We start from the raw sequence: 65,449 nt of genomic DNA, 5'->3' as shown, positions 1-65,449 counted from the left end.
GTTTAAAAGAGGATCATTGCTCCTCTTATATAGAGGAGCTCTCTCTTTTCAAACATGTTCAATGTGGGATCAAAATGATCCCACATCATTTACAAAGGGAGACGATGGCTCGCCTTTGTCTTTTTTTTTTTTTTTATTAATTTTAATTTTATTTTGTATATAGTTTTGTTTGGACTATTATTATTATTATTATTATTATTGTTGTTGTTGTTGTTGTTGTTGTTGTAATTTGATTATTTGGCAAATTTGTCAAAAATTTTATGAAATTTGTCTGTTTAACATTTTATATTTAATCAAAACACCAAAAATATTATTTAATAACTTAACAATTTGTTCCAAAATACTAAAAACAAAAACAACTCATATACATTTTGGGTTAATCTTTCTCAAACCCCTTAATAAATTAAAAAAAAATAAATAAAAAAAACTAAAATAAGAAGCCATTAAGATAAGTTTTCTTAAATAAGAGCTTTTTGACACGTTGTGCTTCAATAGGTTGAGAAAGTTTACATGTAACAGGGTCAATCGAATAGTTATGCTGTGGAACCGTGTCGTCCACCTTGTAAGGTGGACACAGTTCTATGTTCATAATTACTGAACTATATATTCATTATTATAAAGCTATATATTCATAATTTTTGAACTTCATATTCATAAGTATTGAACCTATATTCATAATTTCAGAACTCTATGTTCATAGTTACTGAACTATATGTTCATAATTATAAAGATATATATGCATAATTTTTAAATTTCATATTCACAATTATTGAATCTTTATATTCATAATTACATAACTATATGTTCATAATTATGTTCACAACACTATGTTCATAATTATTGAACTGTTGGTGATGAAGCATGTATGATCTGTCAAATGTGCTCGTTCTCTAGCAGCTCAGTTATAAAAATGAATTGATATCCTAATTTATTTGTATGGAAAATATATTTTTTGTCTAGATATATAGCAATTTTGCTATTTAAAAAAACATAATGACCCTGTTTGGTAAAATGATTGTTAGCTGTTAGCTGATTGTGTTAATTAGAGGGTATAAATAGTTGATAACATTAGCTGATGGTAGAAAAGTGTTTGGTAAATTAGTTGTTAGCTGATAGCTGTTTGGTATAATTTCTTTTCTCAAAAAGCTAATTGAAAAAGTTACTTGGAGTAGCTTTTTGAATTTTAGCCTTTTAAAGTTGCAAACAGCTAATTAACCAAACATTTATATTGATATTTTAAGTAAATCAAACAATTAATAGTGGTCAAATAAGCCAAAATTGATCTATAGGCCAATTTTTTACCAAACAGGGCCAATATCACATATTGTATTTACACACTATTGAAACTTCTTTGTAGACAACATTGGTAGTAACAACACAATCTTGTCCATCTTCGTTTAGAGCTAACACTTTTTGTCCATCTTCACAGATGGGTGACTTGGGTGAAAATATATAATGGTAGAATTTCAGTCAATTAGTGATCGTTTTATATTTTCAGTCAATTAGTAATATCAGATTCATTTTTAGCCAATTATTCTTTTTTATTTTTTATCAAGTAGTCAATTAGAATATTAGATGCATTGATATTTTTACCTAATTTCTGTTCCATTTTTAATTGATGATGTAGAATATTTTTATTGAAATATTTTTGTTCTATTTTTAATTTACCTTTACTATTGTTTAAAATATGCATTTACTATTGATGATGTAGAATATTATTATTGAAATATTTCCGTCCAATTTTTAATTTTCGTTTCATTTTTTAATTAAAATGCAATGATCTGTCAATTTATTTTTACATTTCAATTATGAATCATTTTTTATTTGCAGTCAATTATTAATATTCATTTCCTTTTATAATTTTAGTCAATTATTAATATCAGATTCATTTTCAGACAATTATTCTTTTTTATTTTCAGTCAATTAGTCAATTAGAATATCATATGCAGTGATTTTTTTACCTATCCGAACCATTTTTAATTGATGATGTAGAATATTTTTATTGAAATATTTCCGTTCCAATTTTAGTTTACCTTTACTATTGTTTAAAATATGTCTTTACTATTGATGGTGTAGAATATTATTATTGAAATATTTCCTTTCCATTTTTTATTTACTTTTACTTGATGATTTAGAATATTATTATTGAAATATTTTCGTTCCATTTTTAATTTATGTTCCATTGTTTAAAATTATGAAAGATTTATGATAAAAAAAAAAGTTTTGTGATTTAATTTATTATACTATGTAATATTATTCTGAAAAATTAAAATGTAATAATTTGACAATTTTCTTTTCCATTTTAGTCAATTATTTCCAGTCAATTATTAATATTCATTTCCTTTTCCAATTGACATAATTTCTGTTTCTTTTTTTTTTTCATTTTTAATTTTCAGTCGATTATTAATATTCATTTATTTTTCAATTTACCTAATTTTTGTTCCATTTTTAATTGATGATGATGTACAGAATTATTGTGAAATATTTCTGTTTCTTTTTTTAATTTACCTTTACTATTTACTATTATTTGAGCGGTAAATCAAGTAAATAGTATATTGTTTTTAATAATAGTATAGATTTTTAATGAATTAAGAATCTCTTTTTATTTTCTTATTTTATTGGTAACTTTTTTACTAATTATTATTAGTATTAACTAATCGGTGAATTCCGTTTCCTTTTCTATTTTTCGTGAATTAAGAATATTTTTTATTTTTCTAATTTTTGGTAGGATTTTTTTTAACTGATATCCTTGTTATGACATTTTTCTTTTCACAATCTTCCATTTTTTATTTTCATTTTCATCGACTTTTTTTTCCTATTTTACTGATTATTATTATTAGTACTAATCAGTAAATTCCATTTATATTTTCATTTTTAGTGAATTTAAGATTTTTTTTATTTTCCTATTTTACTACAAACTTTTTTTTACTAATTATTGTTAGTATTAATTAATCAGTGAATTCTAATTTTTTTTTCATTTTTTGTGAATTAAGGATTTTTTTTTTCTGTTTTACCACAAACGTTTTTACTAATTAATTGGTAATTTTTTTTCCTTTTTTATTGTTTGAGCGGGAAAGTAAGAAAGGAGAATTTTGTTTGTAATACAATATAGATTTATATTGATAGATTTATATTTTAAAAATTATATTTAGAAATTAAAAAAAGGAGCATTTAAATTTTGTATGATTAGTATAATGCATAAGTGTATGTATGCATATATTTAATTTTTTTTTATAAATGTTTATATTTTGTTAATTTTATAACTTCACTTCCTTAATTATATTTTATATTTTATTAATTATGATTTAATACACAAATATTTTCACGGAAGAAATCTTATATTTCTTAATTTCATTAATTATATTAATTATAATTACCAAATATTGTGGCAATTATCATAATAATTTCATTAATTATACTAATTATAATACTTTTTTTTTTGGTGTAAACCACACATTGTGGCCCAGATCCACCTGGTTCACTCCGGGAGGCACAGAAGCTAGCCCAAAGGGAATCGTCACTTATGGAAATTGAACCCGAGTTATCCCGAAATTCTTCCCCACAAAAAGAGCTCATTTACCAGTTGAGCTACCCTATTGGGTTAAATACTTGTTCTCTTTCAATATTTAAATAATTACCATAGTAATTATACGAAAGAATGAAAAAAAAATTATTATAATAATTACCATTAATAAAAATTATGAAATTATATTAAAAATTAATTATATATTAAGGTAATAATAATTTATTTTGTGCCAATAATATTATATATTAAGTATAAAAATATATATGTATATAGATTACCATACTAATTACACCAAAAAAAGTAACAATACATAATTATTAGGCAATAATATTAATAATTAATTATTAAGGCAAGTATAATTTATTTTGTACTAATAATATTATACATTAAGTATATACAAACACACACACACATATTACATGTATATTATATTAATATTAATTAATTATAATAGTTGTACATTTTGTACTAATAATATTATACATTATTTTTTACTAATAATATTATACATTATTTGTTAGTTCAGATTCGTGACTTAGTCCTCGATCTCTATCCTTAACTTCTGTGTTTTTGGTGTTGAAACCATGATTCTGTTTCGTTTTTCGTATACATCTTGCAATTATCTCAGAGGAATAAAGAGAAAAAAAAAAAAAAGAATCACTTTTCGGTTCGACAAAGCGCTTCGTTGCCTGTGAGGAGAAGAAGAGTTTGATTTCCGATAAGAAAAATGCCGGCCCTTCCTTGTTGCCGGAAAATTAAGAAATCAACTTCGTAGTCAATGGTATCCGGATCTCCATCAACGCCCAATTCATGGGATCTAGCGGTACTAAAAACACTTCAAGTTACAATTGCAAAATAGTAATAATAATAATAATAATAATAATAATAATAATAATAATAATAATAATAATAATAATAATCTTGAAAACGGTAAAATAAAAATAAAAAACTTACGTTTTCATGAGTGCAACACCAAGATATGATTCCATAGAGAGAACAGGAAAAAGAGAGAAACCGTGCAAAAGCAAAAATTATGATTTCCATACTCACCAATCTATTGTATTTATAGGTACAAAATATGAGAATTATAAACTTGTATAGTTTTTCAAAAAGGAAAGGTGTAATTTATGTAATATTACCAATTAATAAATTATAATTAATTTCCATTTTATATTTGATTACCAAATAAGTTTTACTACAAAACTTTGAGCGGGAAAATGAAATAGGAGGATTTTATTTTTATATATAGATAGATTATTATATAAAAATATAATTTTTTTGTTTTGATCACTATATTATTCAAATATATGATAATTCAAAAGTATCATCACTTTAAGAAATTGTAAAATATAATTTTAACTAATTTTTTAAATTTCATTACTTATAAATATTTTAATATTGAGCATAAATTTTCGCGCATTGCGCGTACAAAATGCTAGTATATGTGATATGCCCGAATCAATCACATTCATTCAAATCTTTGCATTCTAGAATTTGTCCTAATTATCATCATTTCAGACGTGAGACGTGTACTCGTGTCAACAAGAGTCTGATGCAATTTATACCCAATATATTTTTTTATTTACACTATAACCCAAGTATATATATAAATTATCAACCCTTAAACCCCACAAAATTCCCAATTCTACGCAGCCACTCCGGCACTCCCACTCTCCCAGCCAGCCATGACTCCATGAGCGGATGTGCCAAGTAGCCAACGCCTGAAGCAAGTAGAATAAGGATTAAGCAGAACGGCGACGGGCACAATAGGTATTTATTCCTAATTGGCTAACTCTGAAACTATTCCTAAATCCTAACCATTGGTGCGGGCTGCCGGCTGCGGCCTCGGCAGCTGCTGCGCTCTGCAATTATTAGATATTGGCTAATAATTATCAGAAATGTTAAATCTAATGTACTCTACTGTTAATATGTAATAATAGATTAATATCTAATGTACTCTACTGTTAATATGTTATAATAGATTAATAAGTACTGTTAGATGTTACTTTGCTTATGATTTAGGGGGGTGTATTCACTCCTGACTTTTTGTAAACTTTAATAAACTTTTATTGACTTTTATAGATTCGTTCAAAACTTTTTAAAATTTTGAAAGACTCTATAAAAGTTTATATAAAAAAAAAGACTCTATAAAAGTTTATATAAAAAAAATTAAATTTCGATTCTTATCATTTACAATTTTCTTATAGAACATGTTGGCCCGGTTGGGTAAATGATTGTTAGCTGATTGGGTTATTTAGAGGGTATAACTAGTTGATAATATTAGCTGATTGTAGAAAGATATTTGGTAAATTAGTAGTTGTTTGATATAATTTCCTTTCTCAAAAAATTAATTGAAAAAGTTTCTTTGAGTAGCTTTTTTATTTTTAGCATGTTGAAGTTACAGAAAGCTAATTAACCAAACAATTATATTGATTTTTTAACCAAATTTAAAAGCTAATAGTGGCTAAATAAGTCAAAATTGGCCTATAGGCTAACTATTTTACCAAACAGGGCCGTTATAGTATATTATAAAACTCTTCTTATTATATAGTTCTTCACTCACATCAACATTATTATTTTTATCCATAGGATGATATGATTTATATGCTAATTACTTATATAGTATTAATAAGCATCAACAAAAAAAAAAAAAACTATTTGAAATTGATAACAATATTGAAGAGTAAAATTTATAATAATAGAATTGTTCAAATAAAATATTTAAAAATATAATATTAATTAATAATATATATAAAATATTATACTTGATATATTGCTAGGCGTCAAGCAAAGAGCTATTATTTGCAATAGCAATTTGGGACTACGAACAACAACAACAAGGTGCTACTGTTTGTAGTCTCAAATTGCTGTTGTGAACAATAGTTCGCTATTCGTAGTAGCATGTTGTTAAAAAATGAAAAATATATATTACGAATATAAACATAAAAATAATAAAAATTAAAATAAAAGTATACAAGTAGTTATATGAATATTATGAAACATATAGTAAAATTTGACGGTGATAGATGAAATATTTACTTTTTTCATGTATTTAGGGAGAAAAAGTTCTTATAGAAAGTTTAGTAGTTAGGGAGAAAAGTTCGAAGAGAAAGTTTAGAAGTTAGGATAAAAAGTTCTTAGAAAAATAAAAAATCAAAATATACCAGCAATAATGAAGTAAAAATAATATTATTTCGAATTTTGAGAGAAAGATTGTAAAGTTTAGGAGAGAGAAAAAATGGTAGAGTTTAGGTATGAAGAAAATATAGTATAACGAAGAAAATTTAATTTATTGAATTTAGGTATAAGGTTTATAAAGTTTAAATAGGAAGAAAAAAAATAGAGTTTAAATAGAGAGAGAAAACCTTCAGAGTTGGTAGAAATAAAATTTTGAAATCTTGGGGTTGAGGGTTGGATTTCAACTATTTATATTTGAGAAGAAAAAGTCTACACAAATTCTTAACTTTTTGAATACCACATGACTTCTAAAGACTCTTCAAAAGTCTTAATCGAATACCACCTGACTTTTAAAGACTCTTTAAAAATCTTGATTGAATACTGCCTTACTTTTAAAGACTCCCTAAAAGTTTGAATTGAATACCTCCAAACTTTTAAAGTTCATAAAAGTCTTCAAAAGTTTATGAGATTCATGATTGAATACACCCCCTTAGTGTTGATTGTTGATTCAGTGGTATGGAATGATTTTGAAGAGCTTCAACTCTCTGATTGTGTAGTTGTGGTTATTAAACTTGTGCTGTTAGATTTTGTATTATGAACTTGGTTTTGTAGTTATTGATTGATTGATTTTCATGTGATTTATAATCATAGATTTGTGGTGATATACTTATGTATTAGCTTTGTATAATTGTATTAGTATATATTTGTGTTAGATAGACTTTTTTTTTAAACATGTAGGCCTTAAATAGGCCTTTGAGCCTGAAGTCTTTGTAATAGCCTACTTATTAAATAGGTTTTTAAGAAGGCTGTCAATTGTAAGCTCATGCTTGAACCTAACAAAAAGCCTACATATAGGCTCATGCCTTTTCTAATGCTCGGCTCTGCCTATTTTCATCCCTACTATATATGCAATTTTGTCTAAACAGTCCAGACCCGATTTGGAGCAGGTCGTAGATATTCAGGATAAAAGTAGAACCCTACTGAAGGGGTGAAGGACCAGAGTCCAGACCTGACGGGATGGAGCTCGGAGCTTGCATTAAACCCAACTTCAACCAAACGGCGACGTATCTCCGGCATCCTATTAATCTCCAGCATCCTCGCCACCACATCTCGTATTCTTCTGTGTTCTACCGTATTAACACTGCTACATCTATGCGGTGCAGAGCAACTCCTAGAATGCAAAGCAATAACAGCTCAATCGAAACCGTTGAAAAGGTAGCCTTTTTTGTTCAATAATTTGATAAAAAATGTGTTTGTGTTTATCTTGATGTTAATATTCATTTTTTAAAATTATTTTTACTCTGTATTATTTTTTAATTTCAAGAAATTTTAAATTTTTGATTTTTATTTCCCTTAGAAATGCTTCTTCTTTGCCGTGTTTTGAATAGTGTCGCGGTTTTAGTTATTTTGATTAAGAGTTGCTTTACTACTTGAAAATTTATGTGGATTAAGGAATCAAAATATGGGGTGTAGGAAATAGGCTCACATTTAGCCATGTTTATATCTTGCTCCATTTGATGAAGCTGTCCAGCCCTATTTAAATGGCTTGACGAAATGCTCCTTTTGTTTTTAAACCAGGTTAAAGCAATGTCTGCTGATTATTCTCGTGATACAGAGCTATCAAGTTTAACAGCTTTATGCCCATTGGATGGCCGCTATTGGGATAAAGTCAAAGACCTGGTTCCATTCATGAGCGAGTATGGGCTAATTCGCTTTCGTGTCTTAGTTGAGGTGTTGACTTTTTCCACTTTCTTTTAATTGATGTTAAGTGCATTATTTTATGCATGCTTGATGAATACTTATATATGTTGTGACCTTGATGTTTTGGTTGATGGACATAAGCCTTCCTATGCAGTAATCTTATGCACCTAGTGCAAAAGAATATAGGGAAAAGAATAAAAATTTGAATTAGCGTGGTGTAATGTTGTTTGGGCAAATATGAAGAAAAGAAGCCTTTTTATTAAGTTTTTAGTTAATAACTTAATATATTCTAATATATTTCAAAATATTAGTAGTTGGATGCCAAATTCATAAAATGGATTTTCATGCTTGGCTGTAAACATCGTTGTCTACTATATTAGACCTCTTCAATCAGATTCTCTTCTCACCTTTGTGTTTCAGTTTTTAGTTAAAAATCAATGCTTGTTTTGACAAGTTTTTGTAGCATCTTAACCTCCCTTCATCTTGTGCATTCCAACTTCTCTGCATGAAACATGTACTTGTCTTTTTTATCAGGTTAAGTGGTTGTTGAAGCTTTCACAAATTCCTGAAATCTCTGAGGTTCCTGATTTCTCTCAAGGAGCAAAGTCTTATCTGCAAGGCTTGATTGATGGGTTTAGCTGGAGTGACGCCATAGAAGTTAAGGAAATTGAGAAAGTAACTAACCATGATGTTAAAGCTGTGGAGTACTTCCTAAAACAAAGATGCCAATCACATGAAGAAATATCTAAGGTTTATTAAGCTGTTTACTTCTTGTTTCATAAATATTACTGTATTTTCTTAATTTTCTTGCTTTTATAAATGTTATTATCTTCTTACTGAAATTCCAGCAAACGTTGATACTTTTACTACTTATCTGTCAATGACACAATGCTTTGTAACCTTGCAGCAGTATAAATGGCTAAAGTGAATTATATAATTTCTGACATACCACTCTCTACTTATCTTTATAAATACTACATTCTTATTCTAATTTTGTTTTTCTTGATTCCTAAAGTATTACTGTGAAATTCCAGCAAGCGTTGATACTTTTCCTACATGGCTGTCAATGACTCTGTTTTGTAGCCTTGCAGTATAAATGGTTAAAAGGATTTATATAATTTTGTATAAATTGCACCTTCATTTGAGCTCAAATATGTTTGTCATTGTATTTATATCTAGGTTCTTGAGTTTTTCCATTTTGCTTGCACATCTGAGGACATCAACAATCTAGCACATGCATTAATGTTGAAAGAAGCTATTAACAGTGTTATATTACCGGTCATGGATGAGATTATTACAGCGATAACTAACATGGCCACAAAGAATGCTCATGTCCCCATGCTTTCTCGCACCCATGGGCAGGTAAGGACTTGTGTCCACACCCATTTTTATATTTCCAATATTTTGTTTATTTGTCCAAAAAAAAAATCCTAAACTTAATGAAGATATTCTGTACTCATTTTGGAAAAGTGACGAACAATTGCCTTTACTTGAGAAAATGTTACTATATCATGAAAGAGGTTCTAATCTAGTATTTTTTAGCCAGCTTCACCAACAACACTAGGCAAGGAAATGGCTATTTTTGCATATAGGTTATATACAGAGAGGCAGGATATTTCAAAAATTGAGATGCGAGGGAAGTTTGCTGGTGCAGTTGGAAACTACAATGCACATCTAGTTGCATATCCTGATATAAACTGGCCACATATTGCAGAGGAGTTTGTAACATCTCTTGGGTTAAGCTTCAATCCTTATGTCCCTCAGGTATCTTCTATGACCTTATTGTGGATTGTTTTACTATCTTGTCAGTATGGAGATAAGCTTGCTATTTGAGAAATGCCATAAGTGCATGGTATACATAAAGCTGTCTGTAAGTCTGATAATTTTATAGTGGATCATCAGTATGCTTATCCTATTATATTATACTAGTCACATGTATGTCGTATTAAGCATTCCCTCTAATAAAACCAAGATGCTTTCTCTTGAGTTGGACAAGGGTGTCTTCAATGATTTGCTTTGGGTATTTCAGTCTTCACAAAAAAGGAACACATTAAGCCACTTTTGTATGTAGCAGATAGTATAGATATAGATGTTTGACCCAGTGATACAAGGCTCCCTATCATATAAGATTTGGCGAAGGAAGTTGTATAATACCTTACGGTACATCTGTTTCTCGATGAAAAAGTCATTTTTGGGGCTTGAACCTGTGATTTATTCATCAATGTTAGAGCACTTGACTGCTATATAAAGCCCAAGCTTTTATGCTTACCCCGTCAAAAGTGGAAAGGAAAAACCATTATGTTTATGCGTAGTAATCATTTTATATACTATTTGTCCATTGAAAGTGAACCTTGAGACAGTGCTAAGTTTACTAGTGGTGAAATACTGAAATAGGTGGAACAGTTCAAGTTACTAAAACAGCCTATATGCAAAAGCAGGGGTAAAAGGCTTTGAATTTGTTGATGCTACTCTCCCTAGATCTTGCAATTTATCATGGGCTTTATGTATTACTTTTACCCTTTACCATATAAATCTATTTAATTTTTTTTAAACATTTATTTCTTCATTACATCTTTTCAAACATTATATCAGATTATGTGCTGGTGTTGATGTTTGGTTTACTCCGTCTAGTTACAAGTGATTGTTGCAAAATGATGTGACTACAGTTGAACTTTATGTTTTGTTTACTTAACCTTGCGATATAGTTTAACTCCACTATTCTTTAACAATGCAGATTGAAACCCATGACTATATGGCCAAACTTTTTCATTCTATAATCCAGTTCAACAACATTTTAATTGATTTTAATAGAGACATCTGGGGATACATTTCCTTGCGATTCTTCAAACAGGTTTGTCCCGTCTACTTTGATGCTATGGTACTATTATTTAACAATCTAAAAAAGTGATAACCATCTCAAACTTTAAGCAGATAACCAAAGCTGGTGAAATTGGATCTTCAACAATGCCTCACAAAGTGAATCCGATCGATTTTGAGAACAGTGAAGGCAATCTTGGAGTAGCTAATGCAGGCCTATCACATCTGAGCACAAAGCTACCTATTTCACGGTGGCAGGTATACATCCACTTTTTGTGGTTATAGTGAAATGTATTCAGTTAATATGATGGGTATGAACACTTTGTGATTCCATTGATTTTTTATTTTATTTATTTATTTATTTGTTTGTGTGGTAAAATTTTCTATGCTCTTACCAGAAATTGATGGGAGGTAAGAAGTGACAGAAAATAAAAGACAAGGAAGCAACTTGAAAGCACTAGTAATCAATAATGAAATTGAAAACAGGACATTAAGGGGAAGTTGGGGAGGGAAAGGGATAATCATTTATTCTAACTTTTGACTTTTGGGCCTTTGGCACGGCATTATTGGGAAGTTGGGGAGGGGGAAGGATATAATTGATTTTAACTAACTTTGTATTTTTCAAATACGTGGATTGAATGTATATTTAGAGAAGTTTCTTGGTTATCTTTTCACTTATTTTCTTTTTATTTTGTTTTAAATCTGTGAAAAAACAATTAGATTTGTAACTGTGGCACTTTATTTTGTGCATCTCATTAAAATGAAACATGTCTGAGACTCTGAGGTCCTTGTATTTTTTTGAATTGTGATTTTGGTCCTCATTCCTCAATTATTTGCAGTTCAGTCCCCCAGTTTAAGGAAAATGTGGTGGAAATGATCCCTATCAAACACAAAGTTTGGAAATCTAGGACTGAAAGTGGTCAACCCTAAAAACGGTGGACCAAAGTTGCTATTCTCCTAAAGCACAGGGACCAAAAACCCTTTTCTCTCAAATATATAATTATCAAAAATATATTTAAAAAAAGTATATTTGGAGTCATTCTTGTAATGATGTCTGTATTCTAAAACCTTTAACAGATCTGTGATCTAAAGTTTAAACTCTTATATTGTTGCATTGGTTCACTGTTCACCTAGGTTTGTCTTTGCTCCTCCTATAACTATACTTGCTATCCTTTTGATTTTCCAGAGGGATTTGACAGATTCTACTGTGCTGAGAAACATGGGAGTAGGATTGGGGCATTCACTTCTTGCTTATAGAAGTGCATTAAGGGGAATTTCAAAGCTTCAGGTAAAATATACTGTATCGATGTGAATGTGTTGCTGTTTGAATATTGTGATGGTTTAAAGTTCGCTTAATTCTTGGTCAATGACTTTGCTTAGAGAGGGGTGAGTTTGTAATTAGTAATTGATCTTTTATTGAAAGCTGGAAAACTTAGTAAGAAGATAAATAGAAAAAGTATGTTTCTTTTTGCTTTCCAAGTTGACGACTTAAGTTGCTCTATCTAGGTCAATGAAGCTGCTTTGGCTGAAGACTTGAACCAATCATGGGAGGTTCTTGCTGAACCTATACAAACCGTATGTAACTTATTCTCTTACCTTGACCTATATGTTCTAGTCATTCTAACGCTCACCAAACACACACACACACACACACACACACACACACACATATATATATATACTCCTTAGTTAAGATTCTACAAGAAAATTGTTGAATTTGGAAGATGGAATGGCCTGGCGGGTGGAGAATAATACCACCCGCCAGTTAGGCGGAAGCAATATGAAGAATCAAGACTAGGAAATGAATATAAAACTGAAATTATATTGGTATTCTCTGTTTCTAATACATAAACACAGTACATATATATACACAAAGACATAACTGTAAATAACTACACATAACTTACACCTATTCATAAACAGACACAACCCTATAGATAAACCTATCTATTTAGTTTTCAACAAAAATGATTGTGAAGTGTTTTTGTTTCCGCATCCCCTCTTTGAATATTAATATTTTCTGGGCTTTTCATTCGATCTTTTCATAGAGACGTGCATTTGGGTGGCTTATTGTAGGTGATGCGGAGATATAATGTCCCAGAGCCTTACGAGAAACTAAAGGAGCTAACGCGGGGGAGAACAGTGACCAAAGAAAGCATTAGAGAGTTCATTGAAGGTCTGGAAATACCAGTAAATGCAAAGACTCTTCTTTTAAACTTAACACCACATACATATATTGGCTTCGCGGCTCAGTTGGCCAACAACATAGAAGCCGTTACTAATCTAGTGAATAAGAGCTGAGGCAGTCTATCATTACTAACAAGATAGGGCGATTTGAATGAGTGATCATATATATCCTGTTTGAAATAGAGAGAAAGCAGAAATGCACAATATTGCCTGTTTGAAATAGAGAGCAGAAATGCACAATATTGTGTTTTTTGGATGGTAAAATTAGAATAGTACATTTAGATTTATCATCAATTACCTGGAGGGAAATGCCCTGGTTGTACTTGGAAAACTTATTATTTTTCCATTTTTAAAAATTAACATTATAAAATTGATCCAAGTTTCGTTTCGAGTTATTTTTAGACATTATATTTAAAATATTTTAAAATATATTTAGTTTAAATAAAATAAATATAATTTTCTTTTAAGTCTAATATATGTAAGATTTTTACATTAGATATCCGAATCAAATTTATATCTGTATATAACATAATTAAAAATATATCCAAATCAACAATCTATTAAGTTCACCTAAATTTTAATTTAGATAATATTAATATTTTTGAGCTAATATTTAAAATATTTTTAGATATATTCATTTGAATAACATGCATATAAATATATAACTTTTACTTTGAATTCTAATATAATAATATATATGAAATTTTAATATCTGATATCTTACAATATAACATAATAAAAATATCCAAATTAAGGATGTGAGGTAAGCAAAGAATAGCTTTATTACCAGGGATGCTAGGCTCAAAATAGTACGTACAAAGCTCGAGGTACAGGCCCAAATACAAAGATCACGGCCCAAAATAATGACTAAACAAGCCAATGGAGCTAATAAGACTTAAACCTTGGTGTGCCAACAAGGGGTTGAAGGCTCAGACCAACGAACCGAGAGGGGATTGATGAAATAAGGGGTGCCTTTAAAAGGGAAGGAAGGGTGCCGGGGATTGATGAGATAAGAGGTGCCTTTAAAAGGGAAGGAATGGTGCCTATTTATACTGTTGAGGGATTCACGGATGGTTGACAAATGGACGGCATTTGACAGCCTTTATTCTAGACTACACACGTGTCCCCCCACTGCCTTGCTTCCAACGCACTCTCATGCATAAGTGGAGCTTCGTGCCTTTGAGTACACAAGATCTTGATTGGCTTGATGGTTTGGGACTTGTGTTGTTATGCTTGAGGTTGTGGGTTTGATACCCTTTAATAATAATTTTAACAATATTTTGCTTCAAGCTCCCTCTTTCCTTAGCCCAATAAAATTCTATTATTCCTATTGGGCCAACACCCCACCCATAGAGATAGACACCCCGCTTGGGCAGTTGGACCGTCTTTCTCAAAAAATGGGCCCCCAGGGTCCCATATTGCCATCAGGAATCAAAATCATAGTTAGTGTTTGGTTGGAAACTTTTTAAAACACAACTATGAGATTTAAATATTTAATAACCCATTCAATTAAAAACCTCATTTCCTAATTAAAAATGTATCATTATTGGTAAGAGTTAATTCCAGCAATGGTCCTCCGACTATGTTGATTTTTCACAATTGGTCCCCAACTTTTAATTTGGACAATTTAGACACTTGACTTTTAAAATCTTTCCGATGTTGGTCCTTCCGCCAGTTTGAGGTTAAGTGGGTGTTAGTTTGAGGGGTAAGGTAGTCATTCCACAATTGTTATTTTTTTTAAAGTAATTTTATTCTTTGTTTTTTCTTCTTCTTCGGCATCATCATCACCGGATCAGTTCGCTGCCATTCCTTCCCTGCCATTTTTTTCTTCAGTTCTTGAATCTTATTCTGGCTGCTCGATATGGGTTTGAAGGGATTTGTTGAGGGAGGGATTGCTTCCATTATTGGCGGGTGAGAATGGCTTTGTAAAGAGCCATGTGGCCCTCTGCTTTGATCGTCCTCATAGCACAGTCCAGGGCACCGGCGTACGGCGGCGCCATTCCCTCTCCACCTTCATGTTCATGGAACAGATTAGTGAAGATGATGAAAGTGACGATGATGAATACGGGTGGATCATGGAACAGTCCAGGGTGACGTGCTGAATCGGGTGACCACGATGATGAAGGTGGAGCTGGGAATGGCGTCGCCGTACGCCGGCGCCCTGGACTGTGCCATGAGGACGATCAAAGCAGAGGGCCACATGGCTCTTTACAAGGGCATTCTCAACCGCCAACAATGGAAGCAATCCCTCCCTCAACAAATCCCTTCACACCTATATCGAGCAGTCAGAATAAGATTCAAGAACTGAAGAAAAAAATGGCAAGGAAAGAATGAAGCGAACTGATCCCGGTGATGATGATGCCGAAGAAGAAGAAGAAAAAAAAAAAGAAGCAAAGAATAAAGTTATTTTTTAAAAAATAATAACTGTGGAATGACTACCTTACCCTTCAAACTAACACCCACTTAACCTTCAACTGACGGAAGGACTAATATTGGAAAGATTTTAAAAGTCAAGTGTCTAAATTGTCCAAATTAAAAGTTAGGGACCAATTGTAGAAAATCAACATAGTCGGAGGACCATTGCTGGAATTAACTCTTATTGGTAATATGATTTTTAAGTTTGGATTAGTATTTTTAGATTTTTGTTTTAATTTTTTTTTTTGTTCATATTGGTGTTTTGGATGTCATTATATTTTGATCAATTGCCTTAATTTTTTGTATTTTTAAAACATTTATTCCTATTATAGGATGATAGATAACTAAACATCAATATTGGTAATCATTCAAATTTTATCATACTACCAAACATGCAAACTACTTAGCTTTCATCAAAACTCATCATTATCAAGTATTTGATTCTGATTCCGTGCGCGAACCAAACACACCATAATAATAAATGGAGTTCAATCAAAATATAAAACTTGGTATATAGTTTAATTTTTAATTTTGATAATGTAAATAATGTGATAAGCAAAAGAAGGTAATGATAACAATGAATAAATATGTAAATAGATAATTGTGAGAATATGGTTATAGTGACATATATTCAAAATAGATGATTCTGTTTTCTATTTAGAAAACAGTTTTTTTTAATAGTTTTTCAATTTTCTAGAAAATTGAAAAATATTTTTTGTTTTCAAAATGAAAAATTGTGCTAATAAACATGTTTTTTGTTTTATGTTTTTTTTTTTAATTTTTTAATTTTCTAAACAATTGAAAAAAAAAATTCAGTTAGTAAACGGCCCTCTAATTTTTGAAAAGATTATGTTACCTCATTCAAAAAATATTTAAATGTTTTCCTGGAAATTTGGAAAATAAACGAAACATGAAGCTTGTCACCCGTGGAAGCAATTTCTAATTTTTGCTTTGCAAGAAGGAAATGAATGAAGTTTGGTCCCATTTTCCTTCGTCTTCTATACAAGCAATACGTTCCTTAATTGCTCCACCATTCAAATTGCACTCCACGATATGATGAGTTCACATATAAAAATCGCATAACATATATAGTGCAAGTTTGAGTGCAAATAATATTTGTATTTATTTATTTTTGGGTTCCATTTGACGATGATAATAAAAAAAATTTACTATATAAACTCCTATATTATAATCAAACTTTCTAATGTGGTAAGTATTTGCAAAATATAAGGAAAATTTACATTTTTCGTTCCTATGTTATAGGGTAGTTATAAGATTTGTCCATACTTGTTAGTCGTGTTTACTTCTCATTCCTAGAGTATATTTGACGTTGTAAATTTCTTTTTTTTTTTCTTTTTTTTTTTTTTTTTTAATCTAACAAGTTGTGCTCATTTATAGTCTCTAAGCTATAATTGAGGTTGCAAATTTTGTCACTAATGTTTTGTTAGAAAAAGGACAAAATTTACAACATCAGTTATCAGTTATAACTTAAGGACGAGAAGTGAGCGCAACCAACAAGTAAGGACAAATTCTACAATTATTTTAGAACATAGGGATGAAAAATACAATTTTCTCATATCTTAATTAGGCAATCCATAGGAAAAAGTAGTTTACATCATAAGTTTGTATACAAAAGTAAATTTTGAGAGTACATATAATATTTTCGAGATTTTTCACTACTTTTGATCAATTAAGTATTGTAAATCTCTGATTCTCTGTCAAGTACATTATGTTCAATTGACAACTCAGTGGCTCTTTGAGCTACAATAGATAGAGAAAATATATTGAACAGATATGATACCAGTGTAATAGTCTCAATTTCCTCACCAATCTTATATAATTTTCATCAATGATAACCTATGTACCACCATATTCCACATTGTCGTCTACATGGTGCTTAAATTCAAATAAGTTACATAACTAACATGCTTGAGATTTTAGTTAAGTTTCTTAATTAAAGGAATTTGATAGTCATATAGCAAATGTGAAAAAATTGATAGTTAAGACCGGTTTCTCGCGGTAGAATGAGGATTCGATTCCTGCCACAAACATTGAAAATTTAGATTTGAGTTGAACTCCTTATGCATAGAAGTGCATAGTTTGATATAAAGTTCCTTAAATTGAATTGACTTGATTTACATCTTCATGAGTCTGAGAGCAGATTCATGGAGTCTAGAATATAGTCCGGTAAAGCAGAAAAATTTGAATTGTCGAAAAATAATAATAATAATTTGATAGTTAAGAACCAAATGTGAGAGGTATACAATATCCATTATCAAACAAAGGAAAAAAAAAAAAAAATCTAATCTTCCATGATAAAAACAGTCCTTATCATTATGCTTATATTAATGCAAAGAACTCCTAATCATAACTGCCATCGAGGATATAAAAGCAACTAATCAACCGAACACTGCACTTTTTAGCCTTTCCCACATTCTTAAGATAACTTTAGATTCAATCAAAAGCTCACCAGAAAAATCTTTATAATGGCAATGGAAATGATCAAAATGACATCTTTTGCAGAGGGCTTTTTCACTCTAAAATATACATATGGCTTCAAAAGTTTCTGCACCCATTTTTCAAGTTCTTGGCCTGTTCTTGATCTGTTCTCCCCTTGCCAATGCCATTGACTTCAATTACCCTGCAGTTTTCAACTTTGGGGACTCAAACTCCGATACGGGAGGGCTTGTTTCGGGGCTTGGCGATCGCCTTGACCCTCCAAATGGACAGACTTACTTCCAGAAACCATCTGGGAGGTTCTGTGATGGCCGGTTGATCATCGACTTTCTTAGTAAGATTCTCAGCTCGTTTTGATTCTTGATGTTTCTGTGCTGTTATAATCTAAGACTGGGCCAAATTACACTGAAAGATTGAATCCAATCAACTTAACATGAGGTATTATGGTTCAGTGGATGCAATGGATCTCCCATTCTTGAACCCCTACTTGGATTCTATTGGCATGCCAAGTTTCAGAAAAGGCTGCAACTTTGCTGCTGCTGGCTCCACTATTCTCCCAGCAACACCATCATCTGTCTGCCCCTTCTCGTTCGGGATTCAAGTTGCTCAGTTCCTCAGATTCAAGGCTCGAGTTCTCGAAATTCAGAGTAAGAGTTAGCTGATAAGATCTATCTTGATGGATAAATAAATCTCTCCCTTTATGCAATTTGATCTTTTTGCAGCTAAGAAACATGATAAGTATGTACCAGATGAGGATTTTTTCCAGAAAGGTCTTTACATGTTTGATATAGGCCAGAATGATCTTGCTGGGGCTTTCTATTCCAAGACCTTAGATCAAATTCTTGCTTCAATTCCCACTATTCTCTCAGAATTTGAAGACGGGGTTAAGGTAAAGTTTACATCTTGCTCGCGATTTAAGAAACCATTTATTGGGTTCTTCATGTTTTACTTGCTCAGGAACTGTATGATCAAGGGGCAAGAAACTTTTGGATCCACAACACAGGTCCTTTGGGTTGCTTACCTCAGAATATTGCGAAATTCGGGACTGATCCTTCAAAGCTGGATGGGTTGGGATGTGTGAACTCACATAACCAGGCTGCTACACTCTTGAACCTGCAGCTTCATACTCTCTGCAAGAAGTTGCAAGGCCAATATGCTGATGCAAATGTCACATATGTTGATATCTTCACCATCAAGTCTGATCTAATAGCGAATTTCTCCCGATATGGTATGCATGATATATAAGAACCCCCACCTTCCCCAACTGCAACAAAATCTTGTTTGTAGAGTGTTGAAATGAAATCTTGAAAATGAAACAACTTAAAGCTGGGAGAAGTATCATCCACTGTTTTCAGGCAGGAAAGAAAGAAGTTTTTTTGACATTTCCACCATTGAAAATGTGAAACATGCAATCAAATGACAAAATATTTTACATATTCATGGAATTTTGGCTCATGACTTCATTATTATTTTCTAAGTAAGAAAGTGTTGGGCAGAGGCCCGTGAAGGGACAATGTCCAGCACCAGGTGGCTAGGGGGATTGTTGAGCGAAGGCCGGTGAAGAGTCAAAGTCCAGCACCAAGTGGCTAGGGGGATTGTTGAGCAGAGGCCCGTGAAGGGCCAAAGTCCAGCACCAGATGGCTAGGGGGATTGTTGAGTAAAGGCCCGTGAGGGGCCAAAGTCCAACACTAGGTGGCTAGGGGGATTGTTGAGTAGAGGCCCGTGAAGGGCCAAAGTCCAGCACTAGGTGGCTAGGGTGATTGTTGAGCAGAGGCCCGTCAAGGGCCAAAGTCCAGCACCAGCCACCAGGTGGCTAGGGAGATTGTTGAGCGGAGGCCAGTGAAGGGCCAAAGTCTAGCACCAGGTGGCTAGGGGTTGTTAGGCAGAGGCCAGTGAAAGGCCAAAGTCTAGCACCAAGTGGCTAGGGGTTGTTGGGCAGAGGCTGGTGAAGGGCCAAAGTCTAGCACCAGATAGCTAGGGGGTTGTTGGGCGGAGGTCTGAAGGGCCAAATCCAGCACCCTGCCTCTGGAAAATGTGGCGGTACAAGGAAATAAAGTTGCGCCTCCGCTACTAGCTATAGCTTTTGGCTTAGTGGTAAGTGCTTGATCCTAACAAAACGAAAATTCACTTTGCAGGATTTGATCAGCCCCTAATGGCTTGCTGTGGAGTTGGAGGCCCTCCACTGAACTACAATAGCAGGGTATCTTGTGGTCAGACTAAGGTCATAAATGGAACCACATTCACAGCCAAAGGGTGCAATGATAGTACTGAATACATAAACTGGGATGGCATTCATTACACAGAGGCTGCAAATCAGTATGCTGCAATGCAAATTCTCACCGGGAAATATTCGGATCCACCTTTTGCAGACAAGATGCCTTTCTTGCTTAAACTCAAGTTCTAATCAACTACTGTTTTATTACTCGAAATAACAATAGCCTGCAAAATGCCATTCCTCATGATCAGCTTTGAAAGGATGTAAAGTAAAGTGTTCATTCTATGAAAGAGAAGCAAATAGGTGAACATTTGATTTGTTGTTTCCAAAATTAGTATGAATTATTTATTTCCCAAATCACAATTTGTACACTGAGAGTGTATCCATGTTTACTCAAGTCACAGGAACATCGATACTACAGTTCATTTCTTGGAAACATACGCATAATATTGTGCCATTGGAACAACAAAAGCAATCACTAACAAACCGCCAACTACAAGTGAAAACTGCCCTCTTTTCTCTTCCGTCTCCTCTTTGGTTTTGAAGTTGGATTCTCGCTTGTTGTCCTTGAACACGGGCCCACCAGGGTCAGGAAGCCCATCGATGGCAGCAACGAGGCGCTTGGCAGTGCTGTAGACTGCTTCGTTGTACTTCTCCTCAGTTGCCAAGACTACACAGATTGAAACCGGTACTCACTCTGATCAGTAGAAGCAATCTTAACAAGCATAAAACATTTCTTGGAAAACCGGAGAATTGGAGAACAGAAAACTGAAGTAAACGGGATTTAGCAGCCATTGTAACACAACAACAACAATAATAGAGCTAATGAAGTCAATTACTTTGCACAAAAACACTAAAAGGACCAGACTATGAGAATCCAAGAAAAAACGAAAAGGTTTCTTGCCTGGGAGGTTCTCTGAAACCGTAGCATCAAGAATAGTGTCACCAACTGCCTTCACAAATTCAGGTCCACCCGTGATTGCCCCTTCCTTCTGACTCGTTACCAGCACGACTATGCCCTTATTGCTACCTTCCTCAACCGTGGGATACCAACGCTCCAAAACTTGGTCAGCATACTCAAACGCATCAGCCTTGCTCTACAACCATAGAAATACGAACAATTCAACAACACATTCTTACCACTATCTGTCGGGACAAGTCCAACACTCTGCCTTCCAAAATGTGACGTTGTCTGCTACGCCAGTATAAGAAAATAAAGTTGTCCCTTCACTACTGGGTATAGTTTTTGGTCTAGTGGTAAGCGTTGTCCTAACACTATTGACATTTTTATTCTTGAAATCTTGAAATTGTGTAGCCTCAACATCAATGAATTAAACAAACATCAAATCAAATAGTTACTACTAACTTACTAAGGGATATAGAAATTCACAAAGTTTAATAGTTTCCCAATAGTTGCAATGTGGTATTACAATGTTAATGTATCAAGAAATGGCTACTTACAGTAAGCTTGCGGACAGTGACGAAGTTAATGTGGTAGCCTTTCCTGAACTCCAAATCCTCCAACAATCGCCTCAAATCGGATCGTGTGACCCGGCTAAGGACCCCAGCATCATCAACAACATAAGATTCCTTGGGTGGGCCTTCATTAAGAACATCAAACTCAGATGCCAGTGCAGAAGCAGAGGGCAAAACAGGGCAGAAATTGAGAGCAAGAGAAATGGCAAGGGCAGCTAGGCCTTGATGGACATGGGAAATCCATGTTTTGGGTAGAGAAAGATGTTGTCTTTCAGGCAGAGAATGCTCTCTTCTGAGGCTGCAAGAAAGGGGTTTTGGTAAAGTGAGAAAATTTGATCTGTGTTGGGAAGAAAGTGAAGGTCTTGAAGGTTTGGGATTGAAGAGTGGACAGAAAGATGGAGTGGAGAGAAGGGTCTCCATTTGAACAGTAACAAATCAAGAATGGGGGATGGGAAGAGGAGAATTGTGGGTGGTTTTTCGATTTTTGTTTTCTGTTTTTTTTTTTTTTTTTAGTTATTGTTTGGTTCAGAATTGAGGTGGTTTGAATTCTGCCATTTTGGATTGGTTGGCTGCCTTTGAGTATGGATAACATGATCCCCACCGCGAATAAATATTGGGCTCTTTGCAGTCAACTTTTTGGCGGGTAAGATTTTTAGAATTCTATTTCCGCAAATTATACACTGGACCAGTCTACCTTACCTTGTAGACCTTGATACAAAATAATTTTAAATTCTGTATTTGATATATTTTATATCTGTAATTAATTATTTGTGTGTTTATAAATAAATTGAAAGTAACTACACATACTAATAATCTTGTGGTTTAGTGGTATAAAGTGATTCTCCTAATTGCGAGAGCAGTATTGACTCTTTGTGTTTCAGTAGGTTAAGAAAGTAGCATACTACATTGTGATAGAGTAAGTAGAATTCAAAAACTTGTCTGTGTAGTTTACATAGGCGTTGAATATACAGTATTTCGTATACATCTTTAAAGAGTGATTATGAATTTTTATCATTCAAAAAAGTTTATATGAGACTATTTTATGTAAGATGAATTTGTATTTTTCTTTTTAGGGTGTGTTTGAAAACCTGGAAAATAATTTATGAAAATCATTTTTCTGGATGGCAGGATTACACGGTTTGACAAATTATGGAAAACTAAAGTCAATGAAAAATAACTTTGAGTCAAATGAAAAAAATAATTAATGGGGTTTTCCTGAAAAATAACTTCTCCCCTTTCTTGGGGAAGTCATTTTCCAGAGCCACACGGTGTTCATTTTCTTCTTTCTCCCAAACCTTCTTCATTTTATTGCTATTAGGTCAAATGAAAATTGGTGTGCATGAGAGAATTATGAACAAATTAGAGTCGTCAATATGGAAAGATCTAATAGATAAGAAGCAATTTTTTTAAAAATAAATAAAAATACAGTATGACATTTTTTTTTTTTGTAAATAACTCAAACTTTAATTTGAAGTACAAGCAAAATGTGTTTAGAGTGCAACTATGCAGGTAACAATTTCATACAGTGCAACAATATAAATTACACATCAAACTTTGAAGTGCAAGTAATAACACTATAGAGTGTATTTAACAACATTATAAAGTGCAACACTATAATATACACCCGAGCAACAATATTAAGTACACTTAACGTTATCATTAGTTGCACCAATGCAAAAGGTAAATTACTTAACACTCTATAGTGCAAAAGGTTGCACTTTCATTGGTGTATGTTTGACCTAGATCTATTTATACCATTAATTATAAATTTGTACTTTTAACTTGTATTTTTATTTAACTTCATGACGAGGACCGGTGGATATTTACTCTTTGGTTTTAGTTACCGACCATTTAGATTACAAAGCTAATGGTCCATTGCTTGGGGTTAAAGAATCGGCATTAATGTAAGGAAGCTAGTCAAAATCGGGAATCACCTTAGGCAAGGTGGCAAAAACAATAGCATAACCTTATTCTCTTAACACATTCTTTAAGTTGGTGTCAATCTTAATTTGCATTGTCATCTTTCCGCACATGAAAGTCCACTAGTTGCACTTTTTCATCATGTCAAGGCCAACCTTGGTAGTTAGCATGTTGCATAAGAAAGGCTTGGCAATGGTAATATTGGTGAAGATGGCAATTGTCAAGTTTTGTAGCTAGGAATATGAGTTGGCAAAGGCATTTGCTTGAAAGCTCAAGGATCCCTTTTAGATGTTGAGGTCCACAATCTTTTTTCTCGAACTCCTTTACTTTGTCCTCCAGTGTGACAATGTTGGAGTCTCGGTTCTTGAGAGTTTTGTTGAGGCTCTCATCCTCCTTACAAGTGACTTCCGCAATAACCTTTGGCTGACAAAAGATCTTTGATATGTTGGTTGTGAGTTCTGTACATGAGAAATGTTTAATACGAAAAAAATGTCAAAATGACTAGACTAGGAATAAATTTTTACCAACATAATTTCCTAACACACCTTCTTCTCAACCTCCAAAATATGACATCTGGGTGGAGGCTACGGGTAAGGGGATGAGAATGGAAAAATACTCGAATATTTCCTCTAGACATTGAGCTCTCAAAAGAAGGGTGTGATAAGTAGTGTGTTGTTTTATTACCTATCCTTTTAAAATTGAGGGTCACTCTTTGACGCATTTAGTTTGTCTTTTCACATGCTCTTCGAGAGCTTTATGGAAGTGACTTGAGTCAAGTTTGTCTTGGTCTCAAAGCCTATCATCACGATAGGCGTTAGGGGAACTGCAAATGGTACCTTTTCGCTGACCAGAACTTCTTCTTCTTTTCCCTAAGCATGGTTTTGGCTCAGGGGATTTGGATAGTAGCATAGGATGGTGGTTATCGAATGCTTCATCCAGACCCATATCTTAAAGAGAAAGAAAAAGAGAAAGAAAATAGATGTTATAAATTGGCAATTAATGATTAAATCGTATTTATTAGACCGATGGGAGGCTACTTTGAAGATTCATCTTTGTTTTTGAAATGACTTTAGTATTTTGTATGTACACAAAATCTTCCAAGTTAGTTGTTCTGTAGTTCTTTGGTAACTAGAATATGTGGTACTCATAATATATGGCCTTGGTAGATCTCTTTAGGTACTAGAACAACTTAAGATATACATGCCTCTCGACAACTCAAGATATACATGCCTCTCGATACTAGGATGTCCATTTGTTGGGTATCGAGAGTTGGCCATCATACCAAATGGAAAATGATATATTTTGAGTTACACTAAGGAGTTATCAATGGTTGAATAGGAAAATACTATATATACTCTTATTTTCTACTTCTAATTTTTATTTTCATACACAAAATTTTGATGTAGAAATTTATATTGGAATACACAAAATAGTAATCTATCAGTGTCCGGTAATATCAAAAATAAAATTTAAGAGTATAATTTGAGGGTCTATGTAGTAGAAGTGTTGAATATCATTTTGATAACTCAAAATGTATCTCATTATTGTGTCCCACATTATCTAGTTCCCCATGACCAGCCACCCATGAATCTCACACCAAGCTCCCTGCTCTCATGGCCATGGCCATGTCTACACTGCTCTCCCTCACTTCCCACCCCCCAAAACCCCTAAAAAGTCCCAATTCAGAACCCCTCATCTCTCTCAACCCCAACTCTCTTTCAAGAAGGCTTCTCCTCTTCACCACCTCCGTTTCACTCAACTCTTTTCTCTTCTTGTCCCTTCAATACCCTCTCCCAAAATCCTCTGCTGAGACACCTCAACCACCCTCATCATCACCAAATTCTTTTCGTTCAGGCATTGCCAACACCAAGTCTTGGCTCCAGTTCTATGGCGATGGCTTTGCCATTCGGGTACCGCCCCAATTTGAGGACATCACGGAGCCTGAGGTATGGAAGTTCTATTCTCTTCTTTTCTTGTCATAAAGGTTCAACCTTTAGGGTTCTTTAGTTTTATTATCAGAAGAATAGGTTAATTCTTTAGCACTTCTCATTCAATTTACCCAATTATACTATATTTAACTATACCTTTTTCCAGTTTTATGACTACACCAATGGCTTTGGACAGACCTAAATGTTGGGCATAGTTTATGCTTCTAGCTTGTTTTATAAAGAGTAAATTCCACTATTGACATTTATCAATTTTTATCATCGACTTTTAATTTGACAATAAGTAGTCCCTTAACTATTGATTTTGTTCCAGATTTGGTCCTCTGTTAAATATTCATTTAGTAAGCCTTGGGTAAGAATGTAAAAATTGACTTATTACTGAGATGGGTAAATTGGGTTCATAGACTGAATAGGTTGATGCATAAGCCAATTTGGACCGAGGTACTTATAAGTCTCCACCCCAAAATTGAGGCGATTATATCATTTGTTTCAACACCCTTAAATATGTAAATCTGGAGAGTTCTTACCCTTAAATTTAAGGCCTATTAAACATATAGTTAACCAATGACCACATATGGAACAAAACCAATAGTCAAGGGACGAATTATGGTTAAATTGAAAGTCGAGGATACAAATTGATAAAGGTCAATAGTCAAGGGACTGTTCTTGGAATCAACTCTTTTATAAAAGACTTCACAAGTTTCTACATATCATATCTTCTTAAATGCTTTTCTTGATGTAGTGATTGAATTTTTCTAGGATTTTAACGCTGGGTTGTCACTCTATGGAGATAAAGCTAAACCAAAGACTTTTGCTGCACGCTTTGCTTCTCCTGATGGGTAGATATTCTGATCTCGATATCTATTCCTTCACGTGTTTGACCTTTTGCCGTGCTGTGTATAATAAAATTACCAATGTTTTTCATTTTGGAATGCAAAGTTTTATATGTTGTAGTATCTGCAACACTCGACTCCATTATATCATTGAAGAACATAGGATAAACAGGCATCTTAGGTTGTTGTGTTGGCACTATAAGGGTGATTCTAATTGTTTGACCCGTATAAAATGTCTCGCCCAATATATTCCTTGTCTCTAGAGAGGACACAGTTTACGTTTCTGTCTCTCAGGGAATAACAGTTTTTCATTGTATGTACTGAAATCTCTATTTCCTCTTTTTTAAGAACAGATCTGAAGTTGTTAGTGTTGTGATTCGCCCGACTAATCAACTCAAGATTACCTTCTTGGAGGTTTGTGAAGTTCAATCATTTGGCCTAATTACTCGTTCTACTTACTTTAATCTTCATATTAACTTTGTAACGTGTTTTATGTAAGAATTGCATCTGCCTTTGTTTTGGTTCTTGCTTTTTGATTTGTTGTTTGAACGAAATAACTATATCCATGACTCCTCAGTGGTAGTTGGGAATTCAAGATCGGAAGTTAACGAACTCTAATTCACTACTGTAGTGTTACCCAATTACAAATAATTATATCATTAACCAGCTTGGTTGGCGTGAGTGGCCGTGTACTCTTGTCCCTTAAGAGAGGTCGGGAGTTCAAACTCTCTCTCGTATTAAAAAACCAATCTGGCCAGCACTTTGCCCCTTAATTGGGCCGCCCCGGTGCGAACAGGGATTAGTCCGAGTATAGTACGAGCTTAAATGTGCCTCCTATAGTTAGGACCTGCTCAAGACACCTCGTGATCTTACCAAAAAAATACGGAGTAATAATTATATCATTGGCTTTTAGAGTAGGAAAGTTTACACTTGCCCACAAAAGGCGAAATTCCGTCGCCCCCCGGGGCCCGCACACAAAAGTTTACACTTGATTGTACAAGTGCATGGATTTTCTAATTTTAACCGTGCCTGTTAAACTGAACAGGCCCAGGACATAAGTGACTTGGGTTCATTGAAGCAAGCGGCGAGGATATTCGTTCCTGGTATTTTAACATGTGCCGAAACTTTACTTATATCCATCTAGCTTGCACTAACTCGATCTTTTTCTCTTTTTGGTGCCTTTTATGGTAGGTGGATCTACTCTCTATTCGGCCTGCACAATCAAAATAAAGGAAGATGAAGGTTTTAGGTGAGTGTATATTAAATTTCATGGAGAATGTCAATGCTGCTATATGATAAGTCATTTGCGTTATGTTGGAGTGGTTGCAAATTTCTATAAGGTGAACCTACAAAAATCGCCTATTAGTATGGGCAAGTGTCCATTTACAACTAGATTTTGATGCCGTATCCTCGTAGCTATGGTGGGCGGAGGCCTGAAGGGTCAAGTCCATCACCCTGCCTTTCGAAATGTGGGGAGCAACTAGCTATAGCTTTTGGCGTAGTGGTAAACGCTTATCCTAACAAGCCACTTGTTTATTCTTCCTTAAAAGGCTTATATATAGTTGCACTTTATTAAAGCAATCGTTATATTCTATTGGATTTACCACGTTAAAGTAACCTATGCAGTGTTTCTCTACTTGTATAGGACCTATTACTTTTATGAGTTTGGACGAGACGAACAGCACATTGCACTAGTAGCTGCCGTTAACAGTGGAAAGGTATATCACCGACGTTCTTGCTCCTTGTCTATTACTTACGTTGAACATATGGGTTTATAAGGCCATCTGTTAGACTAGCTAACCGATTGGATTCAATCTTTTAGTGTGGTTTGGCCTGTATGCATTATAACCCAATTGGAGACCTTGGCCCAATCTTAGATTATAACATGGTATCAGAGCCTGTTCGGTCCATTTTGTGTTCACCCGCTTTCATTTCAAGGGCGCAGGATCCAATTGGGTGAACTAGGCCCAATCTTAGATTATAACACTTGATAAATTAACTGATTCTCGGACTGCATTACTTCCAGGCATTCATCGCTGGAGCAACAGCCCCTCAGAACAAATGGAACGACGATGGCATCAAGCTTCGATCTGCTGCTGTGTCGCTTACAGTTCTATGATCTGGTGCAGAAAAACGATGTGTTCACAAGAACGTTGAGTGAGAGTGAATGGAAAATATCGAAGTGATACCATTCCACGAAAGGTCATCGCTCTGGATTAAAGATCCGAGACTCACCAAGCAATGTTTTATTGATTTTCTAAGCGGAAACTTTAAAGCCAACCGGAGAACAGGTGGTGAAGTTTTGCTTAGTAATAAGCTGAAATTTTGCTCTATGTATGATGCATAGGAGTGCAAATTCTTGATCATTTAGGACTTAGGAGTTAGGGCTATATATCTACAGTGTATCTATAGTTTTTCTGTTCAGAGTTCTCTGATATTGCATAAACCAGGGATCATGTAATTTGAGTGTGATGAGCAATTTTCAACAGTTGTGATGGATAATTGGATATTTACTTCAAAAGCAATCAAAGTTGAGTTATGGACACAACTCACAATTGCAAAGAAAATTACTTGCAAGTGTATGAACATTTGATGTGGGGTGTACACAATACTTTATCACTTTAAAAAATGAGTAACAGTCATATATTATTATATTTGGTGATTGCTTTATTTTCCCTTTCGCCTTCGAAGCATCCCTTCCTATGGGACGAAAGGTGGACACTTCCACGAGTTTTCACTTGTGGAAATATATTTGATGATGATGTGTATTTACCCGACTCGATATTTTTTGTTTGCTTTGGACTCCTATTTCCAGTTATGTCAACATCGACTGCCCCTTATACTGGTTACACTATTTCTCTTCATTCTTTAGCACTTCACAAAACATGCAAAAATATATAATAATAAAAAAATATTCTCAACCTCATGATATAATTGAATGGCTTTTTTTTTTTTTTTTTTTTTTTAAAGCTTTATTTAAGTCACTTTCCTTCCAATACAAAATTTGTTTTTAAAATCCAACAAGTTTTGAAACTGCATGAGTTAGTCTCTCCCTATAATTTTGCAATGCTTGTATATTCTTATGTTAGGAATAAGGTTCAAATTGGCCACTGAACGTAACCTGAAAATGCAATTAGGCCACTGAACGAAAAAAAAGTGTAATTAGGCCACTGAACACTCCAAAAATGTGCAATTTCACCTGACAGCAGGTTACCCTCAATTTTAGCAGGTTATCTGCTTACGTGGCAGCTGCGTTGTCATTTTTAATAAATTTTAAATATTTTTTAATAAATTTTAATAATAAATTTTTATTTAATTTTTTTTTTTAAAAATAAAAATGACTTTATTTTATTATTTATTTATTTTTTTTTCAATTTTTTTTTATAAAATTTATTATTAAAATTAATTATTAAAAATTATTTAAAATTTATTAAAAATGCCAACTCAGCTGCCACGTAAGCAGGTAACCTGCTAAAATTGATGGTAACCTGCTATCCGGTGAAATTGCATACGTTTGGAGAGTTCAGTGGCCTAATTGCACGTTTTTGGAGTGTTCAATGGCCTAATTGCACTTTATTTTCGTTCAGTGGCCTAATTGCATTTTCAGGTTACGTTCAGTGGCCAATTTGAACCTTATTCCATTCTTTTTTGCTTGCTCAGGCTAGTGATAGGTTGATGGAACACTTTGAAACATTCTACGTAAATAGTGTAATTGACATGGTTCATTATAAAAACAAAGGAAAATGGAGGGTTGTGAGTTTTGATTAGCTTTATTACTATCACTATGTGAAAGTTGTGAGAAATTGAGAAATGGACTGAGTGGTGAATGTGAAGGATTCATTTGAAAATTCTAAAAACTATTGAGATGGATGAAGTGATATATAATAATGATTTATTATTTATAGGTAAAATGCTTGTAGGTATTATTAGCTAAAATGATGATATTATCTAGTAAAATTTTACAAAATGATTATATTCTCTACAATTATTTCTTATGAAAATGATGATATTTCCTACTAATTTTTTTTTATACAAAATGATGATATATTTTGTAGACATTTAAATTTTGATAAATATTGATCATTTATCTATATTAGTATATACTAAGACTATGTGGTCTAATGGTACCCGGGTTAGACTTCCATTTCGAAGGTTACGAGTTCAAGCCTCAGATACTCCAATGTAATAGGGCCAGTAACATTCAAAAAAAAAAAAAAAAATCTATATTAGTATAGACTCAACAGGTAAGGGTAGGCACCTTTATAAGATATTTATTTATACGAAAAGGAAATGGAATTTAAATTTATAAAAAATTAATTTCAATCAATTTTGGTACAAAATCAAAATAACATATATATACAAAATATATATTCACAAAATAGAAATTTATTTTATCAAAAAATAATCCCACCACAACTAGTACGAAACTAGTACAAGGGATTTAATTTTTACAAAATTAATCCCACCAAACATGGTACGAAACCAAGAACAAATATATATATATATATATATATATATATATATATATATATATATATATATATATATATATATATATAGCATAACAGAAATATTAAATTTTGTTCTAAATAATCAAAAGAAGATTAAATAAATAAATAAAAAAACTTAACCTAAATTTGTTATTTTTTTTTTTAAAATGTAAGAAAATCAAATGATTTTCAAAATACATAATTTATAATCTTTGATGTTTATGAACGCTATGTATTTAGTCGCACTAATTATTTGACTAAAGTTTATGTTAAATTTTATTATATATTTTTAATACATTTTAAAATATTCGTAGTATATATTGTGAGATTTAAATATACAAAGCATAATCTACGAGAAACTTAACTCGTAGCAGCGAAAGCGGAAGCATTGTAGATCTCCAGCCATAGTTGATATCCTGTTGTATTGTAGATCTGCAGAATAGGGTTAGCCGTTTTGTCTCATACTTGACTCAGAACCCTAGATGGTGTATTGGTATTTTCTGAGCAGTATGAGTACCATAATAATGAATCATGTATCTTGTATCCCATCAATACAAGCTTTATATAGGCACATTGGTGGAATAAGACTTCAACCTAAATGTCCAGTCCAACCAATTACTTAATGAGCCTAGTCCACTTGCACCACATAAGGAAGACCCATAATATATAATATATATTATACGGAAAAGTCTTACATATATATGTTTAACAATTATGTATACTCTAATTGGGATGAGGTTCGAACCTAATACCTTACTTATAGAAATTAATGAGTAGGTTAATAATAAATAGTTAACGTAATATTCCTTTAGTAAAGTTTATACTAACGGAATTTAGGATTATTTAAGGAAAGAAAATAATATAATAGGGGATAAATAAAAAAATCATAAAAAAAATACTAAAATTAAAATAATATGAACCAATCATTTTAAGAAACACAATACCACCAACATTTGTTTGTTCCAGTTAAGGGCCTAATATTATTGGCTCTTATTAGATTTGTAGATAGATGTAGATTTAATAACATAAACAGAAGTAGACATTGATGAAATTACTTGTGCAGACCAAGGGCAGTTAGGACAGTCTGTGCAATAGCGAGCGAAAGAAGCAATATAGCTGCAAAGGTAGAAATCCCTGCCCATGGACTGTGAAAATAATTGCGTCTTAGTTTTGCCATTGCCGCATTCCAGGGTTTTTTGCAATGTCGATTCAATTCCTTGCACACGTCTTTATAATAGAAGTCATTACTGGAATACGTAACCCCTTTGCAAAGGTTGTTAAAAAGAAGGGTCACTTCTTTGTCATCTCCCAATCCATTTATAAAAACATCTTTAAGACGAAGTAAGTTGACATCCTTCTCCGTATTAATAAGATCATCCATGAACACGGCATAATCTGTGAAATACTTGGGACGCATATACCGCGAATGTTGCTCGTAGGCAATGAGATTTCTGAAGAAAGTTTCTGTTGAATCATAGAGAGCGAAAGAGGGGATCTCTAATACGCCTCCGTGATTGAACTTTATATCAAATAGACATATGGTTTCATTAGAGGTAGTGTCACTAATCTTGCCAAGCTTTTTGAAGCGAACTCCAGCTTCTTGAAGCTCACTTGCAGTACGTATAGTGCAAAATTCAACCTCATGAACGTCTGTAGTTTGTTGTGGTTGTTCCCAAAACTTGCAAGGAAAGCATGCCCAATGCTTATGCCTATGTTGTCCGTTACTAAGACTTTGGGATTCAATATCAGAGCCGCCGATGCTGCCGCCTTGGCCTTGTGGTTGTTTCCAAAAGCAGCAAGAAGAAGAACATGCCTTCTGCTGCTGAATCTGCCCTGAGTTATTTTGGGGTTGGCAGAGAATGTGCACTAACTGAAGTAAATGCTTTATCTCTTGGCTAGGGTACACCGGTAGGGAGATAGTAACAGTTTTCTTTGGTAGCCAATGCTCAAATGCACATTTCACCATCTCCGAGAATTCTGGTTTGACAGGCTGATGATGATCAATACTAATCATGTCATAGAGTGCTTGCAGAACAAAGAAGGGGAGTTGGTTTTCCAGGAGCAACATGTCACGAAAAATATTACTTCTCATCACTTGAATCTTGAAAATGGGATCAACTATGCGTTTATGCCTCATGACAAGACGTGATTGTCTAATAACAAATTCCACTATAAAGCAACCATCAAGCAATAACATCTTCAAGAAATCATCATTGTCAACAAATTTTATGTCATCAAGATCACCATAATACCTCTCAGCTCTGCCTTGCAAATCCTTTAATTTCTTCCAACAATCCTCCACACGTAATCCTGCCCTTCTTTCTAAAAAGGACTGTGTATACAATTCCTTCGACCTCTCCATCTTCCTCAATTCGGACTTTCCATGATGGTAAGGCCCGATGGAAATTGTCGAAGGTGTATAAGCCTCTGGGTTTGTTTTTCGCAGCTTCTCATGCACTTTGAATATACATGCTTCTAAAGATAATTGTTTTACATTTTTAATCTTTTCCGAAAGGATTCTTATTGGTGAATCTTGTAGATGCATTGCACCCTCCATGTCTTCAATCATTGTGTATTTTGCCTATTATGTTGATGAATTGTAGTCAGTATTATATTAGAGTTCAAAGTATTTTTTTTGTTAATACCTAATTTAGTCCTTGACTATTAGAATTAATGAATAAATTGAGAAAAAATCACTATAGTGGTCGTTTTCAAGGAGAGCTACACAAATGTCAGCTGAGCACAAGATGCTTGACAAACATAATTGCTTTTATTTAACATTCCTACATACAAACTAAACTAATCATTTGAATATGGACAAGGCAACATGACCAACATTTTTTTTCACCATCTAGCATGATAATATATGATTTTTTTTTTTTGTTAACGTAGGGTGAGATTAGTCAATTCACAACACTCAATGAATAAAAAATCAAACATTTTATTATCTTGGTAAATGATTTTATTATATTAAAAATTTACTATAAAACTAAGAGAGTTAGAAGTCTCTACGCGAGAAAATGCCTCTATGCTATACAATTCAATAAGTCTTAAAAGAGCTGTTGTATAAATAGTGAGGCAAATCCTCTTCCCAAACCAATGTGGGACAAAAGCTTCACTTTTTCCCTTCATTTTCCAACTCAAATGGGTCTACTTTGAGAATCAATATCTCATTCACCCATTATCCGTTTTGAGCGTACAATATATCAATCACTTCGTCTCACTACGAAGAACCCGAATCCACTTTGACCCGACCCAAATCAGAAGTGGAATCCACTGATAATTGTACCACAAAATAGCCACTTAACATGCAATTTTAAGCTATTTTTCCAACAATCCCCCACATGAATGAAAAATTGATTTTCAGGGTATTTTGAAATCGGAAACAATTGTGTTCAACGGTCGATCCCTGCATAGGATAGGTAAGGGGTACTGCACCTTTTGAATCTTCCCTTGTGAAAATATGTTTACTCTACTGGTTGTATGGTAGAACACGATGTCTTTGAACCGACTGTCATTTGTGTAGACGATGAAATATCTCACACAGGAACCTCCCAACCGTGCTCTATTCTCACGAGTGTGCTCGTTTTGGTCGTGGGTCACCGTTCCTGGTTTTGCGAGAGTTTCTAAAGAATTGTGTCCATCAATTCTCCTTTGAAGCGACCCTCACTTCTCTCTTACATATGTGATTCTTTCTCGAGTATCCCGCATACTCACACATGTCAACCGTTGAATCATCAAAGCATCAACGTGCTAGCCTCATGCGGGAGTCACTGTTTTAATGAGGAGTGGTAGGGAGTCCGAGACCCCCACAGACACGCTTCGTTCTATAATTTAGTTGTCCCATTGAACCTAGGTGTCAGCTAGGTTGGGTATCCACTATAGAACTTTTTAGTCCAAGTGCTTTAGACCCATTCCTCGTGTCAACCTCTCCACAACTTCTTGACCTAACCCTTTGGTCAGCGGATCCGCTATATTGTCTTTTGACCTTATGTAGTCAATCGAGACAACACCAGTTGTGAGAAGTTGTCTAATGGTATTATGTCTACGACGCATATGTCTAGACTTACCATTATACATATGACTCTGTACTCTCCCAATTGTGGCTTAACTATCGCAATGCACACATATTGGAGGTACATGTCTTTCCCAATTAGGAATATCCTACAGAAAATGGCGTAGCCATTCAGCCTCTTCACAACCGTTGTCCAAGGCTATCAGCTCAGACTCCATCGTGGATCTAGCTATCACAGTTTGCTTAGAGGATTTCCATGCAACGGCTGCACCGACTAGTGTAAACACGTAGCCACTCGTGGACTTAGAGTCCTTAATATCAGATATCCAGTTCGCGTCGGTATACCCTTCAAGTACAACGGGATATCTCCCATAGTGCAGTCCAAGGTCACGTGTATACCTCAAATATCTCATAACCTTTACTATTGCCTTCCAGTGCATAACACCAGGGTTACTCGTATATTTACTGAGTTTACTAACTACAAAGGCAATATCCGGCCTAATACAGCTCATAAGATACATCAAACTACCAATAACCCGAGCATATTCCACTTGTGAAATACCTTCTCCGTGGTTCTTGGTTAGATGAACGTTTGTATCAAACGGTGTTTTAGCCAATTGACCATCATCCTTGTTAAATTTCCCAAGGATTTTGTCAATATAATATGATTGGCTCAATGCGAGACCATCAGGTCTTCTAATGATTCTAATCCCAAGGATTAAATCAGCCAAACCCATATCTTTCATGTCAAATCTCGCATTTAACATGTTTTTGGTAGACTTGATCATCCGATCATTACTACCAATGATGATCATATCATCTACGTATAAACAAAGAATGACATAGTCGTCTATCATTTTCTTAACGTAGACTCATTTGTCACTTTCGTTTATTTTAAACCCATTGGTTAACATTGCATGGTCAAACTTCTCGTGCCACTGCTTAGGCGCTTGTTTCAAACCATAGAGCGATTTAACCAACTTACACACTTTCCTTTCTTGGCCCGGAACCACGAACCCTTCAGGTTGTTCCATATAGATTCCCTCATCTAATTCGCCATTTAAGAAAGCGGTTTTAACGTCCATTTGATGAACTTCCAAGTTCTGCAACGCGGCTATGGCAAGTATCATCCTAATGGAGTTTATTCTCGTCACAGGAGAATATGTGTCAAAGTAATCAAGGCCCTCGCGTTGCCTGTAACCCTTGATTACAAGCCTAGCCTTATACTTCTCAATGGAACCATTAGGTTTCATCTTCCTTTTAAAGACCCACTTGGATCCTAAGGGTTTACTACTCGGAGGAAGATCAACAAGTTCCCAAGTGTGATTCTGTATAATAGAATCCACTTCACTTTTTATAGCCTCTTTCCACATTGGTCCTTCCGTAGAAGTCACGACTTCTACATACGTTCGAGGCTCATTCTCTATCAAACAAGATAGAAAATCGGGTTCGTTTTCTAATAAACAAGTTAGAGTACTCGAATCATACTCTAACAAGTAAGTTAGAAAATCAGGACCAAATGATTTTTCAACTCTTGCCCGCTTACTGCGTCTCAGCTCGAGCTCGGGTTCTTTCTCAGATTCCCCACTATCATTATCCATAGTTTCGTCAAATGTCCGTTTTGACGTACTCGGTCCCTCGTTGGACCTACAAGGAAATACATTTTCAAAGAAATATGCGTTTCTTGATTCTATTATCGTGTTCTCATGTACGTCCGGATTATGGGACTCGTGTACTAAGAACCGATAAGCACTACTGTTATGTGCATAGCCAATAAAGATACAGACCACCATCTTAGGACCTATCTTTACTTTTTTAGGTGTTGGCACCAACACTTTGGCAAGACACCCCCACACTTTCAGGTACTGGTAGGAAGGTTTCCTACCATTCCACAACTCATAAGGAGTCTTATCGAGCTTCTTGCGGGGCACCTTATTTAAAAGGTAATTACTTGTTAAAATCGCCTCACCCCACATACCTTGAGGTAGGCCCGAACTTATAAGCATCGCATTCATCATATCTTTCAATGTACGATTCTTTCGTTCGGCAACACCGTTCGATTGAGGTGCGTAAGGTGCCGTACGCTCGTGTATGATACACACACTTGAACATAAGTCACCATTCACCAATAGGTGCTTCGTACTCACCACCTCGATCGCTTCTAACCTTCTTAATTCTCCGATTAAGTTGGTTTTCCACTTCATTCTTATAAAGAATGAATTTATCAACGGCTTCATCTTTGCTCTTAAGCAAATACACATAGCAGTATCGTGTGCTATCATCGATAAATGTGATAAAATACTTATTACCACCTCTCATTTGTATCGATCTAAAATCGCACAAATCACTATGGATTAATTCAAGTGGTTCAGTTTCCCATTCAATCAATTTGAAAGGTACTTTCGTTAGTTTTGCCTCAACACAAATTTCACACTTGTTATTTGTGTTAATTTGAAAGTTAGGAATATGGTGCATGCTAATTAATCTACGTATAGAATTAAAATTATCATGACCTAGTCTACCATGCCACAAATTGGAAGACTCAAGCAAGTAAACAGAATTAACTTTGCTTTTATTGATAACAGGAATTACACTGAGCTTAAAAAACCCATCAGTTACATATCCTTTACCAACAAACATTCCTAACTTAGACAAAACTACTTTGTCTGACTCGAACACCATGCGGAACCCATGCTTGTTCAGCAGCGAGCCAGACACAAGATTCTTCCTCAGCTCCGGAACATATAGCACGTTGTTCAACGTCAGTTCCTTCCCGGAAGTCATCTTCAGAACCACCTTGCACATGCCTTCCACAGCAGACTGAGCAGAGTTTCCCATCCACACCTTTTCACCCTTAACGATCTTAAAGGTGTTGAACATCTCACGGTTGCAACACAAATGCCTGGTTGCACCGGTATCGATGAACCACTCACGCGGGTTAGAGCCCACGAGGTTCACCTCGGTCACCATAGCCGAAAGCCTAATCTCGACCTCCTTCTGACTGCTCTCTCCAACAATGTTGGCTTTAGAACTCTTGTTTTTCTTCTTTGGAGCTTTGCATTCAAACGCTTTGTGGCCAGGCTTACCACAATTGTAGCATTCACCAAGAAACTTGTTCTTGATAACACCACCTTTCGGACCTAGCTTTCGCTTGTCCTTCTTGTTCCTCTTGGAGCTTTTACCGTGCTCCACAACGTTCCTATCATTCGTTAACGACAACAACTTTCCTATCATTCGTCTTGTTCCCCTCCTCAATCCTGAGTCGTTGGATCAGGTCCTCTAGGTTCATCTCCTTTTGCTTATGCTAAAGGTAGTTCTTGAAGTCCTTCCAACCTGGAGGCAACAAGTGGATCACATATCCCACTTGGAAGGCTTCACTAAGCACCATGCCCTCGTCATGAATCTCGTCGAAGATTAGTTGCAAATCTTCTACCTGACTTAGCACGGTCTTGGAATCAACCATTTTGAAGTCCAGGAATCGGCCAACCACAAATTTCTTTGAGTCGACATCCTCGCTTTGGTATTTATGATCCAAGGTTTCCCACAGCGCTTTCGCTGTGCTGATCTTGCGATATGCATCGTATAACGCATCACATAATCCGTTCAAGATGTAGTTTCAGCATAGGAAGTCTGAATCCTTCCAATAGCCAACTGCGATCACGGATTGAGCATCTTGTTCCTTCAACTCAGGAACTTTATCGGACAAGAACCTTGTCAAGCCGAGAGTTATTAGGTAGAACAACATCTTTTGTTGCCACCTTTTTGAAGTTCGATCCAACACCGGTGAACTTCTCCGGCTTTTCAGCCGATCCGCTCAGTACCGAAGGTACCCGAGTCATGGGAATGTATCCCTCGGTGCTCCCACCATCTTGTGAACCAACGTTCACTGGTGGTGCCTGGGAATTAGCAACATTGTTGCCGTTCCCTCAATTGTTGTCTGCAACAACATTTTTCTCCCCATGGATTGGCAGTACAGGGTCCTCTATTTCTTCAATGAAATTAGAGACAAAAACCAACGGGAAGACGAAGGAATAAGGTTTTAAGACTGTTGGGTATCCGTTGGTAAAACCGAATAATAATCCAACAAAAATAAGGATTATTATTTTCTGTAGTAAAGGGAAGGAAAGATGAAGATATAAGCTCGTGTTTGGTGTAGGGTTTTTAGCAAGAGTCAAGCGATCATCTTTCCTTAAAACCTTATTTGCTACCTCACACAAGTGCTAGGAGCGTTGTAGCATAGGCTTCCCAGGATAAAACTTGCTATGATCCAATGTTTGAGCACCCAAACAAGAAATCCAGCGAACTAGAGCAACATTTTGAACACAATTCGGCTAAGAAAGAGTAGAAGCAGAGAGTTTTTTGGAGCTAGAAAACGTGTAAGTATGTGAACTTGTTAAAAAGCTTCTGCTCTACCCCTTCTTATATAGGGATGTGAACTTGTTGTTTATAAAAAAACTTCTGCTCTACCCCTTCTTATATAGGGTTGAAGGATAAAATAACTTTTAATAAGGCACTTAAAATCCCAACGGTCACATCAAAACATGTTAGGTGCCGACGCACATTTCATGTGCTTGAATCAAGCCTTTGCACTCTTATTTTGAGATTTGATTTGCACCCCCTGCACACAAAAGAAAGCCTCTATGCTATACAATTCAATGAGCCTTAAAAGAGTTGTTGTATAAATAGTGGGGCAAATCTTCTTCCCAAACCAATGTGGGACAAAAACTTCACTTTTTCCCTTCATTTTCCAACTCAAATGGGTCTACTTTGAGAATCAATATCTCATTCACCCATTATCCATTTTGAGCATACAATATATCAATCACTTCATCTCACTACGAAGAACCCGAATCCACTTTGATCCGACCCAAATTGAAAGTGAACCCCACTGATAATTGTACCACAAAATAGTCACTTAACATGCCATTTTAAGCTATTTTTTCCAACATGAGATGCCATGGCATTGCTCATCAAATATATCTATGAAACTAATATGAAGCTAAGAGAATGAGCAATGAAACAACTGATGAGGTTGTATTGGACGAGTTAAATGACATTAATGCCAAATGATTTGCTCTTGCAATTCACTTTAAGAATTTCCTTGATTTGTGTTACCTAGTCGTTTTGCTATTTTTAGTTGTTTAGTTTTCAATTTTTTTAGATACATCTATGAGGTGGGAATGAAACCTATAGCGATTTATTTAAAAATTATGAAAGTATGTTGCTTGAATATAAGGTTTTAAAGAATTGACAAATAAAAAGTACTATCTAATATGTTATTTTGTTAGGGATTGATACTATTGAAGATTTAATTTCACCATCTTCTTTATCAGTTGTACACTGCTAAAGGTGAGACATTGCCTTAGCTTCTTTGTATAGATGAACAAATATGGTTGACATGGCAATCATGGAGATTTTTAAAATTAAAATGCATTCAAAATGTCTATTTATTTATTTTGATTCCAATTTCGATTACTGTTCAATATCAAACAAAGAGACAACATATTCTAATTACTAAGTATAGTATTTGTTTCTCATTCCAATTTCAATGCCAATATTCCAACCACACACCCTCTAGTTTTCACTACTGGAAATTCTGAAATTTCCGACCACCTGAAAGTGATCTTAAATCAAGTTGAAAGCCTTGTTCCGACCACTTTTGGTATCCGGAAAAACTCTTGTTGCTATTTCCGACCACTTTTTACTTTCAACTTGATTCAAGATCACTTTCAGGTGGTCGGAAATTCAATAATTTCCAGTAGTGTTTCTTAGTTTTATGAATCATATTCTCAAGTGACCTAAACTTTCTCACACAGTAACAAGTTTTCCACCTCTTAAATTCGTTGTCAAGAAAGTATAGACTTTCCTAATTAGTGATCTCTAAATGTTAATTAACATAGAATCACAATTGTGATTATTTTAACAATCTGAAATACACATGAACTCACTTAAGACATGCCACAATAATTAGGGGGCAGGGGGAGGAGGGGGAACTTCACAAATAATGAAATAAGAAATTATATGTATGTGTTAATTTGAAAGTTTGAAAGCATGAATGAAACTGAAAGAGCAACGAAGCATACATACATACCTAACTGCAGCCTTTGACAGTTTGACACAATGGAGTATTTTTCGCCAAGCTAAGGTTTATTTGGCATTTGGTTGCTTTTTATACATAAGAAATGGTTGGATTTCATGAAGGTGTTGAAGTTTTTTTGCTTAATTTATAGCACAGATTCGCCAGGCTAGCTAGCTTTAGTTAATTGCGAGCGTGACCAGTTTGACCTTCCATGTTATACGCCATGTGTATTAAATTATGATAACATTTTCAAATTTTTTGCTCACATATTTGCCAGGCTAGCTTTAGTTAATTGCTCACCAGTTTGACCTTCCATGTTTTACGCCATGCATGTGTGTTAAATTATGATAACATTTTCAAATTTTGTATTGCCACGTTGAAGGGTCTTCATATGTGAAATTCCTAATATGATTGACAACGTGGCTTTCATCCGTAATCAGATTCCCTAGCTAGCTCGTCTCTTAGCGATTTTATTCTCGATCCCCCTTTCTTCATTGCTGTTGCATCATGGTAGAATCGAGTATTCCGATCATCTGAAACAATCTAATCCTCACGGGAACGTTGGAACCATAGAAGTTCCTCCCGGATAATATATAATTAATTTTAAGCATTTCATATATATAAGGAAAATGTTATTTACCCCTATATATGCCATTCACAAACTTGCCAAATGTGTAAGTTTTAATATTTTTTTTTTTTTTAATCTCAACCAATTAAAACTTGTCACATTACGGAGCAACAAGTTTTTGAATAGTAACGTTGGGATAGTGGCATGGTTCTGTGATCTCTATTTAACCAACTTAGATGACTTAGTTATCGTGCATTTTCATTTTTAAAAAAGATTAAGAATTCAAAATCTCATTTCATATGAGAAAATCAATATAATCAGCACAAAAGAAATAGGTATTTATTTATTTAACTTGTATAAGATAGTCTCATATAAAATGTATATTGTACAGCTAGTGCAATATCCTATTTTGAGTGGTAGAAAATCAAGAAAGAATTTGGGAATGCAATGGCGCCATGGAGGAAGCGTGTTAGTTGACGACAAGTCGACAATAGCGTGGACTTAGCAATTGACTACATGTGCGTGTTTATAGGCAAATTATACTCTGCATTTGCATTAGGGCGCATAATGCATTATGTGTCATATCTTAAAACGATGTCGTTTTGTATCTTTTAATTAGTGATTTTTTTTTTTTTTGAAATTCCGTCTCTCATTTTTATCGTAAAATTTCTTATTCTGTATATACAGAATTATATAGTAAAATACACATATAATCAAACATAATACATAATAGATATAATCAAACATAATACATAATACACATAAACTCTTAACATAATACAAATCAACACAAGTGTTTAAAAAAAAAAAAAAACTGTAACGGGATTGACGGACTAAACGGTGTTCGTCGCGTCAACTCCCCACCAATTTATAGATACGTCATCGTTTTCGGCCACACCCCACGATATAACAATCTGTGTTTATAGGATTATGTATGCCGTGAAACTGTGTCCACCTTACAAGGTGGGCACACAGTTCTATGTTTATAATTACTGAACTATGTATTCATAATTATAAAACTCTATGTTCATATTTTTTTAACTTCACATTCACAATTATTGAACCCTATATTCACAATCATTGAACTCTATGTTCATAATTTTTGAACTTCATATTCACAATTATTGAACTCTATATTCACAATTACAGAATTCTATGTTCATAATTATAAAACTCTATATTCATAATCTTTGAATTCTATATTTACAATTATGAACAGTTTTGGAACAATGTCCACTTTGTAAGGTGAACACAGTTCCACAACATAATTTGTAGTGTGTTATAGTGTGGACTTTTTCGTTTGGGCTGGGTACGTGAACTACCAGGAACTTCAGTATATCAAGACTATCTCAAACTCAAAACATCAAATTCTACAATAAAAGGAATATTCTTAACATATTTTTACACCATTTTTTTTTTTCATCTTCAACCCATTTACACCAAATTTTGTACTAAATTTTATATAATCTCCAATCCATTTACACCAAATTCTATTCATACACTAAGATAATTTATATTTCTTATAATTTAAAATTTTAATTTATTTACTTTAATTATTTTAATATAAAATATAATTTTGATATAAATATAAATAATAATATTTTAAATTTGAATTAGTATTTTTAGTACAAAGACTATGTGGTCTAATGGTATCTTGGTTGGACTTTCATTTGGAAGATTGTAAGTTCAAGCTTCAGTGTTGAGGTGTTATTAGTTCTTTGTGAGTAGCATTCAAAAAAAAATTAGTATTTTTAGTTTTTTTTTTTGTTAATATTAATGTTTTGGATATCATTATATTATGATCAAATATTATGATTTTTTATTTTTATATTTTTAAAACATTTATTTCAATTGTCCTCAAAAAAAAATTTATTTCAATTATATAATTATATATAATCAAACATCAATATTGTTATTTTCAAAAAAAAAAAAAACATCAATATTGTTAATAATTTCAATACCCAAATATACAAAATAATTTCATCAAAATCTATTATCATTGTATTTAATTCTCATTTCGATTCCAATTCATATATACAAACCAAAACACACCCTATGATTACCGAAAAATTGTAAATGAATTTTACCCTATAATGTCAAGCACTTTGTGCTCAAATGACATGTAGTAATTTTTTTTATGTGGGAGGTTGTGAGATCAAATCTTAGTGGAAGCGTGCTTAAGTTGAAAAAATATATTTGAACACATATTATAATGTAATAGAGTTAGTAACATAAAAAAAAAAAAAAAAAAAAAAGAATTTTACCCTATGATTACCTAAAAGATCTGTAAATGAATTTTCTTCTTTTGATTCCTTAAACCCTTGCATATAAAAAGTAAAAACCCCCCCTTCTGATTCCGGCATCACAATCAATCTCAGAAAATGGCCCTGAGACGATTAACCTCCGTTCGGAACCTCCAACGATGCCTTTATCGAGCAACTGAAATTCGATCGGTTTCTTCTTCCTTGTATGCTCATTTCTATTCCCATTATTATACATTTTATACACATTTAGTAATAGGAGTGTCTGCGTTACACACATAAACCCAAATATATTCTTCTTTCGTTTCTTTGGAAGCTTTCGTTTGGGTTTCTATTTTGTTGATTTTTTATTTTATTTTATTTTATTTTTTGTGGTTTTTTATTTCACAGGCTCAACAGCAGCTCAAGAAATTCGCCTGACATTTTTTGTGGTAACTTGGATTTGCTTTAGTAGACGTGAGATTGTATTCTTAATTAATTTTTCTAGCCTTTCACATTTGAAATTTAAGGAAAGGTTTTCTCCTTTTTACAAGGAAAGCTGAATTATCAATTTTACAGACTCTATACACAACCTCAAGAATCAAGAGAAGGGGGGGGGGGGGGGGGGGGGGGGGTTGGTGGTTATAGTGGTAAGCCAAATAATAAATCAAATGAGGCTCAGTGGACCCACCAATGCATTTTACATTTCCCTTTATGTGAAGAGGTGATCAAGTTTTATGTGTAGTTAGGGTCTATCCAATTCAATAAAAGGTTTGGTGTACCCATTTTTAAGCAGTCAAAAGATTTCTTAAAAATAGCTCATTGTATTTTGGAAACTTATAATACAGTCCAAATACCTAAGACCCAAAGATTGTGTTGCTGTATACTATGGATGGTTCACTGCAAACTTCATAGAGTAGCATGTTGCTTAAAATTATATTTTGGTTTGTCCTAACTTCTAAGAAACAATGACCAAAGTGCTGTATATTGTGGGTGATTAACTTCTTTAATCTTAGATTCAACACCTGTTAGAGAGCGACAAGAAGTTATATGAGTGGTGACAATGTTCCTGATGTGCACAGTTGGTTGATATTTTCTTGTTGACATTTTGTTATTGCAATATTATTATGCTTATGAAATATTATTGTGGATTATCATTTCTATAGTGTACAGCTGGAAAATCTCAATTTTATTAATTTGAGCTGAATGATGCCTTCTTTTGTTCTGAATTATGTGGAAAAAACACATGTGCAGTTATATATTCTATTATATGGTTCCTATTGATTTGATTCTTTTCTCAAGTGTGGATCAAATGAAGGGGTTCCATATTATTATTATTATTTGGATCAACATTTTGGAAGCCATAGTAGGTGAATATGATCATGTACTTTTACTTCCTGAAATGACAGTGTAACTTAAAAATGTTTTCTGAAATTTGGAGTATAATTCTGGTCTCTCTCTCTCTCTCTCATCATGCTGTTCAGTTTTTTTTTTGTTTTTTTTTTTTAATTTCAACTTGATTATCTAAACTATTTCTGCATCTTATTCAACTTAAATTTTCTGTCTGGAGCATGTATACCATAACTAATCTACTGTTCTTTTTCATCAGATACTGAATGCTGGCCAAATTCCTCTTGCTTATTTAAGCCACATGACAGTAGTTCTTGGAATAATAGATGTATGCACGAGACCTTGTAGTTTGTTAAGTTAAATCTTAAAAGTATCTTTGTTTTTAGCCACATTGCTAATCATCTTCTTACAATCTTCTGTTCTGGTCAGTTACCCATGTTAGTAGTTGGAACACTATATCTAGATTGTATAATGACACCAGCAGTCTTCCTTGGACATCAGGTGGACCTGTGCTTCGCTCAACAATTGTAAGTAATTGATGAGTAAAACGGATATAATTTAACTATTGTATATTGTTTTTTTTGTTTTATTGATCCTTTTTATATGTAAAACATTCTTTTGACAAAAAAGTTAGTGCTGATGTCCATTCTGTTTATCTTATTGTTTGGTTTACTTAGTTTTGACTGTAGCCTCCTCCAGACATTTTCATTGTTGCCCTTTTCTGGTTTTCTCTTGAAGATTTCTTGTTTATTTGGGTTCATTTTTCTGTCTGTATATTCTGCTTATCACACAATTTCTCCCTTTTAACATTCCATTTATTATTATTTTTGTTAGGAACCCAAGCCTACAAACTTTGGTTATCAGCGGTCAGTTACAGTGCAAGCTAAAGCTCCTCCTCAAGCGCGGCAAATGGTATGTTACTCTTTTTTGACTAATTGCACAACATAATAAGTCAATTCGTGGGGTGATCATTAATCAAGTTGTTGAAGCCTTCTACATATGTAAACCTGACAAGACATGGACTATATGCATGTGGTTCACATCTGGTTTAGATTTGTATAAGCTACATTTATTGAGCTGAACAATCAAAATTTCCATGAAGTGCAGTCTGTGCAGATAAGGACATATAAAGAATTGTAGTTTCCATTTGTTTGTGAGTGTCACCACTAGTGATCTCTAATAATTGTGAGTTGAATGAAATATTGCAATTATTTATGTCCTGGAGATGGCATTTTCTCCATGAATGTGTTGGCCAAAAATGGCAGACAGCTAGCTTTCCAAGATGCATTGGAGACATGAGAGTGCTAACATGGTTAGTCTTCCATGCAACCAGGCAGCTGTTAAAGTTTCAATGCTGAGCCCAGGGATTGTATTTGAACCATATGCTACTCGTGAATCAATGCCCTTTTGGAAAAGGTCAGTTATAATTTCAAGATTGGTGCTTTGACAATTTTTTTGCATTGATTTACATCGTCACTTATTAGCATTCATCCTATGAGTGTAATGTGACCTTATCATATCTGTTCATTTCAGTAAGAGTTGGTGAGATTATCAATGTACTTGTTTCTGACTTTCTGTGAGAATCTACGTAGGCCATGAAATAAGGCTGATGGCGATCTGGTGCTATTTTTTCTTTTAATTTTTAAAATATGACTTATAAATTATAATTGAAACAATCATCTGTGGTCTGGATGGATGCTATATCAAGCATATTTTAAATGTATGCATGCAAGGTATGTAACTCACTTTCTTACCATGCTGGTTATCAGATGGTTCACAAGAACTGGTTGGAGAAGAATAAAAGAAGAGATCACTTCAGAGGTAATTATTTCTTCTTGTTTATTCATCTATTGCATTGGTCTTTTTGGTGACATTTTCATGAATTGTTCTATGAAAGAGAACTTCATAGATAGATCTTTGTTACACTTACTGTCTCTTTTTATCTTTCACAACCTTCATCTTTATGCTACTCTCCTTGGTCTTTGGAACTTGGTCAGTCATATTGTTATATGTTTGCTTGCACATGCAGTTGTTTTGTATGGTGCCTTGCTAGATTACAATACATTTCTGTCACATTGTGAATATTTACTTTCAGCTCAAAAGTGCCTATGCAATTGCTAAACTGCGCAAAACTGGGTATTCAAAACAGAAATTCTATGAAGAAGCACTTGAGTTGTACAAAGAGGTGAGATTTTGTCTTGTAGATTTGCTGTGCAATCATATTTTTTGTGGACTATTGGCTTCTCTACTTAGATTTTATTCTCACCTCAAATCAAAAAATAAAGAGAAATTCTTTGCTAGATTTCATAGATAATATTATAATTTTCTTCTTTCCAGCTAATATATTTTTTGCTTTCTCCTATTCAGATAAACACTCATATAGCAAATGGAGATAAAGCACCACTGAGAAAATCAGTCACAGAGAAGATGTACTCTGTGGGTACTTTCTCCTTTTGTTAGGCTACTACTTTGTAATAATTGTTGCCTTTTGCTGCTGCAGTATTTGTGTCTCCACATTTGCTTCGGAAGGGACATTAATCCCTGCCATTTGTCATTTTCTGTTTTTATAAGACAGGCTCTCAAGAATGAGATCAGGCAGAGAGAATCAGTATGGAGTCATGTTTACTGGGAGCTTGTTGAACCAGTTGTCAAAATACGAACTCTGCGAGCTCGTATGGTAAGTCTTGATTTCATAAGATAGTAATAAATTTTAATTCTTTATGTTTTGTAAATGGTGGCCCTTTGCTATCTTAGAATGTACTACAAAGAGAGTACAGATGAAGAGTAAGATGTGTTAATAACACCCTTTCCTGATCAATGTTTGGTATTTTTTTTTTTTTTTTTTTTTTTTGGGGGGGGGGGGGGGGGGGGGGGCGGAGGATGGGGGATGGGCTGAATAAACAAAAGGAAAACCAAATGAAAGGAATGCATTGGTCAATGGTCATTATGATTCTTGGGAAGGTGACAATGATGCTTTTATTTAGTTGGAAAAACATTATCACAATAGATAGTTTATGAGTTTGTGTCACCTCAAGGGTTGTGGAGAACCATAATTGATCTCTGTGCTTATGGTGGCTCAAAAAAAGGAACCTTTAAAATTGGGAGGTTCCAACTGTATGATGTTTCTAATGTTTAATCTATTTTCTGATTATTAACTTTTCTTCAGTTGTTGGCATTGCCATTTTTTTATGCTTCATAAAATAGAATTTTATATCTATATTTTCCTGCACTTTGTTTTCCAAGTCTTTTCTGTTTTGACGACACACATGGTTTTATTTGTTAATGTGGATGTGGAAATCATTGTAAAAAGTTATGCGTTTGCAGATTGGTGTTGATCGGGATGACCTCAGTAAACTCTTCATACAATTGACGCTTGAGATTGTAACAAAACAGGTAAACTAACTACCGCAGGGGTCCTATTTTCTGTTTCAAAAAGTTATGTGTTTGCGTTTTTTTGCTTACTTGGTTAAGTTGTATTAAAAAGACCTTTTTATTTCAAGCAATGGAACCTAAGGGACAAGTTGTAATTGGATGCCTTCCTTTTTGTTGTCAAAATAAACCATTTCTATTTCTGTTTCATTGAAGACATTTAGCAAGTATATGTTATCTTGCAGAAATTTGAGGCATATAATTCAAATGGAGCTGTTATTGCTGGAAATAAAAACAAAGAGGTAGAGAAACTCAACTATTATTTCGCACTTTTCTTGCCAGTTTTTGCACAGTTTAAATCTAAGGTGCTAGTTCTCCATACATATTGCAAAAAATAATTATTCTACTACCCAGATAATATAGATCAGGAGAAAAGAATGGTAACCTTGTTCAGAAAGATGGAAAAAGACATACAGTAATGATGTAGGCATACACTAACACGTTACACCCCCCCACTCTCCTCCCTCTCCCTCGCCCACCCAGCACTGTATTCTCATAATTTTGTTTTGCGAAACATTTTATTTCTTTGCCATACATACAATTATTTCCTCTGATATCTTGAGGTTTCCTGTATTTATATAGGTCACAGTTCGAGAAATATGGGTTTTTGAGAAATCTCTCTTCCACAAGGGGGCATGCTGGCGTCTCTGTGGTAGAATCAAACCATAATTGGGGGCTGTCTTTAAAAATGATTATGACAACATCTCATAGTTGAAAATTTTCACTGTGTATTTCTTATCTTATGGTAATAAATCTCAATTTTGTCCCCTTATTTTGATGGTTTCCCCTTCACATTTCAACTTTGCTAGTAATTGCAGATTTGCAGCAGTCCTCCTGTGTATTTCCTTAAATTTTAGAAAGTTGAAGGTGACCAAATATGTACTTTGGTAGTGATTTTGGGCTTGAATATAATTTCATTCACAGGCATTCCTTCAGGACAAGAAGCTTTTTCCTTTGTGCAGCCATGGTCTTGGATCGTCCAAATGGTCCTATGAACAATCAACTTCTGTTGATTTATTTTCATATAGAACTTTGGATATTTATGTCTGTCCTCCACCACATATTATGTCCCCATGATGTTTTGGAGCACACAACCTCCCCACTGCCGGTTACTATCACCGCAATCGAATAGATAGAGACACACAACTTTTTATTTTGGCCGGTCACACTTCATTCATTGGTTGATACTTGATACTATCATAAATTACTAAATATTAGTAATTATGGTAATATTTAATTAAAATTTAAATGAAATCAAATTTCAAACTTATTTTTTATATTACTCCAATATATAATGTCTCTATACATTATTACAATTGAAGAATATAAGAAAAAACATTATGTATGTATGTGCATGATAATAATAATGAGAAAAGATAACCGAAGTTATAACTGTACAACTTTTATATAATAACTAGTTTTTCACGCGCATTGAGTGATTGGGATTATGCCCATGTTTATTTTCAAATAAGTACTTTAAAGTATACCAATGCAAGATTATATTGGAGTTGTTTATGTATATATATATAATTAAATGTTGAATTTGGGTATTTAAATAGGTAATTCTAAATTTACGAATGCAAGATAATATAGTCAAGATTAATTATAATTGTCTGATAGAACTAAATACTTGTTCTATATCATATATGTCTTTTGATAGTACAAATTGTAGAATAACTTGTATAGAGTCTGTATGAATCTAGAAAGAAGAAGCCAAAAAAAATTAGCCCAAGAAACCTCTTTTATTCAATATAATGTGTTCTCTAGAGAGTTAAGAGGAATTTTGTGACTTTGACCATGACCCGAACTGTTTGACATCGACCCGACTACAAAACAAGAGCACAGATGTATAGGGAATTGGAACTTAAAACCGAGGTATATTCCATATCATTGTCAATAAAATAATTGTTTGCAATTCTGACAAATGCTAGTCTAAAAATAATAATGTAAATAAATACTACATTTGATTTAAATTTCTTTAAGTCTTCTTAATTCTCTTTTGGATAACATTGTCATTCTCTTCATTTTTCAGTACATATCATCTTCTCTTCTTTTGTATTGGTAATGTGTCACGTTCAATTGTGCATTTATGATTATGCATTTGATGAATGAAATAATAATAATAGTAAGAGAAATCATGTTTTATGAATTTACTTACATTTTCATCTTCCAGAGCAATGAGCATGTACTTTTTTCCCGGTATTGCAATAACATTACTTGGTTCATTTTTCTTAATGACACGAAATTTACAACTCTATTTCACTATTTATGTATCAATATTAATTAACTTGAGTTCACTTGTCATGTCTAATATCCTAGTGTCATGGTAATGTTTATAAACAATGTTAACACATAATATACTTTAAAGTATATTAACATTGTATATCATGTGTTATACATGTTTATGAACATTACCGATGACACTAGGATATCATGTGCTAACATTGTTTATGAACATTACCGATGACATTAGGATATTAAACATGACAAGTGAACTCAAGTTAATTGATATTGATACGCAAACAGTGGAATGAAGTTGTAAAGTTCGTGTCATTAAGAAAAATGAACCAAATAATGCAATTGCAATACCGGGGAAAAAGTACATGCTCATTGCTCTGGAAGATGAAAATGTAAGTAATTCATAAAACATGATTTCTCTTACTATTATTATTATTTCATTCATCAAATGCATAATCATAAATGCACAACTGAACATGACATACTACCAATACAAAAGAACATAAAAGGATATGTATTGAAGATGAAGAGAATGACAATGCTACCCAAAAGAGAATTAAGAAGACTTAGAGAAATTTAAACCAAATGTAGTATTTATTTACACTATTATTTTTAGACTAGCGTTTTTTTAAAGTTGCAAACAATTATTTTATTGACAATTATAATCAATCTTGACTATATTATCTTGCATTCGTAAACTTAGAATTACATATTTAAATGTGCAAATTCAACATTCAATTATATATGCATAAACAATTTTAATATAATCTTGCATTGATATACTTTAAAGTACTTATTTAAAAATTTAAAAATAGACATTAGGCATTATCCAATCACGCAATATGCGTGAAAAATTAGTATATATATATATATATATATATATATATATATATATATATATATATATATATATATATAAAGGTAATCCCATATTATTAATATTTGTAATTATAAGGTCTGGGTATGGTTGAAACCAAATATGGGACACAAGAGAGAGCAAATAAAGATCAGGGTATAAGATATTAAATATCCTAATATAGTTTAAGGGGATTCTGACAGAAAGTTGTGTTTGAGTTGGTTGATCGCCGGTGCGATGTGGCAGGGGAGGCTCAACAGAGACGGGTTTGGGAAGGTTCTAGGTTAATGGAGGTTGGGCGGAGGCAATGACAATTTGTTTATACAAATAATATTATAGAAACATTTAGAAGATGTACAAACATACCTGCAGAATTCCCAGTTGATGTTGTGCCTCATCAAACTAAGTCTCAGCACAGAATTTCTTGTTGATGTTATGTTGCAGAATAATTTAGATTTGTACTTCTAATCAGTGGGCAATGACTTAATATATAGACTAATGGTGTAGTTATAATTCTATAAGGATTTGCGGGTTAGAGTTCTATTAAGACTTAATATTAGAATTAAACTAATGATGTAGTTATAATTCTATAAGGATTTGTGGGTTAGAGTTCTATTAAGACTTTAATATTGAGTTAATACCCAAAATTGTCCTCGACTATAGTGATTTTTCTCAATTTTGTCCTAAACGACTTTGGTGACCTAATATAGTCCCAGACTTTTGTGTTTCGCTCAATTTAGTCCTCCGTTTGTTATTCCGTCAAATTGGTGTTAAATAAAGGGACAATTCAATAATATCAATATTGACATCTCATTACTTTCAACCTGCGAAGTGAGAAATCTATCTTTCTTACACGAATTACACCCAGAGTTACTCTCAGACCTACGAATCAAATTTTATATTCGCAGCTTTAGAAGTGATTCTGGGAGTAATTCGTAAAAAAAGAGGGATTTCGCACTTCACATGTCTATGAATAAAGATATGCCAATATTAGAATTACTGAATTATCTATTTATTTAACAACAAATGGACGGAATAACAAATGAGGGACTAAATTGAGCAAAAACACAAAAGTTTGGGACGAAATTGAGTAAAAACACAAAACTCTGGGATTACATTAAGTCACCAAAGCGTTTAGGACAAAATTGAGAAAAACCACTATAGTCGAAGACGATTTTGGGTATTAACTCCTTTAATATTAGAATTAGACTAATGGTGTAGTTATAATTTTATATAAGGATTTGTGGGTTAGAGTTCTATTAAAACTTTAATATTAGAATTAGACTAATGATGTAGTTATAATTCTATAAGGATTTGTGGGTTAGAGTTCTATTAAGACTTTAATATTAGAATTCTATAAGAATTTGTGTGCTTTTCTTTTGTGTGATTTGTGGTATTAACGTGGATTTATAATAATATTAACAGAGTAGATAATATTTAACGGAAAAAATAACGGATAACCATATAATTAAGGATAAATTAGAAAATCTCAAGAAAAAATTAAAATCTGATTAATAATTTGATGGATATTTTTTCTATCCATTATATGCCTAACTTTTTTTGGTTCTTAGTATTATATATATATATATATATATATATATATATATATATATATATATATATATATAATGTATAATAAAAATGAACATAAATCAGATCAGATATATATAACATGAAACGTATTGTGCTTTTAGATTGTAATAATTATAATAATATAATTTTAGTATGGAATAACATTATAAACATAGATATAATAAATTTGTAATGAAATGCGAAATAAATGAGGAGTAATTTGAAAAGCATAAAAATAGGGTTATAGGCTATATAGCGCAAAGAAAGTCAAATATTTATTAATTTGGTGGAAAGAGATTTCCAGATTAATATTTCCATGAACACCAAATTAACTACCTTTTCAAACACATTATTTATTATATATATAAATTTGAATTGCAGAACAAACCTTTTCCTTCACGATCAAATCCTTCATTTTTTCTTGCCCAATTACACATTCAATTTATTCATTCTTCCATATCCGAAACCCTAAGCATTGATCCATACTGTTTGCATAATATAATTATAAAAAAGTATGATAAACAGCAATTGCAGTAGTAGTTGTAGCAGCAACATCAACGGCAATCATCATCATCATCATAATCACCACAAGCTTCCCAAACGCATCATCTTATTGCGCCACGGCGAGAGCCAAGGTAACAAGGACGACGCCGCCTACACCGTGATCCCCGATCACAAGATCCCGCTTACCGACCAGGGATTCGACCAGGCCGAGCGCGCCGGGACGCGCATTAGGGACGTCATTTCCGACCAAGGCGCCTCCCACACCTGGAAGGTCTACTTCTATGTCTCCCCTTACGAGCGCACCCGCTCCACGCTCCGCGAGATGGGCCGTGCCTTCCCCCGGAAACGGGTAATCGGGGTAAGGGAGGAATGCCGGATCCGGGAGCAGGATTTCGGCAACTTCCAGGTCGCTGAGCGGATGAAGGTTATCAAGGAAACGCGGGAGAAGTTCGGCCGGTTTTTCTTCCGGTTCCCTGAAGGCGAATCGGCAGCAGACGTTTTTGATCGGGTTTCGAGTAAGTTCTCTTTCGTTTACAATTTTTTTTTTTTTCTTTTTAATTTTTTTAATTTTTAAAATGAGAATGGGATCAATGGATTGCAGTGCTAATTTATACGTTGAACCTTTGTTATTCACATATATTTGGCTAATTTTCATTTGAATATTGCAACTGTGTCCATCTGCTTATAGTTGAAACTTGAAAATTCCGTTTACGAAATATTTTAGAATGATCTGGTTTTAGAATTTGGAGAGAACTCTGCCATGTAGATAGCTATAATTGCCTTTGTGTACTACGAGAAGTTTGATTATGTACAAGTTTGAACAGATGAAAAGTGGGAAAAGGGGAAAACGGGAGGAATGTCTAATTTTTTATCACTATGAGAAGTTTTCTTCATCAACTGGAACCTCTTCTATATAATTGCAGCATTACATCTTGATTTGTTTCCCTGTTTAATTATTTAGAATGATCTGGTTTTAGAATTTGGAGAGAACTCTGCCATGTAGATAGCTATAATTGTTGTGTACTACGAGAAGTTTGATTATGTACAAGTTTGAACAGATGAAAAGTGGGAAAAGGTGAAAACGGGAGGAATGTCTAATTTTTTTTTTTTTTATCACTATGAGAAGTTTTCTTCATCAACTGGAACCTCTTCTATATAACTATGATTGTAGCATTACATCTTGATTTGTTTCCCTGTTTAATTATTTACTGCTCCCGAGAATGTGCAGTTTCATGATGCTAGTTTACAGGATCCACAGTTCTGCACCTTGTTGTCATGTGGTATGCAATAACTTATACTTAACAAAAGGAAAGAGGCATTTCAGTGAAGGCTAACTTCTCTATACTTGCTCAGTTGCTCTTAATTAGATTCCTTTAAACAAGAGACAGATTTTGATATTTAACTTCTTTCAAAGATTCTGATATGCTACCCTAAGATTCTCATTTCTGATTGTGCTTTCAAAGTTGTTAAACAAAACTTTCAGTTTTGTTAAATGAAACTTTGAATTGTTTAGCAAGGGTGGACCTTCCAAAATGAACTTAGTTCTTTGTCTTCCATTCTCAATTATCACTTGTAACCTCTCTCTTAGTTTCCACTGTCATCAATTACCCAATAAAGCATGATCTAAAGAATTCTTCTGGATGATGATCTATATACTTATATGCCTCTTTACTTGGATAGTAATATTCATGATGTTATATTTCTGTTTAGTGCATTAAGTAGTGGCATGATGAACTATATTGTGGGCAGTAGGTGCATGCTGCCATGCTGGTAGCCTGGTACTTTTTACATAAGAAAATGATAAAATAGTTATTCTGTAAGCATGCACCTTCTTTGTCAGGTCTGAAGCTGAATATCTTGATCTTCGTATTCACTCTCTATTCTGTATTTGTTTTTATATCTGTTTGTTTCAAATTCAGATTCCTATAGTTAAATATAAAGATGACTATGCAAGTTTCATAATTTTTACTTACTAATAGAGCAAAACATGCATTCTGTGTCATTCATAAAACATAGTGTAACATCACAATATGACAAAATATTAATGTACTTGGCTATGTTATACATTAATCCTCTTAATTTTGTGTATATGAGTCTTAGATGCTGAGGAGAATTAGCGAATCACATCATAATTTGCCTTAGTCTGTTCTTTTGGTTTTGTTGAAGTACACAAGGTGATCTGGGTAACATCAACAGCTTACTTGTCCCTATTTTCATCAAAGTCATCTCTCTCTCTCTTTCTTTCAGACACATACACACACACACACTGTGCAACACCTCTGTATAAATCGTGATACAGACTTCTGAACTTTTCAGTTTTCACTGGTTGTGGAAGGAGAGGCACTGACTTAAGATTCCAACTTCATATTTCTAGAGGTTGAAAGGAAGAAAATTGATCCTTTTCTTGACTAGGAATACATACAAATTTGTAACTGTTTTTGACATTCTTGGTGGGAACACAAGAACTCAACAGTAGTTAAAGAGCTTATGTATACATACATAGATATTTACAGACACACACACGCGTGTATTGTTTTGTTTCTACACTGTCATTACTATTTAATTTTGAACATACTCATTATATCATGGATTCCTTGCCTCATGAATTTGGCTTAATTGTTCTGCTAAGCAGCAGTTAATGAATAGTTTTCGTAATTTTGGAGAACCATTATTATAGCTTAATAAGTTTTAGTGAGCTAGTAGAATGTGACTTTTGTATATTTGGAGTGCAAATTTTTACTCATCTTTGTTAATGCGGATCAGTTTCTTCTATGGTATTATGTAGCTCTTAGTAACATGATAGCTATCTTTTCATGTTATGGATTTCATTTTGAAACTAAGTTGATTTTATGAGAGCTTTTAGTGAGCCAAACGCGTGAATAAAAATGTTAAATGTGTTTATTCAAAAATTGTTTCGATGAAGTTGTGTTTTGAAAGAGAAATCAGAGTCTAGTTTTGGCAGTAATGTTAATGAGATAGTAAAGTTAATTAGAGGCTCTAACCTAATGAACAATGTCTACGCAAGACTTTTCAAAAGTTTAAAAAATATGATTAGAATTTGATGGTCTGATATGCCACCTTTGATCTTCTGTAATTTGTGTTTTCTGTCAATCTTAATGAACCAAAATGCTGATGACAACACTATTATTATGTGCAGATTTCATGAATTCAGCTGTGCACCTATGTTTCAAATGGTGTTATATGTTAAGTATTTTTCTAGGAAATATAATGTCCGTCTCTTTTTAAAGAATTAACTTGGAACATGCAGGTTTCCTAGAATCTCTATGGAGAGACATAGATATGAACAGACTCCACCATGACCCGGATGATGAATTGAATCTCATAATCGTATCCCACGGGCTGGCTATACGTGTCTTCCTTATGAAATGGTTTAAATGGACAGTGGAGCAATTTGAGCGCTTGAATAACTTGGAAAATTGTGAGTTTCGCATAATGCAGCTTGGAAGCGGTGGAGATTACAGTCTCGCAGTCCATCATTCTGAGGAAGAGATGAAGGCTTGGGGACTATGCACTGATATGATTGCAGACCAAAAATGGCGAGCTTCTGCCACCAGGGGCGATTGGAACGAAAAATGCCCATGGTACCTCGATGCTTTTTTCGACACTTTTAACGACTCATCAGATGAAGAAGAACTTTTTTTTGAAACGAGATGAAGAAGAAGTTGAAACTGTTGTTGTGATTCTTCTTGATTCTAATGTATACATTATTTTTTGTTTTTTGTTTTTTGTTTTTTTTTTTTCCTTTTCTTCTTACATAAGGAGTGTAACTTTGCTCCTAGCTGCTTCACATACATAGTACATGGAGCTGAGGTTTCTTGAATCTATACTAGCATTCTTGTAAATTTAGATGTAGCACTTGTAATTAATTAACTCTAGGCAAAGTGTGCATCACAGATGGACTGAATGATGAAATTCATTTCATTTTATTCAATCAAACTTGAGTTTATCTTATGAAAATATATTTTGATTTTATCGTGTCGATAGGATAGATATGTTGTATGGAAATTCTTGCCCCTTATTTTGGAAAATGCTTTTACATTTGACACTCGTTTGAAAAGGTTTTATTAAATTATTATTATTATTGTTATTAAAGAATTTTTATATATACTTTAATAAATGTAATGTATTATATATAATGTAAATTATAAAATGTTTATCTATAAATAAATATATTTATATAGATTAAAAAAAAACATATAGATATGCATATCATTAGCTCTTAGAGTCTAGAATTGATTGGATGTGAATTATATTGTAAGATATTATTAAAGGAGTAATACAATGTTTTCAAAAAAAAGGAATAACACAATAATACTTTTGACATCATAACTTAAAGTCAAAGGTTGATGTCGCTTGACCACAATGTCTTAGAATAATATAATAGTCTTTCAAAGTGTTCTATCTTACTCCCTACTTTTTGTCTCTCTCTATATTTTATCTTTCTAATATTCTAACTCCCTTCAATTCGTCATTTTCGTTTTCTCTTCTTGAAGTTAGCATTCAGTCGAGTAAGGACTGAACTCGACCTGACTTGGCAGATGCCCAATAGATCCTACAATTGTGTTCAACAGCTTATTATTGTAATTGGCAAGACTAATATGTGCCTTAGTCCACTAATCCTCTAGAATTAGTTTTGTTGTACAATATTCTTCGCCTTCCAATAGTAGATCTTTGTCTGCGCCTTCCAATATGCATAGTTAGTGCATACTAGCTGGAGAGGTTTTATGCCACTATTCATCCTAAAATTCAGATCAAGAAACCAAAAACGCGTGTAAGAATATCCAAGAAAATAATTTCAACAGTTTTACACATAGTTAACCAATTAGGCCACAAAATCAAACTAATTGATATACCACATGAAAGTTGATAATGCTTAACCCTATACAACATGTTGATTTTTAGTTACCGTTTAAACGAGTTAATCAAGCATACACATATATAACGGACTCTATACTAACAATATGTAATACAGTAAAAAAAATAATGTGCACAAAGTTTAATTGGTTACACAATTCGAATAATATTGTCCTACGTCTATGGGGCACCCAACTTTCTAGCCCAATCCACTATAGACAACAAGAATGTTATACAATATAAAGTACAGAATTGAAGTATGACAACCACACCCTTGACTACAGACAACAAGAATGTTTCATCGACAACATGTCATCGAAACCTTATATAATTTTTCCCATTAGCCACAACTATCATTGACATGATCATTTACTCGTGGCCGTCCCAAACAATACATTGTCCTAAAGTGAAGCTAGTGGTGTTAATAGTGTTTACTTGCATACTCGGGTGGAGGGGTTCTTCAAAATTTTGTAGAGTATTCACACCATTGTTTCTATATTGGTATAGGAATTGTAATTTTTCTAACATATTTATAAATGAATTGTTAGCATTTCTCTAGTCTCATCCCCTTTGCTTGTGTTGCAATGTGTACACGTAGCTGACTGGTTCAAATTAAGAAAACCAATAGGTCACTCCAACTGAGAGTCGAACTTATAACATTGTGATTACTAAGTCAATAACCTAACTAACTTGGCTGGGTTGCCCCATATTTGCGTTCTTGTGAGTAATTAAATGTCGTTTTGGACTAGTATCCACAAGACAAGATAAACCCTAATCTACAATATAATTTGCAGTTAGAAAACCTAGATTTCTAGGTTTGGGCCGCTCAGCCATTGAATTATCAAACTTGGGTTTATTGGATTGATTACTATCCATTATTATTATTATTATTATTGTTGTTGTTGTTGTTGTTGTTGTTGTTGTTGTTGTTGTTGTTGTTGTTGATAACGCATATATACCCGGTCGGGCAGCCTGGAGAGCGGACCAGTGTCCAACCGGATCAGACTTCTAATCGATCGGGATCAAAGACCCCATGACCCTTCCCAGTCACTAGACCCCAAGCCGGGTGCTCACCTTAAGACTGAGAGGAGGGCTTCCCGACCCACCGCCCATCTATTCAGCCTTCAGCCCCTGACACCTTGTCTCAATCACGTCACGTTTGTCGTATCCCCGACGTCGTGGCTAGAGCCGTCGAAACGGTCTCGCGGGGCGGGACGGGCCAAAACACACCAAAGCCCGTCCTCGTAGCGGGACGGGTTAAAAAGCCCGCCTCTTAGCGGGCTTGGAATGTGGCCGGCCCGCCCCGCCATGCCAAAGCCCGCTGGCGGGGCGGGCTAGCCCGCCAATCAATTTTTTCACTGTGTTAATTTTTTTTTTAAATCACTGTACAATATCCTTAAAAAAAAAAAATCATTGTATAGACGTACAGTAACACTACCTAGTATTGTATTCCTATAAATCTATAATCTTATAAGTTATAACACACTAACACAATTACACAAACCAAAATAACATGTATTAAATACTAAATATATATACAAAATATATATGTATTAGCAGGTCACGGGCTAAACTCGTGACCTGCCCCGCCTGGACCCGTGACCCAGGCGGGACGGGCTAAAAAGCCCACCTCCAGGCGAATCAAAATTTGAAGAACCCGTCCCCTACCTACGGCGGTACGGGACGGGTCGACCCGGTAGGTAAAACTCATTTTTGACGGCTCTAGTCGTGGCACATGGAGCCGCCTCCCTAGCTGGCCAACCTGCGTATCCCATGTGGGGGACATTTTGGGTCCGCGGCATGTATCCCATCCTTCACCTGTAAAAGGCACATTTAATATTAACGGATTCACCTATCTAAGGGGTCTAGCCAGATTATCCTATCAAGTCTCTGAGTAGGGTTAAGTTGGAATTAAATATATCTATTATTATTATTATTATTATTATTATTATTGATTTCTTTGGGTAATCAGCTCAAGTAAGTATTGTAATACCTGAATGAATTAAAGAACTTTTTTTTTTTAAAAATACAAACATCAATGACTTTTGCGGTTTGAATGATAAATTGATGAATGAATGATGGATGATGATGATTGAAAGCTATGTATTTATTTTTTTCTCTTTTGTGTTTCCTCAAGTATTAAAAGCAGCATAGACTTCTTCCTCACTCCACAGACCACAGGCAGGAGCCAGCAGTACCGTAATCCCTCCTTTCTCTCCCTCTTCACCGATTTTCTCTCACTACTACAGCATCTCTATTCTAAACTAACTCCATCAATTTCGCCTCCCCATTTCGGGATCTGGGTCGCCTTTACTTTCCCTCAAACACCAAAACAATGCACAGATTTACTTTCTTTTGAATCTTCACAGCCCTGTCTTTCTTGGATTCTGAGCTACTATGACTTCGATTTCGACATCGCATTCTCACTAATCTGAACACGCCCTCACCGATTACTCCTATAGTATATATACACACTTCTATTGCTTTTTTTTTTTTTTTTGGTGTATGGTGTACAAAGTGTGTATTGTTCACAATTGGACTTCTCAAATGATTGAGTTTGAGGTAAAGACTAAAGTGAAGTTCTGATCTTTTTGACTGAGGTATCGTTATCTGAATTGGGGTCTGTTTGTTTTTTTTTTTGAAAATTTTTGTTTGTGTTTTCTTGGCATTCCATTTTTATTTGAATCTGACTTTTGTTGCTTTTTTTTTTTTTTTTTTTCTTTTTAACATTTGCATTTTTTTGGTTGTTTAATTAGTCTTGAAGATTCGATTTGCCTTTGGATTTTCAGGGGATACTTTCTCATGGCTCATCCATCAGACCAGAGGTTGTGTAGCCAAGGGGCTGTAAGATGTGTGGTGATCTTTGTGGGCTTGTTTCTGGTTCTTTATATTGTGAGGCCATCGATCCTCTGGAGCTCCAATTTGAGGTCAAGTGTTTTGGATTCATGTCCCTTGTGTTCTTGTGATTGTGATGAGGATTCCACACTCCCCTTGCCTTTGGGTAAGTGTGCCTTTCTCTCTTTTTCCATTGCAGGCTGATAAATTTTCATTTTCTATGTTGCTTCTTCCAAGTTTACACAATGCAGTATAGCTTCATGGTTGTTTATCTATCAGACTGGCCAAAATATAAATGATACTGCTGATTGACTTTGTTTGCTGTTCTAGTTATAGACTTTCTTGTGCTTTCACCTCCACTATGTGTTTGCCTTATTTGTATATACCATTTGGTTTTGAGAAGAAATTTGTATGTGAGATGGATTTCACCATCATAATTCTGTAACAATGTGTTCTTTAAAATTTGATCATTTGTGAATGGAAATGCCATTGCTGTGCTTTCATGAATTGCTATATATCTGTTCTTGCACATCACTAACTTAATTTTGTGTAGAATGAAGCAATTTGGCAAATTATATCAGTTGACCTAGCAGGATATGCCACCTAAGTAAACTAATCTTCAGCTTATTTGAGGTTGTTAACAGTTGCCCAACAGTAATGGGCTTAAGATGTATGAGTATGAGAAGAATAGGCATTCATACTTAAAATTAGCTACGGTTTGTACTTTGTAGTTGATTCTTATAGTCAACTGCCATGGCTGACAAGATCTTAGCCTTCAGAAATGGTCATGAAGCTTCATCCTTCACGAGGCTCTCTTCTAGTATAAGAAATTAGTACTTCAAATTTTTTTTTTTTTTGGGTTTAGCCCTGGGTTTCCACCGTCGGACACAAACTAATCCCCTTGCTGGATTGTAGGCACCTCTATTGGGTGGGACTGTTGGCCTGGAGATTTAAGGTTGCTCTATACCCAAAGCCAAAGATGGAACCCTTGACCTTTGGTTAAGGATGGATGAGTCCCTTCCACTCAACCACACCCCCCAGGTTAAATTAGTACTTAAATTAGTGAAACTGAAAAGTTAGTTGCTTGGTTTACTTAAAATGGGCTAAGGTCTATGGAGAAGTCTTGCATTGTCTTGGCAGACATTTTGGGTGAGAGCATTTAAATTCCTGAAGAAGATGATGAAAGCTTAAGTGATCTAGAAACTCTTATGCAATGCCTGTTGTTGAATGCTGCAAATTGTAGGACTAATTATATAGTTTGAATGGAGGTCATAATGTCTAAATGTTGAAGTTCTTAACTTATGGAGCAATAAAAAAAAAAAAATAAAGGCAAGTGTAACGCTGTTTCTTGAAGAAGACCATCCAAGTGCTATCATTTTAATCCTGGGTCTGAATGCAATTTATGCTATGTCTGTCTCTTTACTCGCATAACCAATTATGGTTATTGCAAAAATCAGTTTATAAAGACATGAAGTTAAGTGAAATTTCTCCGGAAAGGTGCTCTTCTGAGAAAATACCAGTTTGATGAGAAATTTATAGGGTAATTTATTATACCCTTCATTTAGGTGTGGATAACATCCTCTCTTTTGAAGGGACTATTTTTCATTTCGTATGGTATCAGTACATAGTACATACCGGTCATAAGAGTCCCATACTGAGCCAAAATAAATCCTGCAGAGATGTGTCAAGGCCCAAGGGATTGTTACCCTGATGTTTAAGCTTGCTTTTGAAGTTAAATTTTTGTGTTAGACGACCAGTAAAAGGAGTCTGGAAGCAGGAAATTAGTAAAGGTTACTCTTCCTCTTTGACCAATAATATACTTCAAAATAAAGAATCATAAGAATTTCCCAAATTCTACTTGACCACGCAGTGTTTTTGGCTGCTGGTTCTGGTGAACTAGCATATTTTCCTGTGTGAGCACATCCAAAGGGCAGATCTGACTGCCTGAGAAACATGCGAATTTTGTTTATTGTTAAAGCCACTTAAGGATCTTTGGCTAAACCACTAGGGGGATATTTGGTAAATAGTTGTTAGCTGATTGTGTTAGTGGGTTTGACTAGTTGATAGCATTAGCTGATTGTAGAAAAGTATTCGGTAAATTAGCTGTTAGCTAATAGCTGATAGTTGATTACATGCAAAATGGCTTTCTCAAAAAGCTTGAGTAGCTTTTTGAATTTTAGCGTTTTGGAGCAATAAGCTGTTACAAAAAGCTAATTAATCAAACATTATATTGATTGTTTAACCGAGTCAAATAGCTAATAGTGGTCAAATAAGCCAAAATTGGCTGATAAGCTATGTTACCAAATAGGCCTTAGGTGAATTGGCATATCACAACCTTAGTTGTTTAAGCTCAGAAGCCTTGGTGATCCGAGGGTATACTAATACTCCAATAGTCTGCCACTGTGGGAAACGTTTGATTAGGTATATGATAATGATGCTTCCATTGTTGGTTTTAAAAGCCGACAGATACGATGCATGCCAATACTGTCGTTAACAGTTCTAAAGTGAAAATAATCCGTTCTTTTTTATGATTTTGAGTTAAATGTGGCTTCTTTTGACAATTTTTTTTTTACACTTATTTGAACTGTTATTATGTGGTGCCCTTGATCTGTTCACTTATCTATATTTTGTGCATCCACATTTCTGTTTCCATCGATAACTTCATATTCTGTTTTTGTTTTTTCTTGCAGATGTTTTGAACAGCTCATTTGCAGGTCAGTCCTATATACTTCTCTAATCTCTAGTATTTAGAACTAAGCATTATTTTAATTGAAAGCCTTCATCATATTCACTGTCCTTCCCGGAAAGTTGATGCCACATCTAAAATACTTTTTATGCCATTGTTTTCTTGAAACTCGAATACTCACCCACTCACTGTATTGAGATGAAAATAAGAAGAGTAGAAAAGAAAAGCGTTGATATTCAACAGAAAATTAATTTTGCATTTTTGCCAGTACATGCCAGCAAAATGAATCAATTTCTTTAATCTGTTCAGACTGTGCTAAAGACAATCCCGAAATGAACGAGGAAATGAAAAAGGACATCATCACCTTACTATCGGAGGAGATTAACTTGTTGAAGAACGTAACGAGCGATAGCTTGCAGCATACGAACGCCCTAATTACAGGTGCGAAGAGAGCATCTTTGCACTACCAACGAGAAGCGGAGAAATGCAACACGGGGATGGAAACGTGCGAAGAAGCTAGAGAAAGGGCTCAAGCGGCATTAATAGTAGAGCGCAAGCTCTCCGAACTGTGGGAGAGTCGGGCCAGGGATTACGGGTGGAATGATGATGAGTAAAAGAGCTTATTCAAGAAACACACTTTTAGGCATTTGAAAATTTTCCTGATAGTTTTTAGAGTTTCATTGCACGCAAACTTAGACTTGGTAGCAGTAAGTAACCCATATCTGTGAATATAGTTTTTTTTTTTTTGGTCAGGAGGAGCTTTCTTTGTTTGTTTCATTTTAGAGTTTACATCTCTGAAGATTCCATTGAAATGGAAAATGAACCTGAGGGGGTTCCCCTGTGTTTTTAGCATTTACTGCCAGTGGGTATTGTGAGATGCTGTTTTGATCAAAGTTCTCTCAGTTCCAAGAAAATTGAATGTGAATTATTACGTAATCTCTAGCTAGTCCCTTTATCAGTGCTAAACTATTGCTGAGCTCAGAGCATCACCATCAATAGATTTTGGTGTGTTTCTTATAGGGTCAATGTTTTTTTTTTGTCA

General features: G+C 34.0%; 8 protein-coding genes across 10 annotated transcripts; 6 read left to right on the top strand and 2 right to left on the bottom strand.

The window, feature by feature from the left end:
- The first annotated feature begins 5,068 nt into the window (after positions 1-5,068).
- LOC109181892 (adenylosuccinate lyase-like) lies at positions 5,069-13,799 on the top strand. 2 transcript variants are annotated; one of them, XM_019331853.1, is made up of 12 exons: positions 5,139-5,296; positions 5,461-5,474; positions 7,681-7,918; positions 8,282-8,434; positions 8,939-9,154; positions 9,584-9,766; positions 9,947-10,168; positions 11,139-11,255; positions 11,336-11,479; positions 12,408-12,509; positions 12,728-12,796; positions 13,298-13,799. In XM_019331853.1, the coding sequence occupies exons 3-12, from the start codon at positions 7,721-7,723 to the stop codon at positions 13,520-13,522; spliced, it is 1,629 nt and encodes a 542-aa protein (XP_019187398.1). In that variant the 5' UTR covers positions 5,139-5,296; positions 5,461-5,474; positions 7,681-7,720; the 3' UTR covers positions 13,523-13,799. The 2 variants fall into 2 exon arrangements, with proteins under 2 accessions (XP_019187397.1, XP_019187398.1); XM_019331852.1 differs by lacking the exon at positions 5,461-5,474 and having other exon boundaries at positions 5,069-5,296; positions 7,651-7,918.
- A 4,354-nt stretch (positions 13,800-18,153) lies between these two features.
- On the top strand, positions 18,154-20,805 carry LOC109181893 (GDSL esterase/lipase At1g54790). The gene is made up of 5 exons (XM_019331854.1): positions 18,154-18,614; positions 18,733-18,927; positions 19,003-19,169; positions 19,238-19,508; positions 20,416-20,805. The coding sequence occupies exons 1-5, from the start codon at positions 18,374-18,376 to the stop codon at positions 20,682-20,684; spliced, it is 1,143 nt and encodes a 380-aa protein (XP_019187399.1). The 5' UTR covers positions 18,154-18,373; the 3' UTR covers positions 20,685-20,805.
- Positions 20,806-20,810: 5 nt separating this feature from the next.
- LOC109181894 (UPF0603 protein At1g54780, chloroplastic) lies at positions 20,811-22,536 on the bottom strand. Its single transcript, XM_019331855.1, has 3 exons — positions 21,957-22,536; positions 21,400-21,592; positions 20,811-21,165 (listed from the first exon to the last, which is right to left on the bottom strand). The coding sequence occupies exons 1-3, from the start codon at positions 22,389-22,391 to the stop codon at positions 20,918-20,920; spliced, it is 876 nt and encodes a 291-aa protein (XP_019187400.1). The 5' UTR covers positions 22,392-22,536; the 3' UTR covers positions 20,811-20,917.
- Positions 22,537-25,432: 2,896 nt separating this feature from the next.
- Positions 25,433-29,237, top strand: LOC109181895. The gene is made up of 7 exons (XM_019331856.1): positions 25,433-25,837; positions 26,597-26,676; positions 27,024-27,084; positions 27,716-27,773; positions 27,862-27,919; positions 28,316-28,388; positions 28,697-29,237. Exons 1-7 carry the CDS (start codon positions 25,505-25,507, stop codon positions 28,787-28,789), a joined length of 756 nt encoding a protein of 251 aa, XP_019187401.1. The 5' UTR covers positions 25,433-25,504; the 3' UTR covers positions 28,790-29,237.
- Positions 29,238-32,181: 2,944 nt separating this feature from the next.
- LOC109181315 (UPF0481 protein At3g47200-like) lies at positions 32,182-33,799 on the bottom strand. Its single transcript, XM_019331067.1, has one exon. The coding sequence runs from the start codon at positions 33,727-33,729 to the stop codon at positions 32,212-32,214; it is 1,518 nt and encodes a 505-aa protein (XP_019186612.1). The 5' UTR covers positions 33,730-33,799; the 3' UTR covers positions 32,182-32,211.
- A 10,332-nt stretch (positions 33,800-44,131) lies between these two features.
- On the top strand, positions 44,132-49,776 carry LOC109180994 (39S ribosomal protein L45, mitochondrial). The gene is made up of 13 exons (XM_019330734.1): positions 44,132-44,289; positions 44,474-44,514; positions 45,672-45,740; positions 45,842-45,939; positions 46,247-46,324; positions 46,746-46,828; positions 47,182-47,233; positions 47,508-47,597; positions 47,780-47,848; positions 47,988-48,089; positions 48,737-48,805; positions 49,027-49,083; positions 49,424-49,776. The coding sequence occupies exons 1-13, from the start codon at positions 44,204-44,206 to the stop codon at positions 49,508-49,510; spliced, it is 981 nt and encodes a 326-aa protein (XP_019186279.1). The 5' UTR covers positions 44,132-44,203; the 3' UTR covers positions 49,511-49,776.
- Positions 49,777-53,879: 4,103 nt separating this feature from the next.
- On the top strand, positions 53,880-57,989 carry LOC109182253 (phosphoglycerate mutase-like protein AT74H). Its single transcript, XM_019332374.1, has 2 exons — positions 53,880-54,526; positions 57,280-57,989. Exons 1-2 carry the CDS (start codon positions 54,022-54,024, stop codon positions 57,684-57,686), a joined length of 912 nt encoding a protein of 303 aa, XP_019187919.1. The 5' UTR covers positions 53,880-54,021; the 3' UTR covers positions 57,687-57,989.
- Positions 57,990-61,021: 3,032 nt separating this feature from the next.
- LOC109182255 lies at positions 61,022-65,339 on the top strand. Of its 2 annotated transcripts, none has more exons than XM_019332376.1 (4): positions 61,022-61,486; positions 61,643-61,887; positions 64,412-64,435; positions 64,717-65,339. In XM_019332376.1, the coding sequence occupies exons 2-4, from the start codon at positions 61,689-61,691 to the stop codon at positions 65,019-65,021; spliced, it is 528 nt and encodes a 175-aa protein (XP_019187921.1). In that variant the 5' UTR covers positions 61,022-61,486; positions 61,643-61,688; the 3' UTR covers positions 65,022-65,339. The 2 variants fall into 2 exon arrangements, with proteins under 2 accessions (XP_019187921.1, XP_019187920.1); XM_019332375.1 differs by having other exon boundaries at positions 61,024-61,486; positions 61,676-61,887.
- The last annotated feature ends 110 nt before the right edge of the window (positions 65,340-65,449 follow it).

The sequence above is a fragment of the Ipomoea nil genome, unplaced genomic scaffold (genome assembly GCF_001879475.1).
Source record: "Ipomoea nil cultivar Tokyo-kokei standard unplaced genomic scaffold, Asagao_1.1 scaffold1043, whole genome shotgun sequence".
Classification (NCBI taxonomy): Eukaryota; Viridiplantae; Streptophyta; class Magnoliopsida; order Solanales; family Convolvulaceae; genus Ipomoea; species Ipomoea nil.
This window is presented reverse-complemented; position numbering and strand designations above follow the sequence as displayed.

Excerpts from the sequence above, each read along its gene's own strand:
- LOC109180994 (XM_019330734.1), top strand. The coding sequence starts at position 44,204 with ATGGCCCTGAGACGATTAACCTCCGTTCGGAACCTCCAACGATGCCTT. Across the intron at positions 44,515-45,671 it reads TTCGCCTGACATTTTTTGTG|ATACTGAATGCTGGCCAAAT; the intron begins GTAACTTGGATT and ends CTTTTTCATCAG. Across the intron at positions 47,849-47,987 it reads TCACAGAGAAGATGTACTCT|GCTCTCAAGAATGAGATCAG; the intron begins GTGGGTACTTTC and ends TTTATAAGACAG.
- LOC109181894 (XM_019331855.1), bottom strand. The coding sequence starts at position 22,391 with ATGGAGACCCTTCTCTCCACTCCATCTTTCTGTCCACTCTTCAATCCC. Across the intron at positions 21,593-21,956 it reads TCACTGTCCGCAAGCTTACT|AGCAAGGCTGATGCGTTTGA; the intron begins GTAAGTAGCCAT and ends CTATGGTTGTAG. Across the intron at positions 21,166-21,399 it reads GGTTTCAGAGAACCTCCCAG|TCTTGGCAACTGAGGAGAAG; the intron begins GCAAGAAACCTT and ends CAATCTGTGTAG.
- LOC109181315 (XM_019331067.1), bottom strand. The coding sequence starts at position 33,729 with ATGATTGAAGACATGGAGGGTGCAATGCATCTACAAGATTCACCAATA.
- LOC109181895 (XM_019331856.1), top strand. The coding sequence starts at position 25,505 with ATGGCCATGGCCATGTCTACACTGCTCTCCCTCACTTCCCACCCCCCA. Across the intron at positions 27,085-27,715 it reads TCAAGATTACCTTCTTGGAG|GCCCAGGACATAAGTGACTT; the intron begins GTTTGTGAAGTT and ends TAAACTGAACAG. Across the intron at positions 27,920-28,315 it reads AAGGAAGATGAAGGTTTTAG|GACCTATTACTTTTATGAGT; the intron begins GTGAGTGTATAT and ends CTACTTGTATAG.
- LOC109182253 (XM_019332374.1), top strand. The coding sequence starts at position 54,022 with ATGATAAACAGCAATTGCAGTAGTAGTTGTAGCAGCAACATCAACGGC. Across the intron at positions 54,527-57,279 it reads CGTTTTTGATCGGGTTTCGA|GTTTCCTAGAATCTCTATGG; the intron begins GTAAGTTCTCTT and ends TGGAACATGCAG.
- LOC109181892 (XM_019331852.1), top strand. The coding sequence starts at position 7,721 with ATGGAGCTCGGAGCTTGCATTAAACCCAACTTCAACCAAACGGCGACG. Across the intron at positions 8,435-8,938 it reads GCTTTCGTGTCTTAGTTGAG|GTTAAGTGGTTGTTGAAGCT; the intron begins GTGTTGACTTTT and ends CTTTTTTATCAG. Across the intron at positions 12,797-13,297 it reads TTGCTGAACCTATACAAACC|GTGATGCGGAGATATAATGT; the intron begins GTATGTAACTTA and ends GGCTTATTGTAG.
- LOC109182255 (XM_019332376.1), top strand. The coding sequence starts at position 61,689 with ATGGCTCATCCATCAGACCAGAGGTTGTGTAGCCAAGGGGCTGTAAGA. Across the intron at positions 61,888-64,411 it reads CACACTCCCCTTGCCTTTGG|ATGTTTTGAACAGCTCATTT; the intron begins GTAAGTGTGCCT and ends TTTTTCTTGCAG. Across the intron at positions 64,436-64,716 it reads TTTGAACAGCTCATTTGCAG|ACTGTGCTAAAGACAATCCC; the intron begins GTCAGTCCTATA and ends TAATCTGTTCAG.
- LOC109181893 (XM_019331854.1), top strand. The coding sequence starts at position 18,374 with ATGGCTTCAAAAGTTTCTGCACCCATTTTTCAAGTTCTTGGCCTGTTC. Across the intron at positions 18,615-18,732 it reads GTTGATCATCGACTTTCTTA|TGGATGCAATGGATCTCCCA; the intron begins GTAAGATTCTCA and ends ATTATGGTTCAG. Across the intron at positions 19,170-19,237 it reads AATTTGAAGACGGGGTTAAG|GAACTGTATGATCAAGGGGC; the intron begins GTAAAGTTTACA and ends TTACTTGCTCAG.